Below are 63,021 nucleotides of genomic sequence, written 5' to 3'. Positions count from 1 at the left end.
TGTCTGGGGCCCCAGAATGGCGAATGGCGCAGGGTCCAAACTAGGAGTATAGAAAGGTGAGCGGGGGTGCGGGGTTGGGGGGATGGAAGGGTGAATGAGGCTTACGGAGTCCCGGTGCGGAGAGCTGCGCTATATACTTACCGCCTGAGGATGGGGCCCCAAGACTAGGAATGGCGCAGGGTCCAAACTAGGAGTATAGAAAGGTGAGCGGGGGTGCGGGGTTGGGGGGATGGAAGGGTGAATGAGGCTTACGGAGTCCCGGTGCGGAGAGCTGCGCTATATACTTACCCCAAGAGGCCTGAGGATAGTAGTGCAGGCTAGGAGAGTTAGCCGGTGGTGCAGGCCCAGGGAAGCAGAGAGAGGTGAGGGCGGGGCCAGGACTAGAAGTGGTGCTCCTGGAGCCCAAGAAAGGGACTGAGTTGCTCTGGGTAAGAAGGGTCAGGAAGCAGTATTGGTTCCCCAGATGTCTGGGTCCCCAAGACTAGGAATGGCATAGGGCTCAATCTAGGAGTATAGAACGGCGAGGGGGGGGGCGGTGATGGAGGGGTGAATGTGCCTTACCGAGTTAAGGGAATGTACCACCACATCCAGCTGTTTTTCTTTTGTTATTATTGTTACATATACATATGTATATAAACACACACACACTCTCTCTCTCATACACACACACACAGATAAAATGTTGCAGTTAATTCATTCAGTGGTGCTCACTATGTGTACCTATCTTTGTAGTTTTTGACCTTGACTTACTTTGGAAGAGTATAGGCCATTTATTTTTCAGAAGAACACTTATCTGCATTTATCTGATGTTACATCATGATTAGATTCAAGTTGTGGATTAAAAGAAATTATTCTGGGGGCTGGAGAGCTGGCTCAGTGGTTCAGAGCTATGGCTGTTCTTGTAGAGGACCTGTGTTTGAGTCTCAGCATCTATATATCAGCTAACAGTTGTCTGTAACTCCAGTTCCAGGGGACTCTGATGCCTTTTTCTGACCTCCATGGGCACTGCAAAACATGGGTACACTTACATGCATGCAGACAATACACTCATACACATAAAATAAAAATAAAATTTAAGTATTATTCCATTTATTTATTTATTTCATGAATCACAGTGCATGTATGGGGGACAGAGGATGACTTGTGGCAGTTGGTTCTTTTCTACCATGTGGGTTCCTGGAATTGAACACAGGTTGTTGGGCTTGGAGGCAAGCACCTTCACCTGCTGATCCATCTCACTGGCTCAAATTTAATATTTTTGACAAGAAGCGCTCAGAAAAGTCCATGCCTTTGATCCCAGTACTCGGGAGGCCGAGGAAGGTGGATCTCTGTGAGTTCAAGGCCAGCCTGGTCTACATAGTGAGTTCCAGGCCAGTTGGGGCTGCAGGTGACCCTGTCTGAAAAAGACCAAAAAAAAAGAGAAGAGCCCAGAAAGGATGCTGGGTCCTTCTTAGTACATCACAGTAGGAGATACACAATGCCTGAAAGCAGGGCTGGGATTTTTTGTATTTATTTTTTCATTTAGCGGGCATTTTACATTGCAGTAAAATTTCTTTTTAGCATAAGCACAACAACTTGACGCTTCTAAATAATAATAATTGTAGTTTTTTAATTTTTATTTTGTTCTTTTTGAGATAGGGTCTCCCTGTAGCCCCAGCTGTCCTGGAACTCACTATGTAGACCAGACCGGCCTTGAACTCACAGAGATCCGCCTGCCTCTGCCTCCCGAGTGCTGGGAGTAAAGGCGTGTGCCACCACGCCCAGCTGTAATAATAATTGTTAACAATTGTTATTAATTTCTTTTTTTGTTTCTTTTGAGATAGTATCTCACTATGTAGCCCTGGCTGGCCTGAAACTTGCAATGCAGACCAGGATGGTCATGCCTTTGGCCTCCCTTTGCTGGGATTAAAGGTGTGTGCCACCATGCCCAGATTATTAAAGTTTTTTGTGACTGGATCTTTATGTGCTGCCCAAGTTAGCCTCAATTTCTAGACTCAAGGGATCTGTCTGACTTGGGCTTCCAAGTTGCTTGTACTACAGGGGTGTGCTAGATTTTAACCTAGATTTTGGTTTATTTTGTTGTTTTGTTTCGTTTTTTGAAACTCTGTAGCCCCAGCTGGCCTGTAACTCTCTGTGCAAACAGGTTGGCCTCCATCTCACAGAGATCCACCTGCCTCTGTCTTACAAATCCTGGGATTAAAAACTTGTGCCACTGTGTCCAGCTTAACCTAGATTTTTTTAAGTAAGCAAGTATAAAATGGTACATATTTATTTTACTTGTGGAGTACTAATATCAGACGCATACTTTGAAACACGATATTTTTTTCAGATAAAAGTGAGAAAAATACACATTTGTTAAAAATTTGGAAAACACCAGGCGTGGTGGCACAAGCCTTTACTCAGCAGAGGCAGAGGCAGGCGATCTCTGTGAGTTCAAGGCCAGCCTGGTCTACTTAATGAGTTCCAGCCCAGCTGGGGCTACAAGGAGACCCTGTCTAAAAAAAAAAAAATTTTTTTTGAAAAACAAGATTTTTAGCTATTAAAGAACAAAGTTCTAGATATGATGAATACATTTAAAAATATTACTGTTAATATATCTTTAAGACTCAGGACTTATATGATTAGCATTGTGACATTGCAGGCAATGGTACTATAACCAGAGGAGACTTGGGGCTTAGAGGAGAGGGAATTGTCCTTTGTGGAATGAATCCTGGTGGTAACTGCTGCATCAGGATTTTAGACAGACAACCCAAGGCCTGACAGAGGGGAGTCATGGGACTGGTTGTGCCAAGGGGAAGAAGTTGAAAATGGAGCCAAAGAAGATTTGAAAATAAGTATTGTGTCAACATGCATAAATTTCCTTGCTTTGAAGAAGCTGCAACCGGATCCAAGAACAGGAAGAGGAATACTTATTGTTTTGATTTTGCATGCCAAAATATAATCTTTCATTCTCTTCTACCCTTTCCTTAAAATAACAATGGTTTGCATGTAGAATGAGTGTATTTTAAATGAACAATTCAGTGCATTTTTTTCTGCCCTCATTTCCAGTTCTGAACAGCAACAGGGTAGGCCAGAAATGTTACTGACTTGGAGTCAACACTGAGCCACGTGCCAAGTGTGACTCTGCTACAGACTGATGTGTGGCCTTGAACAAGTCACTCAGACTCAGTATTTATTTATTTATTCTTTATACAATATTGGAAATTGAATCCTGGGTCTTGTACTCACTAAGCCAGTGCTGTACCACAGCTCAGATCCAGGTAGACTACTACATTTTGTGGGATTAAGAAGATTAGAAATGATTCCCAAAATAGATACATAGTGCTTTATGAATTCTATGGCTCTTTCTAGTCATTTAGCAATGGAAGTGAAGACATAAAAACAATGTAATGAAAAATTTGGTTTAATGAAAAGAGCCCTAGCCTGGGAATCAGGATGCTAAGGTTCTGGTCCTCTATCCTTGATTCAAGAAGCACCTGACAGCCGGGCGTGGTGGCGCATACCTTTAATCCCAGCACTAGGGAGGCAGAGGCAGGCTGATCTCTGTGAGTTCAAGGCCAGCCTGGGCTAAATAGTGAGTTTCAGGCCAGCTGGGGCTACAGGGAGACCCTGTCTCAAAAAGACCAAAAAAGTAAAATAAGGAGTCCGGCCAGGCACGGTGGCACACACCTTTAATCCCAGTATGAGTACTCAGGATGGATCTCTGTGAGTTTCAAGGCTATCCTGGTTTACATAGTGAGTTTCAGGCCTCTGCCTCCCTAGTGCTGGAATTAAAGGTGTGTGCTACCACGCCGGGCTGTACTCATTTTCTTAAACACCGAGTTTCAATTATTTTGTGTACATACCCAAAAGCAGAGTTATTGACTCATATGGCAATTATCTTATCACCTTTTCTCTCCTTTTCTAAGTGCTGGGGATAGAGCCCAGGACCTCAGGCATGAGGAGCAAGTGTTCTACCATTGAGCTACAGCCCCCAAGCCAAACTGTTTTCCACAGAGGATACTCTTGTTATATCCCCACCAACAATGGGTAAGAGTTCCAATTTTTCTGCATTCCCACACTTCTTATTTTGTACTTTTCAAATTTGTTTTTTCTAGCCATCCGGTGAATGTGAAACAGGGTGACATGATACCTATTATGGCACAAACTGCTTTATGATCTGGCAGTGACAGTGTTGGCTTTATATGGGACTCTCTTGGGTTTTTATTTGTTTACTTTTAAAAACAGTCCCAATGTAAGAGCTGTCCCTGGGACCAATTCTATGAAGTATTAGGGCTGGGGCCCAGGCAGCAGCCATATGTTTAAAGCCCCATGGTAGTTCCAATGTGCAGCTGAAGTTGTGAATCACTGTGTCAAAGATCCAAACCCTTGTCTCAGTCACACAGATTTTAATCATTTTAAATACCGTTGTGTTTAACTAGCTGGGCGAGTCTCATATTCATGTGGAAAAATGGTGAGGGAGTGATCCAGGTTTTTTGACAGCCATTCTAACCCTAATAGTCAATGGCAGATTTTTTTAAGAGGAAGTGATTCCACCTCAGCTGCACACAGGAGGCAGGGAGGTGAAATGTCTCCAACGGTCCCATGCAAATGGTGAAAAAGCAGAAAACCAAACAGTCAAATGAGAAGTTACTGCCTTTGATGATCAGGGCAACTTCTAAGGGCATCAATTCCCCCTACTCCCACCACCCTTCACGAGGAAGGTCTAGGACAATAGAAGAATGAACAACATCCTGGTGGCTCTCACGGCCTTTTCAGTACCCACCCTCACTTCCCCTCAGTCGCTGCCACTGCCATCATCACCATCACTACCACCTTCTGCTTTTTAATAGTGTCCACTTTTCTGCTTTTGACTTCCTCCTCCAAGTAGTTTCTGTTGCTAACTGTGCAGGGAAGTGCAGCTCTTCCTTTAACTTTATAAAGACTCTGTTGCTGATATTCCAAGAGTACTTGAAGGCTAATAAGAAACTAGGCCCATTTGAAAGAGTTTTGGGGTACTAGAGAGATGACTCAGTGGTTAAGAGCACTGGCTGCTCTTGCAGAAGACTTGGGTTCAGTTCCCAGCACACACATGGTGGCTGACAATCATCCATAACTCCAGTTCTAGGGGAATCTGACACCCTCTTCTGACCTCCATGGGTACTACATGACATGTGTGCAGTTACATACATGCAGGCAATACACTTGTGCACATAAAATAAAAAAATAATAAAAAATATTTAAAAAGAAGAAAAGGAGTTTTGAGTAGAAGACCTAAGGTTAAATAGCATGTTGCTAAGCAGGCCTCCTAAGTTCTGATGTCATCTTTTTTTGGTCTTTTTGAGACAGGGTCTCCCTGTAGCCCCAGCTGGCCTGGGACTCACTATGTAGATCAGGCTGAGCTTGAACTTCAAAGAGATCTGCCTGCTGCCTCTGCTTCCTGAGTGCTGGGATTAAAGGCATGTGCCACCACACCCCATCCTGATGTCATCTTATTACCTATGTTGTCACTGTCCTACAGTCCCACACTCTCAAAAGCAGTCCTGGGTTTCAGCAAGCTGTTTTCATCTTGTTGTGGGACAAATACTTACCTTGGGGACCATAGGGGGCATCTAAGCAACAGAGTGAGAAAGAGTATAAGGGATATACTCTTATGTCAGGTTGTTTGTGGAGTGTTTAAGGAAGCCAGGATTCAATGCTGCCAGGTCTTCTTCTATGACTGAGTACCTTAGCAAATGTCTCTAGAAGTGGGGAAAATGTGAGGCAGGCTAAATCTGTGGTTGGTAGTGAAACAGCAGGCATTAGTTTTAGCAGGATGAGGAATGTCTGGTCACATTTGTGGTTTGGACAAAGTTCATGTTTTGTTCATATGTCAACATGATAATGGGGGGGTGGCTTTGTTTGTACCTTGTCCTGCCCAGTTATAGACTGGCCTTACTGGATCCTAGTGTCTAGGGAATTGTTTGTATTCTATAGCACATACCTGACTATAAGCACCCAATCAGTTCCTGAAAGCTAACAAAGGTCAAGAGGAGAGGAGGGTAGCCTGGGACACATGAATCCATGACATCCAAATTTTTATCAAGAACGCAGGCTATGGTTAGTGTGTTAGCTTTTCTTTTCAGTCTGTGATATAGTACCTGATATAAACAACTTAAAGGGGTGGGGGAGAAGAGTTATTTTGGCTCATGCTCTCACAGCATGATTGGCTAGCTCTATGGTTTCTGGGTCATGGGGAGGCCAAACATCATGGCAGAAGAGCTTGTAGAACAATGCTGCTCACCTCACTGTGGCCAGGAAACAGAGAATGAAAGGATGAGACCTGGAACAAGATACACTTTGAAAGCACACCCTCAGTGACATTTAGGCCCCACCTCCTAAGATTTCCACTGCCTTCCAAAAAAGGGACCCATACCACCTGGAGAAGTAAGCCTTCCATTTATGAGCCTGTGGGGGACATTTCATATGCAAATCATGACATTAGATTAGGGAATTCCTGTATCTTTTGTTGCAGGATGAGTTGTTGAGCTCTTTGACGTCCCAATAGTTGCACAATAACATTTAACTGGTTGACTATAAGACTACAATACAAATCAATTGCCACAACCTAAATGGTTAGTCTAGGGGCAGGGGGTTACAAAACTCAGGCAATGAGACATGTTCCAGAATCCAAACAGGTAGTCTTAGTTCAAGGTGTTTAAAGAGGCCTTGAGTCCTTTGGTTCTTTGTCCACGTCCTATCTTTAATAGCCTTGCTAGGATTGTGTAGAACATGCAGTGATAAAACCCTTGCAGTAAGCTCCTAACATCACCCCAACAATATTGATCTTATATCAAGGCCCACTTATCTATACATCATAGATACAATCTTCATGAGGCATTCTTAATTAGACTTCCCCATTTTTATGGCTCTCTGATGAATTCATAGCAAAGCATCTTGAGGTTTTTCATCTCTGCTTATTTTGTACTTTGCAAGGTCGGGTCCAAGGGCTGGGGTCGGTGTTTCAATTGGGAACCAAAAGCTATCTGCACTGTCCCACACAAGCTGCTCATCTGGGCCAGCCACATAATTTTCAGCTAATTTAAGACGTCCTGTTCAAAAATTCTTAAGAAATTCAAGAAAGTGTCAGCAAACAGTGAAACCAAGTGCAGGCTTGTGGCTCTTGTGCTAAACTGGGAGAGAGGCAGGTGTGGTGCCTCTGAAGCTCTCCTTGCCCCTGAAACACAGGAGGGAAAACTACATTTAGTGACCTGACTCCACAAGAAAGGCAAGAACTGGTGATCATTCCAGGGAGAAAAAGGAGCTGCAGGTGGATACACGGGCCAGAGAGCAGAATAGCTAACAAAATTGAGGTCCTGGGCTCCAGAGAAGGCAAAAAGCAACAAACAGGTGGCTATGGTTAGGAACAAGATAGGAGCACAGGGGAATGGGATACAGTTCTTAATGAAGGTTGAAAAACACTTTCGAAGTCAGTGCTAGGTTCTGGCAGGACAGTGAAGAACTCAGTAAAATAACCACTCGAAACCACTTAAGGGAAAGATGAATTTAATATGTATGATTTTTGCACTGTTGAGAAGGCACATGAGTTCACTGGTCTGAATTGCATCTAGCCATTACAGCAATCCCCGAGGTCCTAAGCAGCACAGAAACCCTCAGAATGACAGAATCATTTGCCCAGGGATATTGCAGTGCAGTAAACGAGGGTTTTAGTCCACAGGAACTTTAAGCTCTCTCTGGTCTCATCTTGAGTAGTACTGTCAAAAAGAAGGCGAACAAAGAAGGCCCATTGGCATGAACAGAAGCACCATGGAGGGGGACGTCTTGCTGATGAGGTTCTCAAATCTGGAACTTCTCAGTTCAACCGTAGCAAATGTACTAGCCTTCCTAGGCTCTTTGCGTCTCCTGTCCAATTTTGTATGAAAATGTACTGCACTTGAATGTTCCAAGAGCATTCTATTCTGTACTCAAATACAACACCTTACTAATAGAAATGTTCCTAATAATGCTAATGGGTTTCACCATGGCATTTTAAGAAAAAGGCAGACTGTGCCTTTAGACTACAGGGGTAGATCCTAGCATTTTATTTTCTGGACACGGCCAGGAAGTAACAGGGGCCTCAGCTTGCGGGAGGAGGGGTAGGCATATAGGGAAGTGTATAGGGTGGCTCCCCCCGGAAGTCGCGCAGAGCCTGTTTTAACCTGAGGTGACCTAGCGGATGGCGGGAGAGCCTGTCCTGAGCCTCAGATCAGGGCGCGGCCATTGGTGACGCACGCCGGGGAGCACTGCGCCCACGTTTCCACCATTAGAGAGGCCTCACATCCAGAGCTCCAAGTTCGGGGCTGGAGGCGTCCCCGCTTCCTCCCTCCCGGAGGCGGGCCTGTCCCGCCCCCGCGGCCTGGGTCGCTCCTGTCGGCCCCGCCCACCTCCTACTCCTGGCCTCCCTCGGCGCAGCGCACCCCCAGCCGGCCGCAGTCTGACACGCTGCGCGGTCCCCAGTCTCCCGCGGTCGCTTCCCCCAGGCATGGCACTGGGCCTCGCCTCACTATGGCAGCAGCGAGGCACAGCACGCTCGACTTCACGCTCAGCGCCAAAGGTGAGGGCGCCAGCCGCCACCTGTCCCGGCCGTCCCCGCCGTCCTCGCGGCCCCGGCGCACCCGTCTCCGCTGTCCCTATGGGGCCAGGGCCGGGGCCAGGCTCTGAGGCGCGCGCGGCGGGCTGAACAATGCGGGCGACCGCGCGGCGCCTGCGTCTGTCTCCCGGGCTGCAGTGCAGAGCGCGCTGCGGGGCCTCGTGCACCGGCGGCTCAGCGGAGGCCGCGCCGCGCCCCTGCGGTCCCCGCCGTGTTCAGTCCTGGCCGCAGTGCGGGGCCTGGAGGAGCCGCGTCGGTGTGTGCCAGCCCAACCGCCCTTCCGGGCCTGGACCGTCGCTCCACGCGGGCTCTCTGCCCTCCACGCCCCGCCGGAGGGTGGGACCCCTTGGAGGCTGCGGGGCGCGGGCGGATCCCCCGTGGGGCCGGTGCGGGAGCGCGGTGGAGGGAACGAGGCGTGACCCGCGAGGCAGGCCTGGGCGAGGGCTGTGCGGAGCTCGAGACTGCTGCCCACGCCACCTTTTCCTGTGCTGGCAGGCTGCTGAATTTCCCTCTTGAGGGTGGGGGTTCCCCCCCAGGGCAGCCCAGGCGGCAGGAGGACCACGACCACGCAGCGCTTCCAAGATCATAGTCCCCGGTGTAGGAGACTGATCCCCCGGAAAGGGACCGGGTGGACGGGGAAAGGAAGCGATTATTATTATTGGGGGTGGGGAACGATGAGATCTGGGCGCGGGAATTAGAACTCCCCTAATCCGGGAGGCTCAGAAGACCGAGCCCGTTCACATCAGAGAAGGCTGGGAGAATGGGAACTACGTGTGGGAATTTCAGAGGGGAGGGATGCGGAGCAGACTTCTTTTCTTTGGAAGCCTGGGCGCAGGGGGCGGGAGGAATAGGGCCTTTAAACCTGAGACTGCGGCGGACTTTCATCTTGTAGTTCCTGGACCATCCCACTTGTAGTTAGTTTGTGGCCTACACCTTGCTTTTTTTTTTTTTTAACTGTTTTCTGCGATTAGACACGACCCCTTTTCTGTTACGATATTTAACATTGACTTCATTTCTTTATGAACTTCTAAAGACTCTATTTTTTCCTCCAAGTCCTCTGAAGATCAAAAATTAAAAACAAAAAAATAAAATAATACCTGGTGATTTGGAGCAAAACCGTGATTTCAGTCCTGCATTTAAAAATTGGTCTGTTTAATGGGTGACCTTCCGGGTTTCTCTCTTAACTTTTTTGAGATTCATCTCTGGGGCGTGGGGTGGGGGGAGGAGACAAAGGAAGGGACCAGTGTTCACCTCTTAGAGCTTTTACTGAGTAACTGGAAAACTAAAGGGCTGTTAGGCAACTCATTGTGCTTGGGTGGTCAGAAGTGAGTTGGGAAAAAATTAGTATCTTTGACGTCCCACATTTCTTAGGTGAGAATGGAGGGAGGGGAGGAGGCGGGAAGAAATCTGTATATGAAATGGTGCTTGGGTGCTGGAGCTGGAGGGAGTATAAGATCACTAAGGTTTTGCTGAGAGAGTTACCTTATCAGCTCTCCCGACTGAATGGTTAATAGTAATTCTAGCACACTGAATTTAGTGATGTGAAGCTTAGAAAAATTGTGGGTGGGTGCACCAAGGTCACCCAACTGGGAAGGGGTGAGTTTGAAGCACCATAAAAAGATTTATCCAGCATGGGTTACCTAGTAGGCTTAAGAATCACTGAGCTCAGTATGGGGTCAGAAAATTCTAGAACATTCTCAGTCCTTCCACAGAAGGTTAACCCTCCTTCAGCTTCAGCTTAATTCAAGTGTTGCTTTTTACAAAAATGGCTCCAGCAGCTGCTTCTCTTGGTGCTATTGTACAAGTGGGGCAAAACCTACACTTAACCTTAGAAAAAAAGGCAAGAAACATTCCAACAATTTGAGCTAACACTGGACAGAGGGAGAATTATGGCTGCTCAGTTGTGAAGTGGAGGAGGAGATATTGGCAAGTTGCAGGTTAGTGAGATGTGGGCATGACATCCAAATGTAGTTGAGCTAAGAAAGTAGAATAAAAACTAAGAATAAACGAAGAATGAGCAGTGTAAAGCAGAAAGCACTTGGAAAGATAAGCATAAGCAGTTTATTTTCTTCTGTCTTTTTTGAGACAGGGTCTTCTAGTAGCCCCAGCTGGCCAGGAACTCACTTATGTAGACCAGGCTGACCTTGAACTCACAGAGATCTGTCCGCCTTCTGCCTTGCAAGTGCTGGGATTAAAGATATGTGCCACCACTGCAGGCTGCAGTTAATTTTTAAAATTTACTCTGCTCTTAAAGAAAAGCAAGCTGACCTGGCAGCATTCACCTTTAATCCTATCAGAGAGGCGGAGGCAAACAGGACTCTGCATTCCTTGCCAGCCTTGACTATATATAGTGAGATTCTATTCTATAAACAGATAAGCTTAGAGTTGAGGGTGTGGGGGAATATGCCTATAATCCCAGGATTCAGGTGGCAGACGCTGGAGAATTGCTGAGTTTAAGGTTGGCCTGGGCTTCATAGTGAGATTCTGTCTCAAAAACCTGAGGCTGGGTGTGGTGGGCACACCTTTAATCCCAGCACTCTGGAGGCAGAGGCCAGCCTGGTCTATGTAGTGAGTTCCAGGCCTGAGAGACCCTGTCCCAAACCCCGCTCCCTCAATCCCCCCCACAAAAAACAAAAACCCAAGGAAACAAAAACTAGCGGCAAGAGAGATGGCTCAGCAATTAAGAGCATTGGCTGCTCTTCCAGAGGACCTGGGTTTTGGTTCCCAGCACCCAGGTGCATAGCATCTAACAATAGACTGTTCCAGGGGATCCAATGCCCTCTTCTGGTCTTTGTGAGTATTGCAGGACACAGGTTCACGTGGGTGCATGTAGGCAAAACACTCACACATACATATAAAGTAAAAATAAATAAATTTTAAGTCTAAGGAAACCAAAGAAAGGTTTGATGGTAAGGTGAAGAACCTTCTAGAAAAAATACCAATGTTCAGGTATATAAGATCTTGAGTTCTTAAAGTATGCTGGAAGAACCCTGATTGTTACCCAGTCACTTCTTTGGAGTAAAACATGTCACTCTTGCTATCCAAACCCACATTTGGAAAATGAGGGGATTTAAAGAGACCTCAGGGATTTCCAGATTTTTTGCTTTTTCAACAAAGGGGTGCTTAGTGAGAAATCCATGTGTGAGGTCTCTAAAAACATTTATTTTAATTGTTGATAATGAGTCAAAAGGCATTGCTCTTGGCATAAGTATTGGATGTGACTCAAGGGTGAGTCAAATGCTTGTGGAGCTTGGATGCATGTTCTTTTTTCTCCATTTGCCAGTAATCCTTCCTAATGGAGCAGTTCCATGGTGAGATTTTAGTGGAATTAAACTTGAACCTCTTAGCAATGTTACTAGTTTCCATTCCATATGCCTTAGTTACCAGTGCAAGCCAGCAGCAATTATACCACTAAGCAATGGTAGATTAGGTCTGGTAGTGTTTAATATTTTGGTTGATGAAGTAACCCAGTAACCCAGAAAATTACTTTTGCTAAAACGAATCTCAATCTCTCTCTCTCTCTCTCTCTCTCTCTCTCTCTCTCTCTCTCTCTCTCTCTCTCTCTCTCCCTCTCTCTCCCTCTCCCCTCTCTCTCCTCTCTCCTCTCTCTCTCCCTCATTTGCTAAAACAAATTTCAAATTTGGTCATCCTGTAAGTCAAGTGTTGGATTCTGAGGACTGTTTATTCCAGAAAATATTGCTTATTTTTCAGCTGGAGGCTAACAGGAATAAATTGGTCCCATGGTGATGTAGTTGGGCATCTTGGGACTAGTGGAAGACACATTCTTTGTTCCTGGTCCCACCTGTCAGTCAGGGTTTTGGGTATCATAGGGCTGAGGGGTATGCGTTGTCGTCTCCTTGCCTGTTGGAGCAGACAGTGTCTGGCTAGCTAGTAGGACCTGAAAAGTTCTGGTAATTGAGCTTTCTATATCCATTTTCTCCTTTTGGGCTGGGTGTATCTTTGAAGGCTGACACCTGGGGGTCTAATATAATGTAGATGGTTGATAAATGCTGATTAAATGGACTAAGTTTATGTAATATGTAGTGCAGGTGAGCTGTTGGATCGCTTCCATCAGAGGAGCACCAGGCACACATTTCTCTTTTAGAATGATGAGACTTGGGCTGGAGAGATAGCTTGGTGATTATGAGGGAATACTGTTCTTAAGAGGACATTGAGGGCACTTCCTAGAATGGCTCACAACTGCCTGTAACTCCAGCTCCAGAGGAACCTGATACTTGTGACCGTCAAAAGTACCTGCACTCATGTACAGGACTGGTAAAATGTAGAATTTCAGACTACAGCTGAATAAAATCAATATTTTCAGCTGTAATGTATGACATGAAAAAAATCTGGTGATAAGGGCTAGGAGTAGTTGATTAACCATAAATGGAGAAAATGCAAATTTTGCAATTAGTGAAAAAGATAAGGATTTTTTTTCATTCAAGTTCAAAGACCCCCTTGAATTGGATTTACTGGTACCTTGGGAATCCTTAGATGCCAAATATTGAGCCTGGGCTAATGGAGAGACCGGGGTCCACCCATTCTGTATGGTGTATGTTTATCTTAGATGGAGTAGGTTCTGCTAGGATCAGGTTCCTCTTTAAAGCGTGCCTTTGAAAACATAAAAGGTGCATATTTATTTGCCTGTGAGTCTTTGGCTGCCTTGTCCACATTTTAAGATTAATAAATAGGCCCATTGAGTTTTTTTCAGCTTTTTTAAAGGCAGGGTCTTGTGGTATGGTGCAGGTTGCCCTTCAACTCAAGATCCTCTTGCCTGTAATGATGGGATGGCTGTGATGTACCACTTACCCCCTTGAAGTTTATTCATCTTTCTGAGACAGGCTCTCCCTGTAGCCCCAGCTGGCCTGGAACTCACTGTGTAGACCAGGCTTGCTTTGAAAGAACTCACAGAGATCAGCCTGCCTCGACCTCCTGATTGCTGGGGATACAGGTGTGCGTCACCATGCCAGGCCCCAAGTTTATATCTTTTAGTTGGTATAGCTAATTCAAGACTATGTCTGGTTACAAGACCTTTCCCGCTTCTCTAACTGCAATTTCTCTAGTTTAAGGCAGTGAGTCTCAATTGGGGTGTTTCACAATACCCCACACTGCGGGGTGTATTTGGCAATTTTTGAAGTGTGGAGGAGGAGACTTAGCTCAGCTGGTAGAGTACTTGCCTAGCATACCCAAAGGTCTGGGATTGATCACCAGCACAACGGTGGTGCAAGTTTGTACACAGCACCTGGGAGGTGGAGGCACAAGGATCAGACGTACAAAGGCATCTTCTGTTACATAGCAGTGCCAGCCTGGGATACAAGAGACCTTGTCTCAGAAAACAAAGCAGGGCAGTAGACATGCTGCCCAGATCTAGCAAATAGGGCCTGGGGAATCCTGATAAACTTGATGATGCCTAAGACAGTCCTACAGCACTGACTATACCAAATATCTATAGTGCCTGAGTAGAATAACTCCTCTTTAAGTTCTCACTAAGGTATTTCAATAATTGCTATGATAAACCATCAAGAAAATATCTGGTCCTTTTTGGATGCATCCATTTATTCATGTACAGTGTTATAAAGAGAGGATGGGCCCTACCTTCCTAGGTGTTGGCTACCTAGGGCTTGGATGTTACTTCCTACCCAGCCTGTAGAAAGAAATCTAATATCCTGAGTTGTTGGTCCCTCCTACCATCACATTCTCCCAGTCTCCCTTAGGGAGCTGTTTTCTTGCAGAATCTTACCTTCTTTGTGTGACTTGAATAGCTATAATGAAATGTAAAACTTTAACCAACTTTGTATTTAGCTTTTCTTGTCCTTCAGCATTCTCATTATTCCTTACACTATCTCCCTCTCAAAGGATGTTCTTTCCCTTTGTGCACCTTGGCTTTAACAGTGGAGCTTTGGGGCATTAGTGACTGGGAGTGAGGAATGAAAGTTTGTGGTCCACTCTAAATTGTAAAGGGCTGAGTTCCTGGAATTTGCATTACAATCATCTCCCTCTGGGTAATTCTGATGCTGATAAAAGTCTGGATCAGTGTAATTGGTTCTTCATTAAAAGCACAAAACTGGGGGCTGGAGAGATGGCTCAAAGGTTAAGAGCACTGACTGCTCCTGCAGAGCACCCAGGTTCAGTTCCCAGGGTATTCCCAGGGTCCTGTTCACAGCCACCTCGCGGCGGCTAACAGCTGTCCCCAATTCCAATTCCAGATGATACGACACCTTCTGACCTCTGTAAGGCTTTGCATTACATGGGTGTACTTATATATGTGCAAGCAAAACAGTCATACATATAAACCTAAAAATAAGTAAATTGGGGCTGGAGAGATGGCTCAGCAGTTAAGAACACTGGTTGTTCTTACAGAAGACCTGGGTTTGAATCCCAGCACCCACATGGCAGCTAACAACTGTCCGTAACTCCAGTCCCAGGATCTGACAGCCTCTTCTGACCTCCACAGACACTGCATGACACGAGTGCACTTACCTACATGCAGGCAATACATGCATACACATAGAATAAAATTTAAAAAATTAATTAATTAATTAAAAAGCTGTTTTTAAAGACTTTTCTGGGTCTGCATCACCTCCTGCATAAGAACTCAGCATCAACACAGAAGATCAGTCCTACCCATTTCTTCCTCTCACCACAATACACATATACTGGCATCTTTTACTTTGTGCTTCCAAGCAGCCAGGGGTTCAGAATTGAACAGCTTTGCAGGAAGACATTGTGCCTTGAGATTTTCTATCACAAATCAGTTGTGTTTGAAAATGTTTTATGGACTGCCTAGGAGAGGACTCTGGTTAGACTCTGCCTTCCTTTGACATGATGCCCTTTTGCTTTGTTGTGAGTTTTGTTTTCTTCATTAACCTCTCTTTTCCCCAGATTTGCAGAAGATTCTTAATTCTACTGATCATGCTCCAGATGACTCCAGGCAGAATAATCTATTGTTGATAATTTGTTTTGTGAGCGTGTCATTAAAAAAAAATTGTATAAACCATACTGTCTCTTTGTAGAGTGCGGTTCCTACATTATCTCCATTTCTTAAACTTATAAGGAGGTAGCAAATGGTAAAATTAGTTTGTTCTTTGTGTCAAGTAGCCTCTCCTGTCTCTCACTGGGTGGTTCTCTCGATGTATATGCTTTGGGAGGGTCACAGACTGTTGAGAAGATTCAATGTATCATATAAGCAAGGCCCTGGCAGTCTCTTCTCCCCTCTTTTATTTTTGGGTCTCTTTGAGGCAGGGCCTCCCTGTTGCCCCAGCTGCTCCTCTCCCCTCTTAATTGAGGAGAGGCACTTTCAAGTCAACTGAAGCCCTGGGTGAGCCACTAAGGAGGAGTCTCCAATTGAATAACTGGTAGACTATTTGTATTGTGTGTGTTTGAGGAAAGAAAGCCAGTTGTTTTTTGCATTGGAGGAATTACCAGTTTGCAGTCTTCCCATCCCCTCTGTATACAGTGAATTGGCTGTATTTGAATTGGCTTGCAGACCTTAGCTCCCTCCTTAAAAGACATGGAATGAAGCCTCAATGCCTTTAATAGCTTTGATCGATCGTTAGAGCTTTGGGTTTTGGATTTGGTATCTTGAAAATTGGAATTGCCAATCTTTGTGATTTAAATTGCAAATTGCTAACCTATCCACCATAAATAACCCTTTGTAGCTAAAGATTAGTTATTAGAAGACTGGGCTATTGCAAGGGTGGGGTGGCATACATCTGTGATCCACAGACTCTGGGGTCGCCAGGCAGATGGATCACACGTTCAAGTCAAGTGTGGGCTGTACATTAAGACCTAACCAAAAAAAAAAAATTACTGGGTTGTGGTTGTGTGTTTTAAAATGTGTTCAATAAGGCTACTAGTGGGCTTAATTTTTGGAGTCAGTGCTTATTCTAGGCGTTTTAATCTGTCATTTCACTGGAGTTGTAACACAAACCTGCTGGTGTGCCTTGTGGCTCCAACCAACATTTCTTGGTAGTCTAATTACAAGCTCCGTTCTTTTGAAAAGTGAGGAAACCTCCTCAATTGAATCTGCAAACCAAGTATGTAAACCATGCTCTTAAACTCTTCACAACCGGGCATTTTTCCAGACCCCAGAAAACCTAACTCTGCTGCCCTACAGTGTGATGGGATGGGATTGCATTAAACCAATAGTGTCATCACTTCTGAAGGAACCACTGAGGCAGTGACCATACTGGTGATCAAATGCACTGATGGTTTAAGCCAGAAACTCAAAGTAGTTGGTTGGAACCAATAGTGTGTCCTGGATTCCTGATCTGGCTTGACTCTGGGTAGTTTAAAATGCACCTTAATACCGCCCCCTCTATCTCTGAAGGTATTAATGATACCCAAATCCCACACTGTGTTGTTGAGTGGGATAGACAATAAAATGTTTGGAAGAGTGTCAACTGATACATAAAATACTTAACACTAATTGCAATACTTCGGGCTGAATGCTTTTAAATTGTGCCAGTGGATCAAGACGCTCTGATAATAAAGAGGTGCAAATTTAACTTACTTAAAGATTTGGAAAGTTCTGCTGGCAAAGAGAGGTAGAAAATAAATGGCTTGGCCTGTAATTTGAACCCGGAACTTTATTTTTATTTTAATTTTTTAATTAGAAAGTATTTATTATTTTTACTTTATCGGTATGTATGCATTACCTGCATATATGTTAGTGCACTGTGGAGGACAGAAGAGGCCTTGGAACTGGAGTTTCAGACAGTTTGTTAGCTGCCATGTGGGTGCTGGGATTCAAACCCAGGTAGGTCTTCTGCAAGAACTGTTTTTGATGCTGAGCCATCTCTCCAGCCCCCTTAATTTTTTTGAGACACGGTTTCCCTGTAGTGCTAGTTGGCCTGGAACTCCTATGTAGACCAGGCTGGCCTCCATCTCACAGAGATCTACCAGCCTCTGCCTGCCAAGGTATGTGCACCATACTTGGCCAGACCTTCTTTATTTATAGCCTTCCTACTCTATTGATTTTTATTATTTATTTATTTATTTATTTTGTCTTTTTTGAGACAGGGTCTCCCTGCAGCCCCTGCTGGTCTGGCACTCGTTATGTAGATCAGGCTGGCCTCCAACTCACAGAGATCCGCCTGTCTCTGCCTCCTGAGTGCTGGGATTAAAGGCATGTGCCATCATGGCCGGCTTCTATTGATTTTTAAGATGTTAGATGTTTGTATTACATGACCGTTTTTACCCTAGAATCAAAATGTGTCCAGTGAGAATCCTGGGCAATTTCTAGGATTTTTTTTCTTTGGCATGGTGGAAGGGACAACAGGGATTGAATGAGTATATCACTCTGTCTGACCTGGAAATTGCTATGTAGAAGAGGCTGGCCTTGAACTCAGAGAGATTGGCATGTCTCTGGATCCCTTTGCTAGGATCAGAGGTGTGTGCGACCATGCCTGGCTAGGGGCTTGTTTTTAATACTGAATTCTCTCTTCCAGAAGGACTGCAGATCATAGTGTTCAGACAAGACTAAGCGATGTGCCCAAGACCCTCCAGATTTCTCTGCAAGCCATGCAACATAGAGAGGTGAATGCAGAATATTTCTCAAGTTTAATTCAATGAAGAAAGCTTTTAAAAAGTATTCAGAGGACCAGTGTCTTGGGTCATTGTTTGGAAAACAGTAGTAGTATTTTTTTTTTTTTTGTCTTTTTGAGACAGGGTCTCCTTGTAGCCCCAGCTAGCCTGGAACTCACTTTGTAGACCAGGCTGGCCTTGAACTCTGCTTCCTCAGCCTCCCTAGTACTGGGATTAAAGGTGTGCACCACCACACCCAGCTAGAAGTATGTTTTATAATGGCATTTGAAGCTTAAGTGCCTGGGTTCTGGTTCTGTGGTGTTGGCAATGAGGGTCCTAGGCCTTTCTGAGCTGGCTTGTCATTTTACTGATTTTTTTTCTTTTTAAGAAACAGCTTTTTGGTTCATTGATTTTTTTTTTTTCCCCACCCTCTTTTTTTTTCCTTCAGTTTCATGGTTTTCTGCTATTAACCCTTCCCCTTGTTTTTGTTTCTTTTTTATTTTGGGTTTTAAAGTCAGCAGTTTGAGACTTTAAAATGAAGATTGGCACCCTTAAATACTCTCTATTGTGGGTGCCCGTGTAATTTCCACGTACTCGTTAAAAAGCAGGTGCCGGGCGTGGTGGCGAACGCCTTTAATCCCAGCACTCGGGAGGCAGAGACAGGTGGATCTCTGTGAGTTCAAGGCCACCCTGGTCTACATACTGAGTTCCAGGACAGCTGGGGCTACAGGGAGACCCTGTCTCAAGACCAAAAAAAAAGACAATAAAAGCAGCTGTCCTAGTTATATAGGTGATAAGCTGTTTTCTTCAGCATTTAACAAGTTGCTGACTTAAAAGCAGGAAATTGTGCTTAGATTATTCTAGGCTTAAGTTCCAAGAAGTCGCTTCTAGAAATTCAGGTTGTAAAATTAGAGCTAAAGGTCAGTGTTGGTTAAGACTTAAGAGCAGGAAAAGAACTTGGACCCAGGGTGTCAGCAACCTAAAGCCTTGGGAAAATCTGCTTAGCCTGCTTGATCTGAACTGACTCTCCACCTAAGCAGTTTTTAAAGAGTTGTAAATCACAGGTGAAGACTGCATTGAGAATCTGGGGCTTGAAACCTGATTGGCCCGTATCACCTGAACACTTTATGTGTATGGCCCTTTACAGAAAACCCCTTTACAGGGGTTTGCCCACCCCTCTTCTGCCTTTAGATCATTGAAACCCAATGTGATTGATTGCCTACTTCTGAGTCTTCTGGAAAAAATTTGAAGTACAGGTTCCTAGACCCCTGGAATAGCCTTTTTCCCATCTGGAATCTGTCACCCTACATAGCCCTCTCCATGTTTAGATTATTTTGACTTGTGTCCTTTGTCTTTTATCTCTGTACTGTTCTCCCATGGCATTTTTATTTCTCTCACCTCCTAGGCTCCGAGTAATGTCTTTGGAGTTCCATTCTGAAGGGCCTCACCCAAGTGTGCCCTTTCTGATGGTGCTATGGGAAAGACAGACAAGGGCAAAGTGGAGGAGGCCTCTTTAGGGGACATCTCCCATTTAAATGATTTTTGCCATCACAAAGTACATAAAATCTGAACTGTTTAAACTCTGTGAATGCTATTTGATTGTTGGACATAAACGGAAAGCTTTGAATTGTTCATGGAAACACAAATAGTAGGAGGAGACTTGACTTGTAAGGATTCTGTCCATTTAAAGTTAGTGGATTGGAGCACTCAGGAGGCAGAGGCAGGCAGATCTCTGTGAGTTCCAGGCTATCTGGGGCTACAGGGAGACCTTTTCTCAAACAGAACAAAACCAGAAAAAGCTAGTGGGTACAAAGGTGGATGGTCATAACATTGGTGAGGAGCTTAGACTTAGGAAGCAGATTTCATCTTCCTGGATGCTGAAAGTGGCAATCCCACACTTTTTTCTTTTTTCTTTTTTTCAAGTGGGTACCACATGTGGGTACCAGTGCTCTCAACCACTGAACCATCGAATGATCTTCTTTCTAGTCCTGAAAGGTAGGCTTTTTTTTTTTTTTTTTAAAGATAGGCTTTTAACAAAGATATCCCATTCTTACTTTTTTTTTTTTTTTTTTTTTTTTTTTGAGACAAGGTCTCCCTGTCTCTCAGCTGGCCTGATACTGTGTAGATCAGGCGGGCCTCAGTCTCACAGAGCTCCACCTAACTTTGCCTTCTGAGTGCAGGGATTAAAGGTGTGTGCCACCATGCCTAGCTATTTATTTATGTGTATGAGTGTTTTGCCTGCAGGTATTGCACGCATGCAAGTGCATCTGTGTGTGAAATGCCTGTGGAAGCCAAAGAGAGTGATGAATACCGTGGAACTGGAGTTACAGATGGTTGTTAGCTCCTCTGTGGGTGCTGGGAACTGTACCTGGGTCCTTTACAAGAGCCACCAGCGCTCTTAAACACTGAGCCATCTCTACAGCCCCTTCTCTCTCTTTTTAGATTCCCAGTTTTATGAAGAAATTGGGTATACTAGGAAGGAGGGGGTACAATTTTGGATAAGCATTTTGTTTTCCAAACTAAAGAGGGTTTTTATAATTGTATGTCAAATTATATTTTTTATAATCTCTACTTTTATTTTGCAAAGAGGTTGGCTTATAGAGGACCGAGATTAGCATGATTTTTTAAAAATGTATAACAGCAGGTATCTGTCCATCTTCCAGGGTAGGTAGGTGTTAGGGGAGGGTGATAGGAGCTGGCTCCATGTGTACTTGGGATATGTCTCTTTAATTGCTTTCCCTTGTGGTGGGAAAGGGAAGACAGGGCAGTGAAATAATTAACAACACATTCCCATTATGCTATAACTTAGTGTGTTGGGAGTTTTAAGAAATAGTCATTGTGGCTGGTACTCTGTAAACACTACCATCTGGCTTTCCTTAATGCATGTTTGCATGAAAGGAGTCTGGGTGTTATTTCTATGTTGGTGTTGCGTGGCTGTTAATCTACCACCAGTAGGCCTTTTTTCTTCTTTCCTTCTGCAGTTCATTTCTCCTGCTTGGGTCCCTCTTCTTTTTTAAAAATATTTTACTTATTTTTTATGCGTGTATTGCCTGCATGTAGATAAGTGCACCTGTGTCGTGCAGTGCCTGCCAAGGACAGAAGAGGCTGTCAGATCCCCTGGAACTGGAGTTATGGACAGTTGTTTGCCACCATGTGGGTGCTGGGATTTGAACCTGGGTCTTCTGCAGGAACAGTCAGTGTTCTTAACCGCTGAGCCATCTCTCCAGCCCCAAGGGTCCCTCTTCTTTATGTACTTCCGAAACGATGCTCTGAAGACAGGACTTTCAAGTTGTTTACTTCATTGTCCCATTCTGCATTTTGCAAGCATACTTCTGCTGTGATTGAATAGTAATCTGAGACTGGGGCTATGGGAGCTTTGGTGGCAGGATAGCTCCACAAGAATGGCATGCTGGCCTCCTCAGTGTCCCTAGAGCTTGGGAGAGTGCTTGAGTAGCCACTTAAGACATTTGCTATTGGGTGATGGTAGAGGACCTCCCTCCTCCCATAGCCCCTTTACCTGGTGTCTGGCAAGTTGGGGGTGGGGGACAAACAATTTCTAGGACTTTCTCTGTCTTGCTTTGGTTATCTTTGAGTAAACAGGAGAAGGCTCAGCTCTTTTGTTTGATGTTATTCTGATCACTTTATTAAGTCAAGATTCACACTATATGGGGCTGGAGACATGGTTCAGTGGGTAAGAGCAGTGGCTGCTCTTGCAGAAGAACCTAGGTTCGATTCCCAACACCCACATGGCGGCTAACAACGTGGATCCAACACCCTCTTTTGACCTACAGGCACTGTACAACATGGGTGCACTTACACACATGCAGGCAATACACTCATATACATAAAATAAAAATAATAAAATATTTCTTAAAAAGATTCACACTATAATGAACACTTATGAAGTGTTTTCTTTTTTTCTTTTTCTTTCTTTTTTTTTGCCTTTTGGAGATTGGGTCTTCCTGTAGCCCTAGCTGTCCTGGAACTTACTATGTAGACCAGGCTGCCCTTGAACTCACAGAGACCCACTGGCCTCTGTCTCCCAAGTGCTAGGATTAAAGGTGTGTGCCACCACGCCTGGCAGGACGTGTTTTCTTAAAGGTGTTGATTGAGTCCTCATTTGGGCCCACAAAGTAACTAAAAACAGGATGAAAGCCACACACCTCTGTCTTCATTTTGTGTCTTATTTCTGTTACTTCTGCTTGACTCTACTCCTCATTTAAAGGCTGATAAGTGTCTTTGTCTTAAGCCTGAAGTCATCCTGGATTTCTGCAATAGCAAGACCTTACAGGAGGAACAGACCATGTCCCCCAAGACAATAACTCACCATCTTGGAGAAACCAAATTGGTGATGTCAGACTGAGGACAGTGATTCGGACCACTAGCCAGAGCCACCTTGTCAGACTGGAGCTGAAATGATGCTGGGCAGTACCATACCTTGACCAGGACTGCTTCTTTGTTAGGCATTTCTCTTGCTCCTGCTGCAAAGAAGAGACAAATGGGTCCAGGGATAGTGTTATGAGTCTGTTCTTCATCTCAATGTGTACCCCTTAATTCATGCCATTGTGCACCCATTACATCTGTCTCTGCTTTTCACCATTTCTTATCTCTTTAACTGATGTATTGGGACTATTGGTGGAGTTTATAACCTGTTATACTTGCTGGATCCAGGGCTTTTGCCATAAAACTCTGGTTACAACTTGATATACAATTAATTCCCTGATTGTATGATAGTTTTCAGTATATTCATAAAGTTGTGTGACCATCACCATAGTCAGTTTCAGAATATTTCCATTGCCTCAGAAAAAAATCTTGGACCCCTTAGCCATCATCTTCCCAGTTCTTTCCGACACCTCTTACACATTCTCCCCAGGTTCTAGAAGGCAGCCACTAACTTGTTTCTTGGAGTTACCTTTTCTGGCCATTTCACATGAATAGACTCATCTGTTGTATCCCTTGTGTCTGGCTTTTTTCTCTTAGCATGTTTTTGAGATCCATCCATAGCTGATTGTAGCATGTCTCAGTACTTTGTTCTATCTATGGCTAAATACCAGCCTTCAGTATGGATGGTAGCATACTTTGACTTACCCATCTATAACCTGATGGACATTTGAGTTGTCCACTTTTGAGTTGTTGACTTTTTGGCTAATATGAGTCATGTTGCACTGATCATTCCTGTCTGCTACAGTTTGGTGCAATTAATCATCATGCAGCTGTTGTTTTTTTTTAAGGACTGGATTGGGAAATATGAAACCAAGCTGTCAAAGCAAGGCTGGCTCAGGAACCACCTGTTTGATCCCTAGAAATTCATTAGACTTCTGAATGTTTGAGACATTTTAGTTTGAAGTTAAAATGTTACAAAAATCATTATAATTTAAAATTTCTTACTGTGACATACAAAAGCTTTTTTATTTGTTTGTTTAGGTTTTTTGAGACAGGGTCTCCCTGTAGCCCCAGCTGGCCTGGAACTCACAGAGATCCGCGTGCCTCTGCCTCCTGAGTGCTGGGATCAAAGGTGTGCATTACCATGCCCAACTCATACGAAGGCTTTTAAACGCATATATACATTATATACAAAACATACATTATTGATTGCTGTGGTCTGGTCTTGCTGGCAGCCTTTATATTATTGATATTTAGCGTATCCCGAGTTCAACAAATAGTCTTTTTTTTTTTGGAGACAAGGTCTCCATGTAGCCCCATGTGACCTGGAATTTACTGTGTAGACCAGGCTGACCTCACAGAGATCTGTCTGCCTTTGCCTCCCTGAGTGCTGGGAGTCCCGAGTACCAAGACTAAAGGTGTGCGCCACCATTCCTGGCTTCAACAGATAGTCTTAAGTCTTCTCAAGCTGTGTGTGGTGTCATTTACCTGTAGTCTCAGCTACTCAGGAGTCTGAGGCAGGAGGATCTCTTGAGCCCAGGAGTTTGGGGTCAGTCTGAGCAATGTAAGCCAGACTGTCTAAAAATAAAAAGGGGCTGGAGAGATGGCTCGGCAGTTAAGGGTGCTTGCTGATCCTCTAAAGAATCTGAGTTCAGCTCCTAGCATCCATGTCAGGCAGCTCACAACCACCTGAGTGGATGAGCAATTCCTAAAGGCACAAAATCCCAACTGTATCTGATAAGCAGATCAAATTCTTCATGCAGAGGCATCAGGGTCTATGGCCAACTCATCAGCCATCACACAAGCCAGCTCAGCAGTCTTCTCTACAAAAGGAAGGAATTGGAACAGAAATTTTTTTTTGTCTGCATTCTTTTCTCCATTCACATTCATGCGGCATCTGGCTTCTGAAATGAGGGGACGAATTTCTATTCTGGTCAAGTGTATTTTTAATTATGAAGCATGGAAATTCCACACCTCACCATTAATCCCCCACCAAAATTGCTCTGCCACAACAGGGCTCAATTAATTCAAGCTCCATGTGATGATGAATCATTCTCTTCACCACAGTTGAGCTAAAGGGATGAGCTTAAGACAGAAGGCCACTCCTCCAGCAACAGCAGGCAGAGTCACTGAATAGGCCTGCTCTTGATATTTCCCTTTCTTTCAGAGCCACTCTGCAGCTGCCTGAAGAGGAACCACTAATTCAGGAGTCCCTCCCCCAAACTCCTGACTTGTTTGCTTCATTGTCAGAACCAAAGAGTTTAGGCTTAGGCTGTACAGTTTCCCTTCACATATAAACCAGCTATGGGGCTTTTCTTAACCAACTGTGGGGCTTTTCTTGACTGACCTCTAAACTCAAAAGAAGAAGGGATACCAGATTACAAACTAATTTGAACTTTTATTTTGGAGATAGTGTCTCTCTGTAGCCCTAGTGCTGGCCAACATGCATATGCCAACATGCTCAGCTTGTGTGTGTGTGTGTGTGTGTGTGTGTGTGTGTGTGTGTGTGGTGTATTCTGAGAATGGGACTTCCTGAACTATATCACTTCAGCCTGACATTTAGACTTTGATTCTTTTTTAACTCCCTTCCTATCTTCCTTTTCTTTTGGTGGTGGTGTTATATGTAGATTATGTTTGTTAAACAAAGCAGGCAGTGGCCTGGAAATGGAGACATTGTGTTATTCATTGGACAAAGGATACATTTTCCGTGGGAGAGGTCAATGTGTTATGAAGCCCTGATTGTTAGTAATAGACTAGATATAATCCGGCCTTCTTGCCCAGCTATTGAAATTAGTTTTCTAAGAACTTCTGCCAAATGACAGTTAACTGGCATACTTGGGTTTAGTATGTCTGCTTGAAAGCCTTTGGATCTGCTTTCACATTTTCTCTTGATTTGTACGCATTGATGATGTTGCTGTCCTGTCATGTTTCCCCGATTTTGTGCATACTCTGATCCCAGGCTCATTTTCATTATGTCCAGTGTATCTGGTAGTTCTCAGAGGATTGTGTTACTACTGTTTCTCCTGCTTTCTGACCTTGGAGCACCTGGGAAATTTTGGTTTTTGGACGAGGGGATATGTATCACTGATACCTGATAAGTATGACTGGGGTTGCCAAAGTCCTGAAAGGGACAGGCAGTCCTTCACACCACATACATTGTCAATCTTACTTCCATTATTGAGTACTGAGAGAACAAATCCAGTTTGGTTGGTCGTGTTACATGTTGTGTACAGACATGAAGGTTAATTAAATTTTCAATAATTACAAAGCATTTTTCTGGAGCACTTCCTGGGTTGCTTGTGATTTCAGTTTCAATTAAAGTTTAGACTTTTTTTCAGATCTCTTTTACTGAACATTTTCTATATTTTTCTGGACTTGAGTGTGTTTAGTATGGAGATGGTAGGAAGGAGGCTTTTTCTTCTTGCGACTGGAGCTAAAACTTAAGGCCTCATGGTAACGGCTACACCCCCTAGATTTTTTTTTTTTTTTGTATAGGGTGGTTTAGATCAGCTACACATAGGAATTTTTCTTGGGAGCTTTAAAAATATTAATGCCGGGGCTGGAGAGATGGCTCAGCAGTTGAGAGCAGTTGCTGCTCTTGCAGAGGATCTGGATTTGCTTCTCAGCACCCACACTGTGGTTAACAGTCATCAGTAACTCCAGTTTTAGGGGATTCATTGCCGTCTTCTGACCTCTGGGGTCATTTCACGACATGAGTGCACTTACATACATGCAGACAATTCACTCATACACATCAAATAAAAATAATAAACATTTAAAAAATATATTGACACCTAGTCCTATCCCCAGAGTTTTTATTTATTGGTTTTCATTTTATGTATATGAATGTTTTGCCTTCATGTGTGTAAGTGCACCATATATGTGCAATGCCTGCACAGGCCAAAAGAGGGTGTTGAATACCCTGGAACTGGAGATAATGGATGGTTGTTAGCTGCTGTGTGGGTACTGGGAATCAAACCTGGGTCCTCTGCAAGAGCAGCCAGTGCTCTTAACCACTGAGCCATCTCTCTAATGCCTCACCCCTAGATTTTATCTAATTTGTCTATCATATGGTATTAGAATTTTTAAAAACTAGCTAGATGATTATAATGTATAGCTATGGTTGAATGCGCCTGGCCTAGATGGTTTAAAACTGCAAAGATAAGAGTAATAAGGACTGTGAACTCAGTCAAATGAAATGTTTTTATTTGGCTGTACAGCATTTATTGAGTACCTGAGATCAAGATGATGAGTAAGCTAGCCACCATTTCAAGTGCATTCTAGCTCAGAGTTCAGACTTTTCAGTTTTACCTTAAACCCTGATTCTGATAAAGAGATACCAGGGTGTTGACTCAGCCTAAGTACCCGCTTTCTGGAGTCTTCTGGGCTTGGGAGTAGCAGGGTTGACAAAGAGGCCCCAAATATGGAGGAAAGTGAATATGAAGTGAGTGGACAGTGAGGAAAATGAAATGATCTCAGTAGCTCCCTGGTAGGGCTGGCATATTCAAGACACCCACAGGGACCAGGCACCACACAAATACACCAGGAACGTGAGTGGATGAAGAATTGGCCTGCTAGAAATACATTCAGACTTGCCTGGCTATACTGACTTGGGAGTAGCCCATACATTTTGTGAAAACAAGTAACACTTCAAATTGGATTTGTTTTGTACCTTTTGGTCTATATCATGAAACATGGCCAGAGGGCTCCTTTTAGTCCATGTGGTGCCTTTCTGCTAATTGTGCCAGTGCAGAAGACAGGGTGGCTGCCATGCCAGACTTGGCCAGCAGTCAAGGACTTTGCATGAATCTAAGGCATCCTCTATCCTTGGCCCAAGCAACTGAGTTGTCCTCCCACCTCCACTCTCCTGTTCAGCTCCCTAGGCCAGGTTCTTGGCCCACCCCTCAGCCTGGTGCAGAATTACCCCATATTTTGCTCTTCATCAGCATGGGGCATTTGTCTTTTGTTTTATAATATGCCAACAGAACCCAGTCTTGAGGCCATTTGCCCCAAGGATGATAATTTGTTTTACACACCCTCAAAACAGAAAACATCTGGTCTAGCCAGGGAGGGACTACATAATGGCATAGTAGCTTCCACATTTAGGGTAACTTCTGCTGGGCTGGCTGTCCTTTTCCTTTCTGCTCTGTGCTCAGCTCAAGTCACCTGCACAGTGTGCTGACCCACCAGGCCACAGTGGATCTGAACCAAACAGGGTTAGTACATTCGATGAAGTTTGCAAATCAGAGTATACATTTTAGGGAGGTAGAATTTAGTCTTAAATGCTGTAGCTCTGGAGATATAACCCAGGCCTTCAATTTAATTTTCCTGAAACCATTCTCAGAAGAGCAAAGTAAGCTCTATTATTTTTTGCCAAATGAGTTTCCCAAAGGCATGGCTTTGTTAGAAATGAATGAGAGCTTGGTGATTCATTGGGATACTGTGCATATTCCCGGTTGCTTATGTTGGGATGGGTGTGTGATACAGATTCTGTAACCGTGGTTTCTCTTTTATGTGAATCTTTGTCTTTGAGGTGACCTCAGTTCATTTTGGCTATCAGGTCACCTGCCCTACTTTCTCTCTTAGAAGGACACTTGTTGGGGCTGGAGAGATGACTCAGTGATTAAGAGCACTGACTGCTCTTGCAGAAGACCTAGGATTCGATTCCCACTACCCACATGGCAGCTAACAACTGTTTTTAACTCCACTTCCATGGGATCCAACATGGGTATACTTGCATATATGCAGGCAATACACTCATTCTCATCATAAAATAAAAATAATAAAAAGGACACTTGTTAGTTGGGTTTAAAAAACACTTGTACAGTCTGGTTGCTCTTAATCTGGAGATACATAATTGAATTATGCATTTTGCAAAGATTCTTTTCCAAGTAAAGGCCTGTTTGATCCCTTCCTGAGAATCAAGCCTGTCACAAGTTGCTTCTTCATTTAACCTTTATCAGGGGTGACTGCTTTGCATATAAAATTACAGAAGAATAAACTGCGCATTACTTTTCTTCTAAGTATTACTATGTACTTGTGAGCCTGCTGGAGGTTAATGCTGTTCTTTGTTTCGGAAACAGGTTTTTACTTGATATCGTTCTAGCAATCTTCCTACCTCAGTGTCCAGAGTGCTGGGATTACAGCCATGTGCCACCGCCACCATGCCTAGTTATTTAATGACACTGAGCTTGAGCTCTCCTTGGGGGGACAAAATGTGTGAGGTAGGGCAGGATGGCGAGGAGGAAGTACCCACAGCCAGCAGTTTTCTTCCATTGGGATTGTTCTGTTTCTGCTGTTTGGGGTTGTGTTATTGAGCATCACCATTTAGTAAGCAACAGATCTCTTTTGCACAGCATCTAGAAAACAAAACAAAAACTTCTCAAGTAATGTATAAGGCTCATCCATATCAGTTACGCACCTTCATTCTAGGACTGTGTGTTCTCATTAATTTATTTAGCTTAAAGTGGTATCTCATTCTTTTTAAATCTCTAGGTTGAATGGTTTTTTTCCCTGTGTCTTTGGCACATCTATTTGTGATGAGTTCTTGCCCTACTGGATACCCAGGTATTCTCTGTATCCTTTCCATGCATGGAAGAGGACACATCTGGCTCATGACAGAGGAGGAAATTGATTCTGGCAACTCTCTGTTCAGACTTTTCTTGTAAGAGCTGGGCGTGGTGGTGCATGCCTTTAATCCCAGCACTTGGGAGGCAGAGGCAGGCAGATCTCTGTGAGATCAACCAGCCTGGGCTACATAGAGAGTTCCAGGCCAGTCCGGGATACAGGGGATACAGGTCTTTTTTTGGCCTCAAAAAGACCAAAAAAAGAGGGGTGGGGGTTCAATCATCAAGCTGTGTCTTAGTAGCTTTCCTTATTCTTTACCTAATTATCTTCTGCGGTGCTGGGGATGGAACCCAGGGCCTCATCCGTGCTAGGCAATTGCTCTATTTCTGTTTCTGAACTGCACCTCAGCCCTTAGCTTTTCTTCTGAATTTTTTTCCTTTAACCTTCTTCCTTCTTTCCTGTCTTTTAGCTGATGGAGAGACCATTCTGAAAGGCCTCCAGTCCATTTTCCAGGAGCAAGGGATGGCGGAGTCAGTGCACACCTGGCAGGAACATGGTTATTTAGCAACCTACACAAATAAAAATGGCAGGTAAGGCTCCTCAAGGATTTTTCTGTATATTCTTCCGAGGAAGAGCAGAGATAGGGGCAAGGTCAGGAATAGGGGTGATACCCAAGTGTTATTCTGCCTTTGACACCTTGTAGAGGAGGTTAAAATTCAGTACTTTCATGAAATGCCCCTGTTCAGGTATTTCGCCCAGAGAGTAAGGCCACTGGACTGGACATCGGCATTTCTCTAAAGCTCCAGTGATTCTTTTGTGTGGCTGAGATTAAGAGCCCTGCTGGCATAAGCAGTGTGACATTGCAGGTAATGATCCAGGGCTGGTTAAAACAGATTCCTGTGCCACCACCCTAAGAGTGTCTGCTGCAGTAGGTCTGGGCCAGAGTCTGACTTCCCCTGTTGCATTTCCAATGAGCCTCTAGTGATGTTGCCACTGGTGGTATAACTAACATATATACACAAAATGCAGGATACCAACATCTACAAGTAGATTGACAGGAAGCTGAGATGACCCAAGAGTTCAAATGTTTGACCCTTTCTTCTTTTGTGTGTGTGTGTGTGTGTGTGTGTGTGTGTGTGTGTGTGTACACATGTCCATATAGTAGCTAGAAGTTGACCTTCGTTGTCTTCCTTTGTTCCCGCTCCACCTTATTTTCTGAGACATGATCTGTCACTAAACCTGGAGTTCTTTAGAGAGATGCCTTCCTTTGCAGCCACTCCCTACCTGCTTCAGTATTTTCATTTATAAATTTTAAATTTTATTTTTATTTTTAATTGTTTGTGTATGTGTATATCTGTGTGTGGGTGTGTATATGTGTGAATGCAGGTTCCTGTGGAGTCCAGAAGAGGATACCAGATTCCCTGGAGCTGGAGTTCCAGGTGGTTGTGAGCTGCCCAATGTGGGTGCTCTTAAGCACTGAGCAGCTTTCCAGCCCTCTGCCTCACATTTTTTAAAAGTTACTATCATAGGTAGACTCCAATTCCACTTGTAAAGAAGATTGAAACTTTTTCTAGAAAGGAGTGTTTGCATGACAAGAATGACTTGGATTGCTTCTGAAAGCAAAATGAGTAAAAATGAAAGCATGTGTGGAAGGATGGGCAAAATAGGTTTCAGGACTAGTACCTTGAGGTGAGTCCCAATAGGCGAAGTGAAAGGAGAAAGAGACCCGTATGGAGGTTTAACATGTTCATAAGGTTGTTGTCACATGTTCTTCCCTTTCTCTTTAAGCATTTTGATCATTCTTAGCCTTGCAACCTGGATAACAGGGCTCTGTTTTGAACATTGTAGGTTAGTTGGAGAACCCCCCATATTCCCCTCCTGATTATCTCAACCTGACAGAACCACCTGGGGATCCTTTCAAAAAATCACATGCTTGCTTAGTGTGTTGCAAAGTCTATGGGGAGATAGCTAAGTTGGTGAAGCGTTTGCTCTGTGAGGACCTGAGTTCTGTCTTCAGAATTCATGTCAAAAAGCATGGTGGTGGGACTAGAGAGATGGTTTAGCTATTCAGAGCACTGGCTGTTCTTGCAGAAGTCCCTCCCCCCTCCCCCAAATTTACTCTTGTCATTGCTCTTTTCTCTTAATCGGGGCTGTCTCTTTTCTCTTTGAAGTGCTGTGATTATAATTCCTAACCTTCAAATTATGATTTCTTTTGTAGCTTTGCCAATTTGAGAATTTATCCGCATGGATTGGTGTTACTGGACCTTCAGAGTTACGACACTGATGCACAATGCAAAGAAGAAACTGACAGCGTTGGTTTTTCACTTTTTATTTCCTTTTGAAAAATATGTTACATTTTTTTTTACCTTAGATTTAACTTTCTTAAAAATCTGCTTAGCTTCATGAGTGCTGACCGAGAAGCTATTCCTCAGTGGATTTTGGAAACCTGCCTGTCAGTTTTCCCTGTAATTTCCCAAGTACAGCTAATGATTTCAGTTCTCATTAGAGGGAGTTTAGAACCTTTGTATAGAGTTTCGCACCTGCAGTATCCTTTGACCTTTTTCTTCTAAGTTCTCTTGGCAACTCAGACTGCTTAAGGTACCATGGGGAGGGAGAGTTAGTGTGGGAGTGTGGAATTGGGCCCCAGTAGCTGTGGAGGGGGCAGGTGTATGAACTGGAATCACACAGTGGTCAGTGTCATCTTGGACCTCTGGTTTGTAATTTAGGTGTTCTGTGCAGCTTAAACTCTAAAGTCACTGATTTCTTTTAACTGTAGCTTTTGAACAAAATAGAAGAAAAAATGAAAGAACTGAGTCAGGAGAGTACTGGGCGGGTGAAGCGGTAAGTCCACCCATTCACGAATGTCTTCTTTATATTTGTTTAATTAGTAAAATCATCAGAATGGCAGTGTTGGCTTTAGTGTCTTCCAAACATGTGAAGCTCAGTCAGTGTCAGCTTGGGAACTGATCCAGTCCTTGATTGTGTTATCATGACCTGAAACGGGACAAAATTTATAAAAACAATCACTGCCTCCCCCCACCCCCCCCCGGGAGTGATGGGAAGGGTACGAGGGTTGGGAGCTGGGAGATGGGTACAGTAAAACTGAAAGGCGATATGGAGTGATTCCAAGAGCTAAAGCTGTGGAAAGCAGAAAACCAGACTTAGACAAGGAGGGAATCGACTCAGATTTCTGATAGGATGATCAGAATACTGGTTTCTCTCTCACAGGGTTGTTTCCAGAAGAGGGAATCCTTATTGGCAAGGGCTAGGATGTTTAAGTGCTTAATGACTCATGCTGCTGAGTTTGATGAGCCCATAGGAAAGCTCCAGGGCAGATGTAAGATAACTAGGTAATTATTTAACCTGTAGGTAGGTAGAAACGGAAGGCAAAGGGGATGCCCCAGAGTACTGAAAAGAACCCACCCCTGTGCAAAACTTGTACACTTTTTGAATCTGGCACACAGACTTATTTTTTAATTCCCTACCCAAATTTAGTTGAGATTTTGGCTGTGTCCACATTCACACAGCTTTCTAGACACTTGCATCTTTTCCTGCTTACAGTTTTCCTTATATGCATCTATCTGAATTGAACAGGTTCCCACTCTGTGGGAAAATGAATTAGCCCACACCAAAGTACACTTTGATTTTTATCAACACTACTTCTAAGTATGAGTAAATAGAATGTATTTCTGGGGCCAGGAAGAAGGCTCAGTGGTTGAAGGCACTTGCTGCCAAGCCTGATGGCCTGAGTTCAGGCGAGGAAAGGACAAGTTCCCACAAGATTTTCTTTGACCCTTCCCCCTATGTGCATACTGTGGCGTGCGCGCACACACACACACACACGCACACAGTTTATTTGATTATTTTGATTTTATGTGTTATGGGTATTTTGCCTGCGTGTGTATAAGCTCACTCATATCATGCAATGCCTGCAGAGGCCAGAAGAGGACATCAGATTACCTGGAGCTGGAGTTATGGACGGTTGTTAGCCACCATGTGGGTGCTGGGAACTGATCCCAAGTCCTCTGCAAGAGCAGCAAGAGCTCTTAACCACTGAGCCAGCTCTACAGCCCCACAAATAAATATTTTTTTGGTCTTTTTGAGACTGGTCTCCATGTAGCCCCAGCTGCCCTGAACTCACTATGTAGACCAGACTGGCCTTGAACTCACAGAGATCCACCTACCTCTGCCTCCCCAGTGCTGGGACTAAAGGCGTGTGCCACCATGCCTGGCAAATAAGTATTTTTTAACAAGAGTGTATTTCTGGGCTTCAGTGGTTATGAGAACTTTTTTCCTTTGGTTGGTGGAGTTTTCTAAGTGAGACTAGTCACACACACACACATAAATATATTTTTTTAAATAATGTATTTCTGGGGGCTGGAGAGATGGCTCAGCGGTAAGAGTACTGGCTGCTTTTGCAGAGAACTTGGATTCAGTTCCCAGCACCTACATCATGGATAACAACCATCCATAACTCCAATTCCAGGGGGATCTGATGCTCTCTTCTGACCTCTGTGGACATTGCTCTTCATGAGTGCACATACATACGTGCTGACAATACACACTCATACATACAAAAATAATAAAATATTTGTTAAAAAATATATTTCTGGGCTTCAGTGTTTATGAGAACTGGTTTTGTGGAAGAATTTTTCAAGTGAGACTGGTCACACATTTCATTTCAAAATGTTTTTGCTTGTCATACTTTTTACATCTTTTTAAAAAAAAATAAGGATGAAAAGAATGGGAAATTGACAATGTCTTGCTGTAGACTACACCCTTTATCATTGGCCACCCCCCTACTCCAGAGGACAAGGATTGTTACACTTTTCTGTATGGGGAATGACACTGTCAGATGAAATTAGTAACCGATAACTTACTAATAATTATCTGAAATTAGTATTTCCTTTTGGGTAATGATTATTAAGAAATTTTGACCAAGCCATGAGATTTATATGAAAATTTATATTGTACTTTCAGTTGCAAAAGAATAAGGAAACAAACCTCAAATTTTTGCACAGTAGAGATTCTTGCATTGTACACAGTGTACATGAGGCACAGAACACATCTCATGTGAGTTTTTGCAATCCAAGGTTGATGTGTATGTGCACATGCCATGCCATGCACATGGGGGTCAGAGGACACTTTTTCTCCTTTCCCATTTCTCTCCTTTCACTTTTACATGGGTTCCAGGGACCCAACTCAGGTGGTTGGTGGCAAATACCTTTAATGGCTGAGCCATCTCATTGGTTTTACTTTTTCCTATGAAGCAGTTTTCTGAGCTTAGTCAAAGTCACCTGGTGCCTACAGGTACCTGACTTCCTTTGTCCACCTTGCTCTACTCACCCCCTTCCACTAGGAGGTGGAAGAGGCTCCCTCCAAGCCTGCTCTCCTGCTCTCTGAGGATTGGTCCTGACTGGGCCTTTATGTTGTAAAGAAACAGACCTGGTCTGCTTAACATTCTGAAAGCTGAATGTGTTCACTGGAAAGAAAGATGAAACAGTCATACACTAATCAGGCATTGTGTGGATTAAATGAATTTGTAGGAAATTGTTTTGTCAGCTTGGATGCAGTTTTACAGATGCTAGGAATTTTTTTCTGAGGCAGTCTTGTTTACTTGTTATCGAGTTGTGACTATACTATTGGAAGCAGTCGACAGGGGAGTGCATAGTAGGCAGAACTAGTATGTCTCAGCTAGTGTGTCCTGGCATTACAGGCCTTTCCAGTTGTGCATACTGCTGCCTTACTATTGAACATGACTGAGAATACAAGTGTAAGCTCTCGTGTTGGGTGTGTAGTGTGTTGAGTGTATAGTGTGTTCTCATTTTCCTTTGTGTTTTGGTTCGATTTACTAAGCCCCCTTTTTGGTGTTTTGTCACTTAGTGGCCTCTGCTGGTAGTTTCTAGTATATTCACCCTATCTAAAACACTCAATTTTTTTTTTTTTTTTTTTTTTTTTTAGTCTTATCGAGACAGTGCCTCCCTGTAGCCCTAGCTGGCATGGAACACACTATATATAGACCAGGCTGGCCTTGAACTCAGAGATCTGCCTGCCTCTGCCTACTGAGTGTTGGGATCAAAGGCATATGCTATTGTGCCCTGCTGGCAGAAAAAATTTTAAAAGAAGTAAGCTATATGAGAAAGTTGTGACTTATACATGATTTCATAAATACCCAAGCTTTGGATTTGACTGTGCCTGAAACACATGGTCTAATTTAAAATATATACATATTTATTTTATGTGTATGAATGTTTTGCATGCATGAATGTAAGTGCACCCTGCGTGTGTGTGTCTCTGTGTGTGTGTGTGTGTGTGTGTGTGTGTGTGTGCGTGCGCGCGCGTGTTATCCACAGAGGCCATAAGACCATAAGAGGGTATTGGATCCCCTGGAACTGGAGTTGTTAGTCACCGTGTGGGTGCTAGGAACTGAACCTCAGTTCTCTGTGAGAACAGACAGTGCTCTAAACCACTGAGCCATCTCTCCAGTCCTTAATTCCTTTTTTTTTAAAGTTTCCTTTTAATTGTGGGTATGTACACTGAATACAGGTGCCCACAGAGGCCAGAAGAGGGTGCTGGTTTCCCTGGAGGTGGAGTTACAGGTGTTTGTGAGTTGACAGATATGGGTGCTGGGAATTGAACTTGGGCCTACAAGAGCATTACCTTAGCTCTCTTAACCTCCGAGCCAGTTCTCTGCCCCCCCCACCCACTTTTGGCACACTCTTCATCCCAGGTCCCTTTGTAAGGCAATGTTCTCCAAAGGCTCATTCCTGTCTCCCTCTCTCCAGCTTACCACCCATAGTTCGAGGAGGAGCCATTGACCGATACTGGCCTACTGCTGATGGGCGCCTGGTTGAGTATGACATAGATGAAGTGGTGTATGATGAAGACTCACCGTATCAGAACATTAAAATTCTGCACTCAAAGCAGTTTGGAAATATTCTCATCCTTAGTGGGGATGTTAGTAAGTATCCCATCCCTGTTCTCATTACATAGCAAGGTGATGGTGTGTTGGATGACACTTCTTTCCTGACAGATGCCATTGTCTTAAACTTGTTTGAGCTCAGCTCTGACACAACTGTCTTCTTTTAAGATTCCCTGACATTGTACTAACCTGTGAACTGTCTGGACTTTTGTGTAAACATATCTTGAAATAGCCTTTTTTTGGTCTTTTTGAGACAGGGTCTCCCTGTTAGCCCCAGCTGGCCTAGAATTCGCTATGTAGACCAGGCTGGCTTTGAACTCACAGAGATCTGCCTGCCTTCCAGGGTGCTGGGATCAAAGGCATGCACCACCATGCTGAACTGAAATAGCCTTTTCCAAAAACAATTATTAATTTTTATTTTGTATGTATTGTTTTGCCTACATGTATGTATGACCACAGAGGCCAGAGAAGAGTGTTGGATCCCCTGAAAGTGTATTTTTATGGATGGTTGTTAGCTGCCATGTGGATGCTAGGAACTGAACCCTTGGTCCTTTGTGAGAAAAGCCAGTGCTCTTAACCACTGAGCCATCTCTCCAGCCCCTTGAAATAGCCTTTTCTTGTGTTGGATTGTGTTTCAGTAATAGGAAGTGCAGTTGACTGTTTAAAATGACATTTTGTTATGGAAAAATTCTAACCTAGGTAGACGTACTAGTGTGATGAGCCTGCAGGTACTCACGGCCCAGTGTTGACAATACCAATATGTGGCCAGTTTTCATCAAAGCACTAGTTTGCTTATAGTATTATTTTGAAAGCAGTCCCCATAGGATATATCATTTCACCTGTAAGGATGTCATTTCTTTCAGTTTTTAAAAATGCTTATTTTATTTTTAATTTTTTATGTGTATGAGTGTATTGTCTTCATGTGTACAAGTACACCGGTGTCATACAGTACCCATGGAGGTACGAAGAAGGTCTCGGATCCTCTGGAACTGGAGTTATGGATGGTAGTTAGCCACCATGTGGGTTCTGGGAATCAATTCCGGGTCCTCTGTAAGAGCAGCCAGTGCTCTTAACTGCTGAACCATCTCTTTAGCCCCGATGTCATTTCCTATTCACCATATCAGCACAGTCTCAAGACTGTAATTTCTCCTCATTAACATATATCCATTTGTTGTATGTGGTAGATGAATTGTGCTCATGAAGACTCTTCAGTCCAAAAAGCAACCTTGAACATGGTGACCACTTTAGAAGTTCAAACTTTTCCACTGTGGGCAAGATTCCAGCACTAACTTGGGTAGCACAGTCAGGTGGTTTGTGTATATTGGTAGAGTCACTTTGTGGGTCTCTCTTTCTTTCCTAGATTTGGCAGAGAGTGACCTGGCATATACCCGGGCCATCATGGGCAGTGGCAAGGAAGATTACACTGGCAAAGATGTACTTATTCTTGGAGGTGGAGATGGAGGCATATTATGTGAAATAGTCAAACTGAAACCAAAGATGGTCACTATGGTAGAGATATCCTTTGCTGTATAAGAGCACAATTTCAGTGGACTTCTTAGGTCCTTCTTTCTTTTGCTATCTTAAGACTCAAGTCAGTATTCCTACAGGCTCAATCAAGGCAGATGTTTCACGTTGACTGCCTTGAACAAGCATTTCAGTTTACGACCAGCAGCCTTGTATGTAGCCACCAACAGAGAAGTAGAGATAAGAATGTAGTTGTGGATTAAGTAGCAGCTGTGTTGGGTACCCTGTCTGCTTCTTAGTGTTTGTCAAAATAACTTCCCTAAGCCATTTCATGAGAAGAGAAGCAAATCTAGTTCCATTTGACTATTTCTTTGGTGTGAAAATAAAATCACATCAGATTTTTTTAAAAACTTTGATACATTGCTACTGTAAAACCCTGAATTTTCTGAACCTTTATATTTTCTTAAAAAGAGTTACTATTTCAGAATTCTTTATGTTCAAATTCCCCTTAACCTTTTTCGGACATTGACCAAATGGTGATTGATGGATGTAAGAAATACATGAGAAGAACATGCGGTGATGTCTTAGACAATCTTACAGGAGACTGCTATCAGGTAATTATATTTCGTTGGTAATACACTTTTTTTTTGGTTTTTTGAGACAGGGTTTCCCTGTAGCCCCAGCTGGCCTGAAACAGTATGTAGACCAGGCTGGCTTTGAACTTAGAGAGATCCCCCTGCCTCTGTCTCCCGAGTGCTGGGATTAAAGGCCTGTGCCACCATGCCTGGCTGATGATATGATTTTATATCAATTGAAAATAGGATTATTTAAGTTATAATATTGCACCTTTCATTATAGTTACGAAGATAGATTGCCTGTCTACGAAGATAGATTGATTGCCTGTCTACGTGAGTAAGGTATCTATTCATATTTAAAGCAGATAGTATACAGATAGTGAAAGAAACCCCCAAGTGCAGATTCTCTATTATCAGAGCACTTTTGTTTGGTGTTGGAGATTAAGCTTAACCGTTGTGCATTCTAGGCCCACACACCACTGAGTTATAGCTCCAGCCCACATTAATACTTTTATAAAAGATGTCATGTAATTTTTTTATGACTTGGTATCTACCACCTTTTGTCTCTACCCTGATTAATGTCTTTGAGCCTTGGTCTTTTAGAGGGAATTCACATGTTTTGCTAAGGTGTAGTTGATTAAAAGGTTGCAAATAGAGCCAGGTGTGGTGGGCACATCTTTAGTCCCAGCACTAGGGAGGCAGAGGCAGGAGGATCTCTGTGAGTTCAAGGCCAGCCTGGTCTACATAGTGAGTTCCAGGCCAGCTGGGGCTACAGGAGACCCTGTCTCAAAAAGATGAAAAAAAAATGAAATGTTGCAAATAAGCAATTAGTTTCTCTCTCGAATTGTACTGTGCTTGAAAGTTGACCAGCCATTCAGATGTGTGGGGTGCATAAATTTGGTTCTTGTAGGTATGAGGACTTGTTTTAGAGCAAGATACCCAAGCAAATACTCAAATGAACAGAATCTGAAATGTGTATCTCTAGATTTATACACAATTCAGATGAGTGTTTTACTTTTACTTTAGTATGCCAATCATCTAACGTGTCTTTCTTCCCTAATATATGCACATCTGAAGTTCATGTTACTTGCATGTTAATTAGAGAGAGGAATTCTATCCACCTTAAAATGCAGTTGTGATTGGTTTGTGAACAAAAGGGCAAGAAAGATTAAATTTAGCTTATCCTGTTTAAAAGCCAAAAAAGAGAGGGTGGAGTCCAGTTTTTCACAGCATTGGCTGAACTGTTTTGCAGTAATTCAGAGTTACCCTGGTTAGCAAATAATGGTACGGAACAGACCCTCTGCCTGCTAGGTTTAATTCCCACATCTGTAACTGGTAGATACTTTTCTATTACATTTGATAGAGCTGAGGCTTAGGGAGTTTATTCAAGGTGATGGATCACTTTAAGTGAGTGTGGGGTGCAGATGTACGTAGAATCCTTTCCTGGCTTGTGTTGTATGACTTTCTTATATGGGCTAAGCAAAGACCATAAACACAACCCAGAGCAGTAGTACAATGTAGGTGTTGGTTGTTGGGATTAGAGGTCTGGTGTAAGTGGAAATATTGACCAATGGTCTGGAAAGCAGCCTTTTGTTGGAAGAGCTGATCTTCAGGACCCAGATAGCGAGCCAGGTGCTTAGATGTGTGCAACAAGGTTCAAAAGATTGTTTTTCATGGAGTTTTTGGTGCATAATCAGTATATATTGAAAGACTTTGTGACTGAATGCTGTCAAATCCACCCAAACAAATCACATCTTGTTTCTTTTCTGAGGCTCTTGAGGGTGGCAGTGTTTAGTGCCAACCACCAGGGGGATCCTGGGAAATTCTTTTGCAACCGAGCCTTCTGAAGCTGAAAGGGGTAGGGTGGGAGCCTTGTCTGTGGGAGAAGACAGACACGCCTGACCACCTTACTAAAAGGCAAGCCTTTTGGCCATTAAAATGCTGCTTTCTAAAATGCAGAGGTTTTTGCAGCTGTTTAAACAGTTTAACATTTGCTTCAGAAAATGTTCCAAAGTCCCCCGTTCCTTTTATAATAATACAGTAGCCTTAATACTGAATTAAGGTACTACAAAACGAAAACGAATGATTAGTGTATGTGTGTGTCTGTGTCTGTGTCTCTGTGTAAATTATCAAGTGAAATCTATCAAATTTTTTAAAAATCTGTACTATTCCCAAGTAGGATTTAATTTTAAAAAATATAAAGATCTGAGTTTTAAGAAATCTGTGGTATTTCGTTTCATCAGTAAAGAACAAACATGACATGATATTAATAAAGGACAAAGGATGTTTGGCAGTTATTCTGAATAAGATTTTTTTAAAGGGGATGGAGAGATCGCTCAGGGGTCAAGAACACTTTCTGCTCTTACAGAGGACTGGGTTTTGGTTCCCACTATCCACATGGTGGTTCACAACCATCTAGTTCCAGGTTATCCAACATTCTTCTGGCCTTCTTGGCCACCAGGTATGTACATGGTGCACATACATAACATACAAGAGAAACATTCATACACATGAAATTAAAAATTTCTTAGGTAAGAAGAAATTGAAGAGCTAGGTGTGGTGGCACTCGCCTTTAATCCCAGCCCTGGGGAGGTAGAGGCAGGTGGATCTCTGTGAGTTCAAGGCCAGCCTGGTCTATATAGGGAGTTCCAGGCCAACTGAGGCTACAGGGGAGACCCTGTCTCAAAAAGGCCCACATACACCGAACACACACACACACACACACACACACACACACACACACACACACACGAGAGAAAGTGAAGGGACTGGGAAGGTAGCTCAGTTGATAAAGTTCATCCTAAACACCCACATGGAAAAGCTGGGTGTGTTGGGCACATGGTGAAGCAGAGACAGGCAGATCCCTGGACCAGTCAGCTTAGCCTACCTGATTAGAGAGTTTCAGGCCAGTATGTCTCATAAAACAAGGTGGACAGCACCTGAGGAAAGATAGCAAAGGTTAGCCTCTGCTCTACACGTGCATACACATACATGCACACACTCACAAAGAAATCGCAATAGAAGAAATCTATTAAAATATAATAGAAAGTATTGAGCTTAATGATAAAGTTCTAGTAAATGACAAAATAAAAAATAGATTAAGTGGCAAAAGTTTTATCCACTGAAATCAGTAATAAAATTATGGATGCTTGTGTACCTGAATTAATCCTTCTTTTGGAGGCAGTTAATGTTGTAAGGTAGATAGATGGAAGCCATAAAAATTAATATATTAATTTTAGGTGATAATAATGCTTGGAAAAATCTCTGAAATTTATGTAGAAATTAATTAGTTGGATTTGTGAGAATTTGGTGTGATTAAAGATTTAAGTGATTTCAAGTGATTAAAGACAGATTAAATCTTTTTTTTTTCTTTCCTGAATAGAGAACAGTTTGAAAGGAAATTGGGAGGTGTGGGACAGGAAATCATTCAGAGTAATCACCTGTAAAATACTTAGAAATAAACTTAGCAAGTGAGAGGTATTATGAAACTGATCTGAATTATGTTAAGATCTTTTTTTCTTTAAATATTTTATTTATTGTTTTTATATGTTTAGGAGTGTATTGCGTGCATGTATGTGAGTGTACCCGTGTTGTGCAATGCCTCGGAGGTCAGAAGGGGGCTTCAGATTCACCTGAAACTGGAGTTAAGGATGGTTTGTAGCTACCATGTGGATACTGGGAATCAAACCTGGGTCCTCTGCAAGAGCAGTCAGTGCTCTTTACCACTAAGCCATCTCTCCAGCCCCTATGTCAAGATCTTAATGAAAGACATCAAATAAAGTCTGACTGTGTAGAGGGTGTGTTAGATTTTGTGCATGGAAATACCAGACCACTTTCCATGGCTTCCCAATTATGCGTCTAATGCTAATCAGAGTCCCAAGGGAATGGGTAGAATGAGACCAACTGATATTTTAAAAGTTCCTTTTGTAAAAATAAATGTCTAAAAATAGCCAAGAAAACTTTGGCAAGCAATAACTGTAGAGGGAGACTTGTCCTTTTGGTTATTAGTTTACTGTAGGCATAATAATCACATCAGAAGTATGAACCAGATTTCAGACAAATAGATGAGAGATGTCATGGGAACTTGAACTTGTATTGCAACACACACTGCTAACATAGGATCCAAGATGCATCTCATTTCATTTGGTTAAGGGGGATTATTTCCTTGAATAATTGTTCCTGGCATAATTGGCTATCCCCTCGTTTGAGGAATTAGGTAACCCTAGAAAGCATAAAAAGCAGAATTTCACAGCGTAAGCTGTAGATATCAAAACTAAGACACTCTCAGAGGTGGTTTTAATTCCAGCACCTGGGAGGCAGAGGCAGGTGGATCTCTGTGAGTTCAAGGTCAGCCTGGTCTACATAGTGAGTTCCTGGCCAGCTGGGGCTATAGGGAGACACTGTCTCAGAAAGACCTAAAAATAAAACAAAAACTAAGACACTTGTAAAAATTTACCTTTGGAATTGGGAAGCAGGGGGATTAATTATGACTGCTTATAGAGACTTAAGTACTGGCGAAGACAAGTTTAGGACATTTGGAAAGAGCTGGTTTGATTTAATTCACTGTCCATGTTCAGAATGATGCACAAGATCCAAATTTTAAGGAAAATACAGATTTGTATTTATGTGTATCTATGTATCTATTTGTTGTATTTAAAAATTTTACCCAGGCGTGGTGGTGCACACCTTTAATCCCAGACCTTGGGAGGCAGAGGCAGGCAGATCTTTGTGAGGTTGAGTCCAGCTTGGTCTACAAAGTGAGTTCCAGACCAGCTGGGGCTGCAGGGAGACCCTGTCTCAAAAAGACAAAAAAATTAATTTTTATTTATGTGTATTGCCTGCATACACATAAATATGTGATTTTCCTGCATGTATGTAAGTGCACCCATGTGTGCAGTGCCTGCAGGGTTTAGAAGAGGGCATGGGATTCTCTGAACCTGGATTTACTGGCAGTTGTTAGCAGCCATCTGGGTGTTGGGAACCCAACCTGGGTTCTCTGCAAGGACAGCCAGTGCCCTTAACCACTGACTCATTGCTCCAGCCTGCATGTGTGTTTAGGAGACTCTATGAGAATGTGGACATGTTATCAGCATGCCACATGAACTTTTCTGTGGTGCTGGCAAGCAGACTCTGAGCTTCATGCATGCTAGACAAGTGCTGTACCATAAAGCCCCATTGCCAACCCTTGAATGGGGTTAATGTGTGGATTATAGGCAGCTGAAGTTTTGTTTTTATTTTATTTTTTCGTTTTGTTTTTTTAGGCAGGATTTCCTGCAGCTCAGGCTGGCCAAAAACTTGCTCTGTAGCTGAAGTGTTAATATTTTCCCTATCTTTACCTCTTAGAACTTGATGCATTAAGTGAAGTAGGTTATAAAACATCTTGACAATAAAATTCTTTGTCTCCCTTTTTTATTAGGGCACTAGGCAAGCTGTGTAAATCTTTTTTTTTGAGACAGGGTCTCAGCATATAACAGTGGTTGGCCTGGGACTTGCTATGTTTGTACCAGACTGGCCTTGAACTCAGAGAGATCTGCCTGCCTCTGCCTCCCAAGTGCTGTGATTAAAGGCAGGATCATTGGCGTGTGTCAGGCTCCCCAATTAAGGTTTCTCCATTGATAAAATGAGGAATAATAGTACCTGTGGAGTTATTGTTCAGATGAGAAACTGTAGGATCTGCTGTGCACTTAGTTTTTGCTATTAAGGGACAAGGATGAAGGTTTCTTTCTTTATGGAGTGTGTGCCAGGGATGTAAACCCCAGCTTGCATTTCCTCTTCCTCTAGAAGTGTGTTTAATGATACTGTATGTGTTCACTCATCTGTTTGATCCTGTTCTCGCTGAAAGGTTCTCATAGAAGACTGTATTCCAGTACTGAAGAGGTACGCCAAAGAAGGGAGAGAGTTTGATTATGTGATTAACGATTTGACAGCTGTCCCAATCTCCACATCTCCAGAAGAAGGTAGATTTCATTTCTTGTTTTTAACCAAGATGATTGCTCTCAGAAATGTTTCCTCTTGGTGCCATGTGATGATGAAGGATCTTAAAATTCTCTCTAAAAGAATTCTTGGCCTCCTCTGTATTTTAATTTTTTGTTTGTTTTTTTTGAGACAGGGTCTCCCTGTAGCCCCAGCTGGCCTGGAACTTGCTATCTGGACTAGACTGACCTTTTGCCTTGCAAGTGCTGGGACAAAAGGCTGGGACTAAAGACAAGAACTAACACGCCCTGGACACCTTATTTTTTTGAGGCAGGGTCTCTCATTGAACTTACCAAGTAGGCTAGACTGGCTGGCCAGCAAGCTCCAGAGATCCTCCTCTCCATCACTGGGATCATCAGTGCATGCCACCATGCCCAGCTTTTATGTGGATGCTGGAGCTCAAACTCAGGTCCTCATGCTTTTGTGGCAAATGCTTCACCCAATGAGCCATGTCCTCAGCGCCTATTTGAATTTGGCTCTTAATTCCTTTTATAGTGGTAATGAGAAAACACACCTTTCACTTCAAATGGAGTAAGAGTTTACCCTGGAGCAAAGTATGAGTGACCATGGGGTGGGAACATGGATTCAGGTTACCACAAATACCATGATCCAGTATAGTAACAGTTTCATGAGTTTTTTGAAGTTGCAGAACAAAAGGAAGTCATAAATCAAGGCATTTTTCAAATAATTTGATGTAGACATCAAGTAGGTGGGTTATAGCAAAGCACGAAAATCTCTGCTAGAATTTTGGAAACTATCCAGTAAGATTCTTAGCTTTGCGGTTGGTAGAAGCTAGTGGTCTGTTAAATAAAGTATTATATCTGAAAAGATCTCATGGGATAGTCCCAAGGATGTTAGGTCACACACAGGTGGGCAACGAATGGCTGCTAAGGGGGCTAAAAATAGTTCAACATGATTTGGCTCTAGATCTACAGCATTCCAACTCTTCTACAAAAAATCAGGGCGTTCTAATGAATCAATCAGCCTTGGAGAAATAGCAACATAGATACACCTTTTTTTTTTTCCTCCTGCAAGCTTCAGTTCAGACTGCCATTAAATGAATTTGGTATTAACTTAATTGACAATAAATTATTTTTACCTGTAGCTTGACAAACTGATGGCCTCACTAAACAATAACAACAATAATTCTCCTCTAACCACATGCTCCACATCACCACTGGGTTGTGTTTCCTGGGGCAATATTTTCTCTAGGAACTTCAGTTCCCATTGAAATTGCAAAATAGTTTCCAAGCTGGTGACTCTGGTTTTCTCTGGGAATGTTGCTACTTTCCTCCTTCAAGCAGCTTGCTTTCAGATTTCCATCTCTGCCTTTGTGTCCAATCTTTGTTTTTTATTGGGGAGGCGTTCTGGGGATGGAACCTAGGGTCTCCTGCATATAAACAAGCTCTCCACTGAGCTATACACCAATGCCCTATGTTATGTCATTATTGGTGGTGTGAGCACTGTGCTAAGCAGATGTGTACTTGGCATTAATGTTTGTTAGTATGTGTGTGTATACCAGCTATATGACCGTGTGTTATTGTTCATGAACAAACTTTCAATCCCATTTTTTCATTTTTTCTTTTTAGTTAGAGTCTCATGTAGCAAGATGACCTTTAACCCCAGATCCTCCTGCCTTTACTTCCCAAGTCCTGGGATTCCAGGCTTTACTGTTGACTTTTTGAGTGAATAGATGTTTTTGATATATGCAAATCCATATTTCTAAAACCTAATTTTTTTTCACATCTAGATTCTACATGGGAGTTTCTCAGACTGATTCTTGACCTCTCAATGAAAGTACTGAAACAGGATGGGAAATATTTCACACAAGTAAGCCATGTATTTTTTTTTCCCCGTGGATTCAGTAAGACTTGATATTTGGAAATGCCAATGCATATTTACATCTGTTAAGGATACAACTTTATTTTCGTTCAAGCATTAAGTTTCTAAGTAGCTGCTCTGTCTCTTGGGCGTTGGTGTTGACAGCAGAATACAAGAATTACCCTGATTTTTTTTCTGTGTGTTTTGTCTTCTCTGGCTGTAGTATGAGATCTGACCAGCAGATGGCGACACAGACTGTATTTTCGCTCACCCTCAATCCTCTGGGTGCCTCTTCATGGATAAGCAGTTTTGCCTGTAGTGTGAGGTGCCACCACCAGATGGAAGCAAATTATGGTCTTTTGGGGTTTTTTTCATTCTTTAGGGTTTTCTGAATTTTCTTGGAAATGTGATTTTTATATCTGTATAAAAGACGTATATACACAAAGACTGTACAGCTCCTTCGTAAAAAATAACAAAAGGGCAACTAAGTGTTAATCCAGTCTCATTACTTGGTACAAAAATTGCTTAATTAATAACTAAGTTCAGCACCTGAGCAGTATTTCACTCTGATCTCTAAATTCTGAGTTTACAGGAGAATATCCCCCCACAAACTCTTACCTTTTTGCTTTTTTATGGAAATAAGTTTATTATTTTGATCATATATCATAAGCAGTCTTCTGCTTTGTGTCAAAGATCCCCATCACCTAAGAAACATTTCCATAGGGCCAACTTAGTAATAGACTGTATTTGGATCTCAGAAGTTCACTTCATTAATATGCATATTTTGGTATAGGCTACTTTTTTTTTAAAGATTTTGTTTTTACTTATGTGTGCATGACTGTATAAGTGCATGCTGTGGTGTGTGTTTGTTTGTGTGTGTGTGTGTGTGTGTGTGTGTGTGTATGCGTATGCGTATGCGTGTGTGTCTGCATGCCTTTGGAAGCCAGAGGTGGCAGAACCCCTGGAGCTAGAGTTATAGGAAGAGCTGTGAGCATCCCCAGCCCCACCACTTTGTTTTGAGCCAGGGTCTTCCTGTAGTCCCAAATAGTCTAGAACTTACTATGTAGACTAGACTGGCCTTGACCTAACAGAGATCCACCTGCCTTTGCCTCATGAGTGTAATTTAGGACTCACTGATCAACTTCTTTTGAAGATTGTTGGTATAGGGGCTGGAGAGATGGCTCAGCAGTTAAGAGCACTGGCTGCTTTTGCAGAGAACCCAGGTTCAGTTCCCAACAACCACATGGAGGCTCATAACCATTCATAACTCCAGTTCCAGGGGATGTCTACTCTCTTTTGGCCTCCACAGGCACACATAGTGCACTTACATAATGCAGGCAACATATTCATGCACATCTTTTGAGACATGGTTTACCTGAAGCCCTAGATGGCCTGGAACTCCCTAGGTAGACAGGCTGGCCTTGAACTCACAGAGATCCTCCTGCCTCTGACTCCCAAGTGCTGGGATTAAAGGCGTGTGCCATCATGCCCGGCACACATTAAAAATTTAAAAAAAGATTAGTGGTATATTTAAATGTCTAGAACTGGCAGATACCTTAATGTTATTCTCCTGAGCAGACACAATAGACACAATTTTCTCTATCGTGGGCATTTCATGGGATCTGGGAAGAATACTGCTGAAAGCAAGTTAGAAATCCCGAGACAGCTGACTAAGCCTCCAGCCTGTTCTGTGCTCCTCCTTTTCCCACTCCATGCCAAGCCTGTGGGCATGTCGTAATTTATACTGCACTTGGAACTTGGTGAATTTTTAAGGAGCAAGCAGCTCTCTGTGGTAGGATATTTTATCCCTTGATACTTGGAAATGATTTGGGGGGGTATTTTATTTATTTATTTTATAATTTTAAGTATATGGGTTTATTGCCTGTATGTGTGTAAGTGCACCCATGTTGTGTTGTGCAATATCAGAGGAGGTCAAAAGAGGGTGTTGGATCCCCTGGAATTGGGGTTAAGGACAATTGTTAGTCACCACGTAGGTGCTAGGAATCAAACCCGGGTCCTCTGCAAAAGCAGTTAGTGCTGTTAACCACTGAGCCATCTCTCCAGCCCTGGAAATTGATTTTTTTTTTAACATTTTAAAAATTTTATTTACTTGTGCGTGTGTATTGTATATGATGTATATGGGGGCACCTGTGTACTATGGCACATGTGGTCAAAGGGCAACCTGCAAGAATCAGTTCTCTTTTTAACCATGTAGGCACTGGGGTTCAATCTCAGGTTGTCAGGCTTGTCAGGAAGCATCTTTACCCACTGAGCAATCTTGCCACTCTTGCAAATAAAAAAAAACAAACATATTCTAGACTTCATTCTATGTAAAGCAGGGGTCTGCACACTCTGGGCCAGATGTGGCCGGCCCCCCCTTATATTTGTAGTTCCTTGACACATAGCCACGCCCATTCATTATAGAGTCCAAGGCTTCTTTTGTGCCCTAAGGTCTCTGCCACCTAACGTGATCTGTCTGGCCTTTTATAGTGGAAGTTTACAGACCTCTTCTTGTAGGATGTCGATGTCAAAACCTGTTCAAACAAAGCTGCATACTATAAAAGCAATCCAGATTCAGTGAGTTAGGCTTTTGGGAGCATCTTTTAGCAGTTTTTCCCCACATTTCTGCAAGTAAATGAAAATCTCATTGTAGGGCAAGTTGAGGAAATATATGAGGCTCTGAGATCTTGAACCAGAAGGAGACTGTACAGAAACTAGATGTAGTGATGTTCACCTATAATCCCAACTAACTAGGAGGTTGAGGGAAGTGGATTTTAAGTATGGATTCTCTGTGACCCACTCAATTTGGAATGAACAACTGGTGGTATTAGAAAATATAGTTGTATTTTTATTTTCCTGTGCCTGCTATGGAGAACTGGTGCCTTAGCATGCCAATAGACGTGCGCGCGCGCGTGCGTGCACACACACACACACACACACACACACACATACACACACATAAAATACCAACACACATGTAAATACTAATGAATCAGAGTTTGATAACTTGCCTTTGTAACTATTTTTTTTATCTTATGTGTATGAGTGTTTTGCCTGCATGTGTACCACCTAGGTGCAGTGCCTGATAAGGCCAGAAGAGGTTCTCAGTTCCCCTGGAATAGGAGTTAGAAATGATTGTAAGTCACTATATGGATGCTGGGAACCAAGCCTGGATCATCTACAAGAGCAGCTAGAGCTCTTAACTGCTGACCCATTCTCTAGTCTCTGCAGCTGTTCTTTTAACCTCAAATCATAAGTTCAAGACCATGTTCTTTGCCAAGAATTATCTAGAAAGCACATCACTTTCTGTCCCCACATTCATTACAGTTGGAAATACATAGTTAAATAATTTTGTGATGTCCCGGATCATACATTGTACACACTGAAATTTATATGAACTTGGGGTGTAGGCCTTTCAGGAAGATATAGTTAAGTCAGGAATCAGAGTAGGGGCACTGGAGATATGGCCCAGTGGTTAAGAGCACTGGCTATTCCTGCAGAGGGCCACGGTTTGGTTCCCAGCACCCACATGGCAGCTAGCAACCATCTGTAACTCCAGTTCCAGGGGACCTGATGCCGTCTTTCGGCCTCTGTAGCCATTGCACAACACAGGTGCACTTTCATACATGCAGGCCAAGCATTCATCATTCATACATTAGAAAAAGAATCAAGAGTATTCTCCCAATATATTTGATTTTTTTTTCTTTTTTGGTCTTTTTGAGGCAGGGTCTTCCTGTAGCCCCAGCTGGCCTGGAACTTGTAGACCAGGTTGGCCTTAAACTCACAAAGATACTCCTGCCTCTGCCTCCTGAGTGCTGGGACTAAAGGTGTGTGCCACCATGCCCAGCCTCCCAATATATTTGTATAGTCACCACAATGTAATTCTTTCTGGTGTGATCCTTCATGCTAGGACAGACTTTTTTTTTTCTTTTTAGCCACCAAGTGACATGCTCAGGCAATCAATTTGATTTTGCCACCTGTCTTCCTTTGGCAGAGAACAGGAGTAGGTTATAGATAGAATGAATGAAAGTGTCATGCCTTTAATCCCAGGACTCTGTGAGTTCATGATGGCACATGCCTTTAATCCCAGCACTTGGGAGGCAGAGGCAGAGGCAGGCCATTCTCTGTGAGATGGAGGCCAGCCTGGTCAGATAGTGAGTTCTGGGACAGTTGTGACTACAGGGAGACCCTGTCTTAAAACAAAGATGGGGAGCTGGAGACATGGCTCAGCTCCTCTTGCAGAGGACCTGGGTTCGATTTCCAGCACCCACCTGGTGGTTAATAGCCACCTGTAACTCCAGTTCCAGGGGATCCGACACCCTCTTCTGACCTCTTCAATGTTGCATGACATGGGTGCATGTACCTACATGCAAGCAATACACTCATACCCATAAAATAATAAAAAGTAAACGATACAAAAGTCTATAAAGTAAAAAAGCAAGTGTTACTTACACCTAATATGGGGCAGGGAGAAATTTCTAAATCTGAAACTGCTGCATTAATGGGTGATTATTTCTTTGCTGCTATTCTATTCTGGAACACCCATGTGTCTTTCTTAAAAAGAAAGGAAAAAAATAACCTGTTCCATTTAAGTAGACAGGAAAGTGAAATATATCATGTTACTTTTTTGGGTAGGTCTCTATTTGTGGAATTTCTTCTTTTTTTTCTTTTTAAAAAATCTCTCCTTGACAATGTTGGAAAAGAACAAATTGAAACCTCCCATTTCCGTACCACAGTCTCTATGAGGATATCCGGTCCTCCCATATGTACTGTCTAAACAGACAGCAGGGTGTCACTTTTAAGATGGCAGACAACTATTTACCTGCGTACTGTGGTGGCATTTCCATTCTGTATCGCTTCCTCAGTGGTGATGTGTTCTAAAAACAACTGCACAGTATTTCTATTTAAGAATTGTAAATTACATGTGTGGTGTTTATGTGCTCTCATGGTGAACTTGATGTTGAAACCAAATTATACGCTGGTGAAAGGCACTTTGGCCAAACTCCACTGCACGACCCTAGATGAAGGGTTATTAAACAGGTTGGCACTGAAGGATGACGTCATGCTAAACGAATGTGCTAAGTTAAAATCACCAGTGCTATCTCTTGGAATAGTTCTAACCTATTGTCTGAGGCTGACTGGGTGCTTGGTTTTGAAATGCTGTTCTCAGAAGTTCTGACATCATAGGCTGCCTTTGTGAATAGTTTTCACCTCATGTTGTTTCTGACTATTGTGAGGCAAGTGAATAGTGAAGGTCTTAGGAAGCAGAAATGGAATTAGCACATAGATTCTAGAGTCTCAGAAGAATTCACTTTCGTGATTAAAAAGAAACAGGAGCTGGGCGTGGTGGCCCATCCCTTTAATCCAAGCACTTCGGAGGCAGAGAGGCAGGTGGATCTCTGTGAGTTCGAGGACAGCCAGGGCTACAGGAAGACCCTGTCTCAAAAAAAGACCCCCCCCCCAAAAAAAAAGAAATAGGCACAATAGGTACAACATTGCAGAACCTGAGGAAGAGGATTTCCAAGAGACTAGCCCAGGCTACATAGCATAGTGGGTTCAAGGCCAGATTGAGATAGAGTATGAGACCTTGGCTTATAAAAGAAAAGAAAAAGAAGAATGGGTGCATTACATACTCATCTTGCTTTCCAAATCTTAAATGAAAAGCTCCTGATTGAGAATCGTGCCCAAATGATCCTTATAAACCCTACCCTAGACCTAGAAGCAGATACTGTCTCTATTGAGTAGCTCCACTGTATTTTTGTTAGTATCTCTGATAGATTTTTCTTTCTCTCTTTCTTTTCTTTCTTTTTCTTTCTTTCTTTCTTTCTTTCTTTCTTTCTTTCTTTCTTTCTTTCTTTCTTTCTTTCTTTCTTTCTCTTTCTTTCCTCCCTTCCTCCCTCCCTCCTTCCCTCCTTCCCTCCCTCCCTCCCTCCCTGGTCTTTTTGCGACAGGGTCTCCCTATAACCCCAGCTGGCCTGGAGCTCAGTATGTGGACCACTTTGGCCTTCCAAGCGCTGCAATTAAAGTTGTGCGCTACCACACCTGGCTCTCTCTGATAGATTTTTCATTCACTCTTCTCCCCTATGCTCACAAGATGGCTGCTACAGCACTGAGTATTATGTCCAGGATATAAGGTAGAAGAAAGTTGAAGGGATGGGGTGACGCCATATTTCTGGATCAAAAACCTTCCCATGAGTTTTCTTCTATGTGTCATTGACTAGCCCCAGCTGCTAGGGAGGCTGAAGAAGAACATGGTGTCTATAAAAGGAGAAAAGCTTTTTGATAAAGGCTACAACTAGGGTATACTTAGCATATATATTCTGAATAATTTTGTGTTGTCTTCCTAAAGTCAGTCACAGAGGTCTGGTGAGTTGGCTCAGCAGGAAAAGGTGGTTGCCAAAAAGCCTCACAACTTGAGTTAGGCACCTGAAGATGGAAGGGGAGAAACTGACTCCACAAAGTTGTCCCCTGACCTCTACACACACACCATGGCACAGACACCCACCTACACCCACCCCCAACGTGCACACACAATCATAATAAATTATTTAAAAATCAGTCAGAATTTGGGGAAAGTATGAGGTATGAATATAGTTGTTGGAGTTGCAGAAGAGATGTAGTTTTAAGTCACTCCGGAAAGCCAGAGCATTATCTTCTTGATACTTTGTTTTCAACACAGTTGTGACCATTACTGAAAAAAAAAAAGATTGGAGTGTGTTATGTGGATGAATCTCTGCTAAATCTCATGGTGTGGATACAATGAACTGTGTCACTGATGAGAAATTGCTCTGTTGTCTGTTGCTTCATACTCTGATAATTCGAAATAGCTTTGTAAATGAGGTAGAAGGGGAATGAACTAATGAGTCTATAAATAGAATTCAATGCAATTTGTGAAAGTATAGAGGCCTTATCTCATTTTAAAAAGATGAACTTTTATCTCAAGCTCAATTGTTCTCCATTATTAGAGACCTTCAAGTGAGTACAACTCAGAAATCTCATTGTTTACTCTTCTCTTCTTCGATTTAGGGCAACTGTGTCAATTTGACTGAAGCCCTCTCGCTCTATGAAGAACAGCTGGGACACCTGTATTGTCCTGTGGAATTCTCAAAGGAGATTGTCTGTGTCCCTTCATACTTGGAATTGTATCCTTTGACCAGGAGATTGTATGTTGCCAGATCAGAACATCTAAGTACATTGCATGCCGCTTTACTGATATTAATCTTAACAATAAACAGAATTAGCTCTATTGTATATAAAGCCCTGAGTTTCAACCTTGACTGGGATTCCTCCTGCGCACTTGGAAAAATATACTAATTTGGAGGTCTCACTCTTAAAGAGTATGGGGTATAGCTTGTCATAGCTTCCTAGAGCTTTAAATTATTAAGTACCACTGGTCCAAAACACTGGTTTATCAAAGGTGGGGCCCAAGCCAGCCACATTGCCTAGGAACTAGTTAGATATGCAAACTCGAGCCCCGCCATGGCTTGCTCAGAAATGTGGAGGTAAGGTCCAGTGACCTCTTTCCTCAGCCCTCCAGGGGACTTATGTCACCTGTAGAGAAGCTATAGCCAGGCTGGTCCAACCTGACACCAGTGGGTCACGTTCAGCCCAGGTTAACTATGAATGTGGTCCAAAATAAAATGGTAAACTTAAAATATTATGCAATTTTTGGGGCCGGGGAGATGGCTTAGCATAAACACTCACCGTGAGGGCCAGAGCTCAGATCCCCAGAAACCCATGTAAATATGGGGTGACCCATCTTTAAGTCTAGCTTTGGAAGGCAGAGACTGGGGATTCCTAGAACAAGCTGCCTAGCAAGACTAGCCATATTGGTGAGCTCTGCGTTTGGTTAATAAGAGACCCTGCCTCAGTGAAGGAGGGGGAAAAATGACTGAGGATGATTTCCTAACATGAACATCAGACCTCCACATGCACATGCACACATGTACATGCATACCTACACACATGCACACAACACATACATATGAAAAGTAGAAAAAACATTGAGATTAAAAAAAATAATTTTCTTTTTCTTGTAATTTGATTTGTGGTTCTAGAGTGTTAACTTGTAGATGACATGCTGCAGTGTCAAAAGATGGGACATGACAGGGATGATGGCACATGCCTTTACTTTCAGCAGGCGCAGGTGAATCTCTTAAAATTGAGGCCAGACTAGTTTATATAATGAGTTCCAGGCCAACTCAGGCTAGGAAATCCAGGAACTCATTTGACTAAGATGATGTGACTTAATGCCAGTATTGTATTGTACTTGATAGTAATTTGTAGGAAGAAGTGGATGAGTGAAATCATCCTGAGGACTGCAGAGTTGTGTTGTCACCTTGGTAGTCCACTGAGTGAAGTTAGTTCCAAGAAGAAAAGGGAAGAAGATAGAGAAAACCTGGAAGGAGAGTATCATTGGTCACCTGTACTTCTTTTCCTTCTAAAATGTGGACAGGCTATAGCCAGCACCCAAGAACTTCCTTATGTGTGCCAGCCGAGTCCAGGTTGCCATGACAGCAGTTTCTCTTACAGGCAGGGAGACCCCAGAATTCTGCTGGCCCATAGTAAGTCTAGGTTCTACAGGTTTGGGCAGGCAGGCTGTGGAAGCCAGACATCTTCCCTGCCCTCCATCCCTTCAGGAACACTTGAATGCACACAGTTTTTTCTTTTTTTCATGTGTAGAGGTTTGATGAATAGGGATAACATGGGGAAGGGCTTCTGACTCTGGCTCCCCTACCTTTCTCTGGTTTCACCCTTTTCATTCAGTCTTTCTTGTCCTTCTCATTTACCTTCCCTCACCTATCCCGTTTTCTCTTCTGCTTTTGTTTCCTTCTCATACTAAACTAAACTTTGGGGAGAACTTCGGAGCAGAAGCAGTACTGTTGCTGGAGAGAATTGAGTGCATTCCTTTCATCTATGTCCATTCAGTCTCCCCTTCAGAAGTCCCAGGTGGTGGATGTCCCATGCTGCAATGTGGCCTTGTTTGAAAGCCTTTTGTTTCATTTCCACAGTTTTCTACCTAAGCCATAAATCTCTTTGTCCATCTTTCATTTTGTAGAGTGACACGCAAATGTTTACTGGTACCTGTCTTTCCTTGCGTGACCTTCATTCCTTGACTTCCTGTCCAGGTGGGTATTCTACACTATTTGGAAGAAGGCTAAACCTTAAAGATGGACGTCCCCTAATGTGTGCTGCAAGTTGCCTTCCTGACCTCCATATGCTGAATATGCCATCAAAACAAATTCCTTCAAGTGTGTTTTTCTTCTTTTAATTATTATTTTTAATTTTAAAAAGCCAATGAGAAAAAAAATGTATATTTTGGTGAGCTAGGGTGTTAATTTTTTTGAAAGTCAGCCGAAGGACAATTAGACAGCACAGCAGACCACAAGATGCACTGACCCCCCCCAGAATGTGATTTTTGTTACTTTTTATCTTTATGTAGGGTTTGTTTTGGGGGTTTAGCTTTGGTTTCAGTAGACCTTCAGTTTGGGCATTTGGAGGAATGAGCATCATTGTTTTGTTCTGAAGAGAATCCTGATGGTGTTTACCCTCCTCCCCCCAAATTGACTTAGAAAATTTGGTGCTTTTGAGAGAGTTTAAGAAAAAATGAATTAGCAGTGCTTCAATTAAAATTACAAAAAAGACATATCATGTGTTTTGTCATTTTATTTCAGCCCAGTTCCCTCTTTCTGACCTCTGATGACCTAGAACAAAGGTATATTCTAGATTGCTTTTAGTTCTGTTATTATACTTCATACCATTTACCTCTAATAGAGTGGCCTTGGGACCTTTTCAAATTGTAATAATAACTTCATTTACCACAGTGGTGAATGATCCACAGCCTATTATACTTACCTCCTCTGCATTACAAAGTTGACCTGAGGGTAGCAGAAGTTCTGTCTGACTGTGAAGTTGAAATCAAGAACTTATTTCTGTTTCCACACTTACCAGTGAATTAGATGTAAAAATAGACATCTTTTGGATTGCTGCTATGAAACTTTGAGAAGGTTCTGGATGAACAGATACACAGTAGTTTGTATAGTCATGAGGCCAAAAGAACAATTCCCTTAAGAAAGTGCATATGAGCTGGGCATGGTGGCATGCCTTTAATCCCAGCACTCAGGAGGCAGAGACAGGTTGATCTCTGAGAGATGGAGGCCAGCCTGGTCTACATAGTGAGTTCCAGGCCAGCTGGGACTACTGGGAGACCCTGTCTCCAAAAAACAAAAGTGCATGTGAACATCAACTTGGCATTGTATTATGGATAACAATCCAGTTGACTTGAATTGTTAAGGGCTTATTACAGGGTTATCCTATTTGTATAAAATATTTATATTATGTCAGTGGAATAATTTCATTTATGGTAAATTTATAGTAAGTAAAACATTGAAAATGTAATATTTAATGAGATCAGATTAGTGTCAACAGTGAACATTCTTCCTTCCATATCGACTTCCTTGTTTGAACAAATGGTATGGGGTATAACAAATCTTCTTTAAAAAGGAGTGCAGACCTTTGTCCCATTTTTTGATTAACATGAAAGAAGAAATAGAATAAAAGGAGTTGAGAGTCATATTCAAATGAGATAAAATTGTTTTGTGCGTGTGCAAGGATAGATCAAAAACAAGCATAGTAGACATCTCATCCATTTAGTCTTCTGCAATGCTTTGCAAAGGCTCTGTATACCGTGTAACATTTAAAGTGATGATACTGCTACTGTTAGTATACTGTTTGGGATCAGCTGTTTTTTTTTTTTCCATTTTAGTATTACTTTTGAGTCAGAGTGACAGTCTGTAGCACAGTCTAACCTGGAGATTGCTATATAGCCCAGACTTGTAGGACTCTCCTAAGTACTGGACAATGTAGTAGTACCATTACATCCAGCCCAATTTTTTTGTTTTCCATCTTAGTAAACAAAGCCAAGCATATCAGCTGTTTAGATATGGTACTATTAATGTGCCTAGTTGGTACTTGAGCTACTAGTATCTTGAGGCCAAACCCACAGATCCACAGATAAGTCTGGTGACTCGGATCCTGCTAAGCCCCAAATAGTAGATATGAAGAGGATCGGGTAGTTCAAGGGTACAGAATATTAAACTTGGGAAAAAATAAAGGAAGTGGTGTTTGGAAGGAGGAAGGAAGTATTTTTGTCTTGAATGATAATAGTGAATTCAGACCTGGCTGATTTCTTTGTATTTGATTAAGGATGGTATCTGATTGTTTTGAACACAGATATTAATTATTTTAAAACAGAAGCATGCAAACTAAACTCTGATAGCAAAAAAATCACTTCTGCTTTTGCTGCCTTTTAAAGAAATGTTAATGATCTAGCACTGTTATTTTACTTGAATGGCTGTAGTGTTGTATAGTGTTAAAGCTTCCTTTAATAGTGGACTATGTTATAGTGTCCCATAACTGCTTTTTAATGAAAGACAATGCAAATATGGCTGTAGTTTAAATTCTGTTCAACACAGCAGATACTAAGAATTGATTTTTAAGAAATGAAATTCTGCTTTCTCTTGGAAATGTGATTGAATATTTATAAAACTTGATTAATGGTGATCCAACTGGGCTGGAGGAAGGCTGAGTTGGTGGTGTTTTTAATGAACTAGAGCTCTGCTGATATAAAAATTTAAAGCAAGTGCTGTTCCTTCCTATGTAGTTTGAATAGTAATGTCTGCTTTCAGTAACTATTGATGACACAAGTGTTTGTATTTCTGTCTGTCACATGTATGTCAATAAATCAATCAGTTTCATTCTGTTCCTGTGACTCCTGGGAGAGGGCAGGACATTCTGTATGAAGGTGTTGTGTTCTGTTTTATTGGCTCTTGAGCACAGCTGCTCAAAGTGTGGTCCAGCTAACAGCTTTGTTTTCTAATCACTTTACTGCCACTGAGCTTTTCTCTCCTATTGAGTCTTACTCAGGTAAGGCAACAGCAGTTGCTGATTTTCACTGTGGCACTGACTTCTTACCATGCCTCTTGGAACAGTATTTCTGAGTTTGTACTGCTCATAAGCCAGTTGGGTAGCAGCAGTGTTTGATACAGTTATTATGTAGCAACTGTTGTGTGACCTTGAAGACACACCTGACCTTTGATCACTCTCTTGCCCACCCTTTTGCCAAGTGTCTTTGTACCAAACAAGTACTAATATGATGTGCTTTTGGTCAGTAAGCCATATCATTTCTGTTATCTTGCTAACTCTAAAAGTGTGCCGTAAATGGGATGTTGATGTCATTGAGTAGGCTAGCCAGCAGTCAAAGAGTGAAATACGCCTGAGGGTCCCATAGCTAGGCACATTTCTTTTTTCTTTTTGAGACAGGGTCTCATATCCCAGGCTGTCCTCAAACTCACTATGTAACTAGAAGATGATCTTGAATTTGTGATCCTTCTGCCTCTACCTCCGGAGTACTAGAATCATAGGCAAGCACCTCTAGGCCTGTTTTTTGGGAGGTACAATTTACATTTAACTTGCAGTATGTGGAAGGTTCCTCACAGTCCTCCTACTTCAAGTATTATTATAAGTGATTGAACCTAGGGCTTCATGCATCCTAGATAAGTGCTCTATCACTGAGCAATACCCCTGCCCTCGTTTTCACTTATTTTGAGATGGCGCCTCACTGAATACCCCAGGCTTAACCTTGAACTCAATGTATCCCAGGCAGACCTTGGATCCTCCCTTGTGAGCCTCTTCCAACCTCCTGAGTGCCTGTGCCCTATGCCTAGTTTCCCTCACAAGTTCTCAACATTTTCTTATACCTTGGATTCCTTTAGTAGCTGCCTGGGGAATACTGAGACCCTTCTTAGAAACACATTTGTTTGTTTATTTATTTATTTATTTATTTATTTATGTTTATATTATTTTATATTTATGAGTATATAGCTGGCATGTATGTAAATGCACTCATATTGTGCAATGCCCATGGAGGTCAGAAGAGTGCATCGGTGATCTTCTGGAATTGGAGTTATTGATAGTTGTTAGGCACCATGTGGGTGCTGGGAACAGAACCTGGGTCCTCTGCAAGAGCAGCCAGTGCTCTTAACCTCAGCCTATTCTCCAGCCCCAGAAACACATTTTAAAAATTATTATTATTATTATTTTATCTTAAAACAAGTCATTTATTACTTTACAATCTTAGAGGACAGGTCTAAAGTCAGTCACCAAGGCTGTGTTCCCCTAGAGTTTGGGGGGGAACCCCTTTCCTTGTCCTGGGGGGCTGTTGATATTTGTTGACTCCTGGCCCTGTGTCACATCAACCTCAGTTTAGTGGTCACATCTTTTTTCCCTGACTGACTCTCCATTCTATCTTACAAAGCCCTCTGTGCTTACACCAGGCCATGGGAACAATCCTGTACAATCTTTCTTCATCTCAAGATCCTCAGCATAATCATGTCTGAAGAACACCTTTTGCCCTGTAAGCTGACATCCACAGGTTCCAGGGGTTGAGATGTGGCATTTGGAGGAGCCATTGCTCTGAATGTCACAGTCAGCATCACATCACAGATAGGAACACTGCTCTTTGATTTTGAATGGCTAATATAAAACATTGGTATCAGATGACATCATTCACAGACCCAGTCTCAAAAAAAGGTAAAAATTCTGATAACTTTGTATGTCTGTTGTATACTCCTGCCCATTTATTTATTTGCTTATTTTTATTTTATATGTATGAGTGCTATGCTTGCATATGTGTAAGTGCACCCTTATTGTGTGTGTAGTGCACATGGAGGACAAAGCAGGGCATTGGATTCCCCTGGAATTGGAGTTACGGACAGTTGTAGGTGCTGGGATTCGAACCCAGGTTTTCTGCAAGAACAGCCAGTGCTCTTAACTGTTGATTGATCTCTCCATCTCTCAAACCCCCTGCTTAATTTTTTTATTGACTTAATTTGTTTTCTTTTTTATTCTTGGATAATTGAATTTTTAAAAAATTATTTAATAACCACATACTTAGAAGATGCATTTCATTACATCAGCATTGACATATTCAATAACAATTTTCTGAGCTAGGCTGCATCGCTTACAAAATTGGCTGTACATTTTTAGGTTTACAGTTGAATTATTACAGTTAGACAATATTGTACTCAGTATAAACTCTGTAAGACATAAAATTAAATGGGGTTTTAACCTTTAAAAAAAGGTCTCCATTTCATTATTAAAATAGAGAGTTTCATGCAGAAAACTTAATTTTTAATGCAATTGACATTAAGATGTTTGCACATGCGTTTCTAATCTCTATATATCAGAATATTACTAGTCACAGTTGGTTACTTTCTGAGCTCATTGGCATCTGAGGATTGATATAAAGTCATGAGGTAGATTTCAATGATAATATTTTTCACATCTAAAATTATTAAGGAGCAAATTTTTATGCTTTGAAGAATTATTTTTTTCATTATACTTTTTAAATTTTTAATAACTACATGATTAGAAGCTTTTCATTACAGCTTTAACATATTCAGTAACACATTTCAGAGCAACAGTACATCTCTTTCACAAGTGGGTGCAAGTTTCTAGGTTCACAGTTGAATTAATATATTTATATATTATTGAACTCAGTATAAGCCCTATAAGACATAAAATTGGGTGAAATTTTATCGTTTAACAAAGATCTCCATTTCTTTTTAGAATATATTGTTCCTTACAGACAGACTCATTATTTTTGCTACTAACACTGAGATGTTGGTGCTTGCATCTCTAATCTGTATGTATCTAATTATTACTAGTCATAATCGGTTACACTTGGATCCTTGGCGCCTGTGTATCTCTATAAAGTCATCGGGCAGATTTCAGTGGTATTGCTTATCACCTCTACTAATTAGCACGATGTAAATTTCCATGCTTCCTCCTCAAATATAATACATTTTTAAAAAATTTGTTGATTTTTTTTTGTGTGTGTATATCACACAGATCATCCCAAACCATCTCATTCGACTATACACCCACATCCCAGATAGCACCCTCCCATAGCCTCCCTCCGCCTACTAGAGCCCTTATACTCTGATATCCCTGCCGCTATCTGCAATGTTGTCGGCACCCCCAGCCATTCCCCACTACCTGCCCTTCTGGTGAATCTAGTCAGCCCATCTAGAGGTCTTTGTTTTAGGAGGGTAAGCTTCTCCTCATCTAGCGGTAATCAGTTGTTAATATTCCTTTAGACAAGACTGGGGTCCGCTGCTCACCTTCCCAGCTCTATGCTGGGTTACTATCTGGGAGTCCCTTTGGCCACCTTGGCCAACAACTCAAGAAGATATCACCTGTCTGGCATTGTTGCTTGTTATGTAGCCTTTAGCTATGCATATGGACTCTTAAGAAATTATATTGGCCCCTTTAATCTTTGGTTATACTTTCCTTTTAGGTGTTCAAGGCCATACAGTTGGTCCAGATAAACCAATTTATTTTTACTATTAAGGTCATTTGAGGTTCTGTTCCTCAGGGGTCACATGGGCTTGGGAGGAGCCCCTGGCTCCTTTCTTTTACCAGTTCTGCCTATGTGAAGATAAGTCAAAGGTCCTGCTCGACCATGGTTGGCTTCGCTTGGAAGCATGGAGGAAATGAATCCTCTGTGTTGACCCTCCTTTTTATAGAATGGGCATTGGTTCAAGTCCATCTGGTGGGGTCTCCTAGGCCTCCCTGAACAACAGGACAGGTTTTTTCTCCTGGAACTAGTCAACCTAAGAGGGCAAGGAGCAAAAACTGTCCTTTATGTCCCTCTGACCAAATTATCATAAGCCTCAAAGTATGTCTGTTAAACACCCAAGAAGGTTAGTTCCACCAGTCTGGTATTGTTAATTACTTGTGTGTCATGTAGATAAATCTTGGGCAAAGACCAGTTGTTCTCAGATAAACCTTACCTAGACCTGTATTTCTTGATCTGCTATGTATAATTTGTCTGTAGGTTGTAGGACTAATATGGTTCCCTCTGGTTTTCAAAACTAGCTAGGCATTGTTTATCTCTTGCATTGTCTCACCCCTCCCATCATGGTTTTCCCACTTAAGGTTCCCCCATTTCCCTATAAATAGGTGATACTATCCTTACAAGTGGTTAACGTTTCATCAATACAACATGGTTGTTAAAGCAGGATATGTAGGATCATGCCTGTGATCCCAGTATTCAGGACGTAGAGGTTAGCTTTGGCTACATAGGGAGTTCAAGGTTAGCCTGAATTTTATGTAAAACCTTATCTCAAACTCTTCTCAAATGTTTGTTAAATATTTCAAAAAGAATGGTTATTTTTATTTATGTATGTGTGTATGTATGTATGTATGCATTTTTTAACTTAAAATTTTATTGAGAATTTCATACATGCATATAAGGTGTTTTGATCAAATCCATGCCCATTCCCTCCCCTCCAACTCCTCCCATATCTCCCCATCACTTTTTTCTGACAACATGTTCTCTCTCTTTCCCTCCCTCCCTCCCTCCATTTACCTGCAAATTTCATTATTTCACCTTATTGCTAAATAGAACTCCGTTGTGTAAATATACCACATTTTCATTATCCACTCATCAATTGAGGGACACTTAGGATGCTTCTATCTCTTAGCTATTGTGAAAAGAGCAGCAACAAACAGGGTTGTACAAGTGTCTCTACAATAGGATGAGTCCTTTGGGTATATGCCAAGAAGTGGCATAGCCAGATCTTATGGTAGGTTCATTTTTGGTATTTTAAGAGGTCTCCACACTGTTTTCCATGGGTGTTGGACAAGTTTTCAATTCCACTAGTAGTGAATGATCTTTCTCCACATCCTCTCCAGCATTTGATGTAATTTGTTCTCTTGATCCTAGCCAGTGTGATTCGGGTAAGGTGAAACCTTAGGGTGGATTTGATTTGCATTTCCCTAATTACTAAGGACGTTGAACACTTTTTGAGATGTTTCTTAGCCATCTTTATTTATTCATTGAGCATTTTCTGTTTACGTCTTTAGCCCATCTTTTCATTGGGTCATTTGGTTTCTTCTTTGTTTTTTAAGTTCTTTATATATTCTGGATGTTAAAACTCTGTCAGATGTACCACTGGTGAAAAAGGCTTTTTTCCCACTGTGGGTTTTCGCTTCACTTTTTTGATTGTTTCTCATTAGTTTAATGAGGTCCCATTTGTTGATTGCTGACTTTAATTTCTGAGCAACTTCTGTCTGATTTAGAAAATCTTTTCCTACACCTATATCTTGTAAGTTACTAC

At 42.3% G+C, this 63,021-nt stretch overlaps 1 protein-coding gene across 5 annotated transcripts; it reads left to right on the top strand.

Moving 5' to 3' along the window:
- Nucleotides 1-8,193: 8,193 nt before the first annotated feature.
- Nucleotides 8,194-57,594, top strand: Sms (spermine synthase). 5 transcript variants are annotated; one of them, XM_029561222.1, is made up of 14 exons: nucleotides 8,194-8,572; nucleotides 18,058-18,145; nucleotides 29,553-29,673; nucleotides 31,302-31,395; nucleotides 31,860-31,924; nucleotides 34,064-34,156; nucleotides 35,869-36,044; nucleotides 37,366-37,520; nucleotides 37,994-38,083; nucleotides 43,887-44,001; nucleotides 45,768-45,847; nucleotides 52,865-53,001; nucleotides 54,897-54,966; nucleotides 55,513-57,594. In XM_029561222.1, exons 3-13 carry the CDS (start codon nucleotides 29,606-29,608, stop codon nucleotides 54,952-54,954), a joined length of 1,131 nt encoding a protein of 376 aa, XP_029417082.1. In that variant the 5' UTR covers nucleotides 8,194-8,572; nucleotides 18,058-18,145; nucleotides 29,553-29,605; the 3' UTR covers nucleotides 54,955-54,966; nucleotides 55,513-57,594. The 5 variants fall into 5 exon arrangements, with proteins under 5 accessions (XP_029417082.1, XP_029417079.1, XP_008826553.1 ...); XM_029561219.1 differs by lacking the exon at nucleotides 18,058-18,145 and having other exon boundaries at nucleotides 8,197-8,572; XM_029561221.1 differs by lacking the exons at nucleotides 18,058-18,145; nucleotides 34,064-34,156 and having other exon boundaries at nucleotides 8,203-8,572.
- Nucleotides 57,595-63,021: the final 5,427 nt, after the last annotated feature.

This window comes from Nannospalax galili, unplaced genomic scaffold (assembly GCF_000622305.1).
Source record: "Nannospalax galili isolate Female #2095 unplaced genomic scaffold, S.galili_v1.0 scaffold1053, whole genome shotgun sequence".
In the NCBI taxonomy this organism is placed as follows: Eukaryota; Metazoa; Chordata; class Mammalia; order Rodentia; family Spalacidae; genus Nannospalax; species Nannospalax galili.
The sequence above is the reverse complement of the archived record's forward strand: the minus strand, read 5'-3'. Positions and strand labels throughout refer to the sequence as shown.

What these genes read in the sequence shown, in the direction of transcription:
- Sms (XM_029561219.1), top strand. Translation starts at nt 8,524, where the DNA reads ATGGCAGCAGCGAGGCACAGCACGCTCGACTTCACGCTCAGCGCCAAA. An exon ending in AGTACTGGGCGGGTGAAGCG is followed by an intron (nt 31,925 to 34,063) that starts GTAAGTCCACCC and finishes TTGTACTTTCAG; the next exon opens with TTGCAAAAGAATAAGGAAAC. An exon ending in TTACAGGAGACTGCTATCAG is followed by an intron (nt 38,084 to 43,886) that starts GTAATTATATTT and finishes TCTCGCTGAAAG; the next exon opens with GTTCTCATAGAAGACTGTAT.